Source organism: Syzygium oleosum, unplaced genomic scaffold (genome assembly GCF_021117445.2).
Source record: "Syzygium oleosum isolate NSW1041296 unplaced genomic scaffold, Sole_v2.1 Sole_v2.01, whole genome shotgun sequence".
NCBI classification, from domain to species: domain Eukaryota; kingdom Viridiplantae; phylum Streptophyta; class Magnoliopsida; order Myrtales; family Myrtaceae; genus Syzygium; species Syzygium oleosum.
The window spans coordinates 21,678,009-21,748,516 of record NW_026607485.1 but is presented as its reverse complement, the minus strand read 5'-3'; the positions used below and the strand labels follow the sequence as shown (position 1 = coordinate 21,748,516).

The window sequence follows — 70,508 nt, the reverse complement described above, 5'->3', positions numbered from 1 at the left end:
GCTGTGAACTGTATCCAGTTTTGCATGCATTACTGAGTTAGACTTAAGATAAGAAATTTTTTTGGTATTTCGAAGCCTTTTTACCCATTTGAAGAAAGATCGCTCGATTGCCATTTATTTAATGTTCTACCGAGCAAAAGATCTAAATTGGACTTCTGCAGGAAAAGGGTTGTGTGCCTGATAAGAGATTTTCATGTGTTACAATTTGTGAACTAGAGGCTAGGGGGAAGCTGACGGGTCCAGGAATTTGGTAAAACCTCCAGTTGTATTGTGGGTTATCCTGTTCTCCACACCTGGTCAGGTCAGGTCAGAAGGGTGCGACTGTGAGGACTCTGTCCCTCTATCTCTGCTCCAGTCTCCTGTGGCTGTGGGACAGAAGTACTTAACTACTCGATGTTATGTGACGGAATAGTGAATTCGAACCACTTTTCTCCCCTGAACCTCCAGATATTCTAGCAGATTGACAGTAATTTTGAGTCATGTGTTTGCATTCATTTATGTGGGGGCAGCCGCTGCGAGCATCACTGCTATTTTTGTATTTTGAAAAGTTGAGGTCTGTTCCTCTATGCTAGAAGCCTGGAATGAAGTCATTATCTGCCATCTGCATCAATTTGAGTAATGTGAATAAGTTGACTTACAAACTTTCATATCCACTTCTGGCCACATTCTTAGCATACTCATTTCGCTATCTATCTCATATGCCCTTGTTTCTACCAAGTCTTATGCATCTCTTAACGGACGAATCTTTTTTCCAGGGAAATTGGATGCCAGATCCCAGAGAACCGGGGATGCCGTGGACTTCAGAGTGTGTTCAGGGAATAGGAACAATTTTGATGCAAAGTTCTTTGCAATGGACCAGAATAGGGATTATCAGGTGAGATGTAACTGCATTTTTCAAGTATCTCGGAAATCTCGAGTTATATGGAGGTTAATGCATCAGTTCTATTTTGGAGTCTGAAATAGTAAATTAAGGATAGTGTTTTTCGGTATCCTCCTACTTCTCATAAATCCGAAGTTTCTGCTCTTAGTGTACAACTTTTAGTGTTATCTACACTGCCCTTTTTATTGTATGGTGTTAATAAAACCTTTCTTTGGGAAGTATTAATTTTTACGAACTTTTGTTAGCTTTAACTGTTTTTCTGAACTAAATTACAACCTGCATATCGTGACATATATGTTGAATTTTTGCATCTGTCATGTCTAATGCTATACCTTGGCCGAAATTCTTTTTATACGAGCCTTGGCAAGTGTCGAATTTTTACAGATAAAGACTCCATATATACTAAGTTGCCTTGGCCAATCTTGCATATCGTGACATATATGCTTCACCAATAACTAGCAAACCGATCTTTTGATTAGAGTATTACTATTCCTTTTTGTCAAAAACGGAAGTCTAACATAACTCACTTTTTCCACAGGATGCCCCCATTAGATCCGTGATGAGTACTGTGTCATTGTACGCATTTCTCAGGTTGTCCCAATTGAATTCTGCCTGCACGCTGACAAAGATTTTTCAGCAGCTCCTACCACATCTTTTTCCGAAATTTCTGGCTTCAGGTGCTCCATTCGCCTGTATATCTAACTCCTTGAATAAACCCATGCCTCTTAACTTGGATGTGTCCTTGCCTTCACTTGGAGACATCAGATGGAACTTTGCGCGAATGATATATCTGTTCAACATCCAACTTGAGCGAAACATTGCCACGTAGGTGAAGCTATTGCCTTTTTTTTGCCCTATGTACCAGTATGTCCCTTACTTATCTTCAGTGCAAATGATATATTTGTTCAACATCCAACTTGAGCTAAACATTGCCACGTAGGTGAAGTCGCTGCCTTTTTTTTGCCCTATGTGCCTCTATGTCCCTAACTCATCTTTAGTTTATGTTAGGGCCTGTTGTTCAGTTCCTCATGGTTGGTACTTGTTCGAATTGTCTTTTTCATCCCTATATACAAGTTGATTGCTTGAATCAAGATGATGATGATAATTTTTGTTTCCTGAATGGGGTGCTCTCTGAAGTTGATACGTGAAGCTGTAATTACTTCTTTCCTTCTAGTGACTTTGGCCAACTTTTGAGCTGTCGATTTTTGTTTCATTGCACTCATCTAAGAAGGCTTCAATTATTAAGACGGATAAATTCATTGACAGTAAATGAAATCAATTAGATTTCGAAAATCCTACAGCCATGTGAGGTAACATGAAAAAGAATTAGTAAAGCTACTTCGTACTAATAGCAGTTATGAGATAACCATAACACAGCAGATCAATCAACTTATCCACAGACAGAAATCTCCTGCCTTGAATAAAGCAAATTAGTGAATTTCTCCCAAGAAGTAGCTCGCGATGTTATCACCAATAAATTTGTGAATTTGCAATGTATCTTGCTATTGTTATGTGAAGTATCGCAGTGTCAACTATTTAAGGAAGATGTCCTTCACACTTCATGATTAGCATATGATCTAGTTTTAAATTGGATAATTTGGATGTTGCCGCAGTTAGCCGGGATTGAAATATCAAATGAAGGAAAGTATCTGAGCTTTAGTTGGTTGCTTCATTTTGCTTTCTGGTTTTAAAGCGTCAGTAGCTTAGAAAGTGACCAAATCAACATCTCACAAACCTTCTTTGCAATATTTAGCACACAACAGGGTTGAGACGAACACATACGTTTCTCTTTCTTTATTCCCAAATTAATATTGTCCGGGCGCTGCATGCATCCGTATAGGTATTCTGTCGTCACTTTAATAATAGGGAGGGTATTAGCATTGCTGTTTCGTCTTTGGAAATAACTTCAACAATTTATGTCTTGACATAAAAGAGCATCATTTGGCTTATAACTTTAGTTCTGGGGTAGCTTAGCTTGACATGACTTTATCATGTTCAGATAATTTATTTACTTTTCAATTACTTCAACCCTAGTTAAGATAAGTTCGCCTTCTAGAACTGGTATTATCTACAGTATGATGGCATAAATAAAAATTTAAGATCAGGCTTTTGATTGTAAAGTTCTGATACTGATGCACTTTAGCATCATCACTTGGCGGACTATCATGCATATTTATGTCGACAGTCAGATGGCATTAGCATGATGTTCTAATGTTTCACATAAAGCACTGATACATTTCTCATGAATGGCTGTAGGTTCTTTGTAGTGCTCCTGTTAGCATGCTTCTCTTTTGTTGTCATTGGTGGCTTCCTATTCTTTAAGTTCAGGTAACCCATCATCTTTACCTTTCAGGCAATTACATATATGGAGCTTACTTTTCATGCTTTATGCTTTGCAAATAGAACCGACAAAAGATTCAGATCTTGAAATAGTGGCTTAAGTTGTAAACATGAGAGAAAAGTAGCAAAAGGAATAGATGAGTACATCGATGGAATCTTTGATTTGTTGGTTGATTGGTCATTCCTTTCTATATTGAAGGGGGAGTAAAGAACCACTTGAGGATTGCTTTTGGGAGGCATGGGCATGTTTGTGCTCATCATCTACTCATTTGAGGGTGAGTTGGTGCTGTTGCATTTTCCGGTGTTTTCCATGAGTTATAGGTTACTACAACCTTCATACTGCTACGATGATCTATATTTATATCTGGTGCTAAGGATTTTATTTGAACTACAGCAAAGAACACGTTTCGAAAGGGTTATTGGCTTTGTACTTGCTATCTGGGGAATATTATTTTATTCTCGCCTACTAAGCACTATGACGGAGCAATTCAGGGTAACCTCCAGCAAAATGAAAGAGAACTATTTATTTTTTTTCAATCTAAAGGTTGATCTCTTCAATTTTTGTCATCTACAGAATAATATGCAAAAACTCAGAGAGGGAGCACAAATGCAAGTTCTAGAGAGTGATCATATTATTGTATGCGGAGTAAATAGCCATCTTGGATATATACTAAAGCAGCTTAATAAGTATCATGAGTTTGCTGTTCGCCTAGGTACTGCTACGGCTAGGTAATTTTTGTCTAAAGTTTGAATAAGTTTATGCAAGTACGGTCTGTTTTTCTGATGTCTTCTGTGGTTTTTGCTGGTCATCTGTCAATAGGAGACAGAGGATTCTTCTAATGTCTGACCTACCGAGAAAGCAGATGGACAAGATTGCTGACAGTATTGCCAAAGATCTTAGTCATATTGATGTCCTCACCAAGAGGTATACTCATCTTATAATGGAACAAAGGGGTGCCTTGCCAAGATCCAGGGAAAAGGGGTTGTATGGTTTATTGGCAGCTTAGTTGCCTATCCAATTTGGTCAGTGTTTGTCCTGAAGTTATATGATATCTGCGAAGTAGGAAACATGGTCCCGGCTTCTCCTAGTCCAATGAAAGTTTTAAACTGAATCATAGCTTCTTTAATAATTCAAGCATAAACAGGTCGCAACATTTGACTTGCATCCAATGACTGTTTAGTTTTTTTTTTTTTTTTTTTTGTAGCAATTCTGTTTGTGTTCTATCTTTTTCTTTTTTCTTTGTTGAGGCTACTGTATATCAAAGCTCTCACTCTCTTCCCTTTTCTGTTGACAGTTGCAGTCTTAGTTTAACAAAATCATTCGAAAGAGCTGCAGCAAGTAAGGCTCGTGCCATTATTATACTACCGACAAAGGGAGATCGGTGAGAACATAAATAGCAACTTTTGTACATTCTTGTTCTTTTGTGCTCTCAAATAACTGAAGCATTAATAGCAAGGAAAATGCTGTTCCTGTAGCAGTTGGCTTGTGAAAGATGCTTTTAAGTTTTGTCCTGCATTGTACCATGCAATTTTACCTCGTTATACATTTTGCAGGTGGAATTTACTTCTGTTGTAGAATAACGAAGAACTCCTCAAGCTTGCATGTAAATATCAATAGATCCTTTATCCCATGCCAATGCAAGTTTCGCAATTCCTAAAGCAGATTTTGTTCATCTTGGACAGTGCTAGCCTGCTAAGAAAAATGTGTCTTCAACTAGGGCAAACTGATCTCTACCACATTTTAACATGGTATATTGGAAAGAAAAAAGTAACACACGTGATTCTAAGGATGTTGTAGTTAAAACTGGTTGCTAGCTTTGTGCAGTGCAGTAAAGGGTTTGGAGTTTTTCTATACGCAGTTTCTTCACATCTTCTATTCATTTTAGAGAATTTGAACAAAATTTGCTCTTATATTTTAAGAATAATAACTAATGAAGAGAATTTTTTATACATTTTACGAACATGCACTGGCTGAGTGAAAGGAGCATTTTGTTTTTTTGGGGGTTGTGCTGAGGCGAAGTGCAGTGTGGGCATTTAGGTAGATGGTGGTTACCTTAATAGCAGATAAATCTATGTGTATGACTTGGAGAACTTGTGATTGCTCATTTGCAAGTCTTGGAGACAATAGCACATTTTCCTGCAGATGACAGAAAGTATATATTATTTCTTCTAAGGTCAGAAGGTTGCTGTAGCTGAAATTAATTTGAAATTCCTTTTCCTCAGGTATGAAGTTGATACTGATGCCTTTTTGTCAGTGCTGGCGCTTCAACCTATTCCAAAGATGGAATCAGTGCCTACCATTGTTGAGGTACTAGAACAAAGTTGCTTATCTTCGTTTGCTTTCCCTTATGCTGGAAGTTAATATTCTTGTGATCGCTTGTGCTTATCATCTCAACTCGCAGGTTTCAAATTCCAATACTTGTGACCTTTTAAAATCAGTCTCAGGCATAAAGGTGGCACCTGTAGAGAACGTTGCGTCAAAGTTATTTGTTCAATGCTCTCGGCAAAAAGGGCTCATAAAGATCTATAGACACTTGCTCAACTATCGAAGTACTGCACTAATATTCCTCAAACTCTTACATCCACTGAGACTACATTCCATCAATAAAAATTTTTCTTTATAAAAATCTGTGACTTGGCCAATTGGAAAAATGATACTAGAGAAAGATAGATTGGATTCTCTTTTTTCTGTTGGATTATTTTGGCCTTGTTGTAAAATGAACAAATGCTTGCAAAGTAAGGAGAAAACAACTTAGCTGTTCTCTTAATGTTGGAACCCTTGCAAGAATACTTACATAATCTGCTTGATTATATTGCAGAAAATGTGTTTAATCTTTGCAGTTTCCCTCATCTGGTTGGCATGAAATATGGGCAGTTAAGACGTGGATTTCAAGAGGTTACATGAATATGCTGAACTATATATGTCCTGTATAGTTTATTTTCCGTTTGCTCCTCGTAGTTTACTTTTGGCAGTTGATGTTGCGCAGGCAGTTGTTTGTGGCCTCTATAGGAGTGGGAAGATACGGTTCCATCCAAGTGATGATGAGATTGTGCTGCACGGTGACAAAGTAATGAGGACATTAACTTATATGAGTTGGTTCTAAGTTCCTCTTGAGACTCGCACAATCCAGCATATTTGTTGCTTGTCTTGTACTTGTAGAAGCTGTGCATGGTGAACATCAGTTGAGGCATTCTTTCATATCAGCCACACTATTATGAAAGTCACAATGTTTAGAGGAAACTTTACTTGACACCCTGGAATTTAGAGCCCTTCTTTTCACCGTTTTAGGGTGTAAATCACAACATTCCATTATGTTCACTAAATAAGGTGCCACTATTTGAAGTTTAGGATACATTGTATAACACCCTAAAAGTTCTAGGGGGTCAATTGTCACTTTTTGAATTTCAAGGTGCAATGTGTAAACCCTTGAAGTTCAAAGCCGGGTAAAATTGAATCTTCCCCAATATTGAAGAGCTATTGTGAAGAAGATAATGTAGAAAGTATACCTGAAAAGCCCAAGTTTTCTCGCCAGCACAGTTGAATTATTTATTTACATGTTTCCAAGGGAAGTTGTATATCATTTACTCCTGCTAAGTGATCTTCAAAGTTTTTAACTTGATCATGGTGTTCTCTCTCTCTCTCTCTCTCAAGGAGTAATTAGTCATTTCATGAGCCATTGCTTCCTCCAATTTTATTATTGGCCGAAGTGTTTCTAATTAGCCTTTGATCACATTATCAAAGGTTTACATCTTTGATCAAATTCATGTAGTTCTTTTACCAATCCTTGTCCAGATATTGTTTATAGGCCCTGTGCATGGAAAAAGGAAACCACAAATTGCATCTTCAATGGCCACTGAAGAAGTAGGTTCCAATAAAAATCTGGAAGTTGTTGCAGAGAATAGCGATAATTCACATGCCTTGGAATTGATAAAAATGCGGCTTGATCGTATTGTCAAACGTTCAAACAAACTGGGCTCAAAGGTATGGATTTTCTAAAACATGCAGATACGGAGAATTAGCATTCTCACATATCGTTCTCATTTACTGTTTACTTTCTCGTGGACACAGGCATCTGAGTGTAGTTGGGGACCTAAAGAATGCATACTTATGCTTGGATGGCGTTCAGATGTTGCAGAAATGATTGCTGAATATGACAATTATCTTGGACCTGGCAGTGTGGTGGTATGGTTTTATACGCCAGTGTAGCGTATCACCTTGCAATTATTTTGTTTTGGTTTTTGATTTGCGTAGTTAATATCAGCTTGTTGCGCATAATATGTGCTTCAAGCATGCACTTTTGACATGTAACTTCTCGTGGTTTTTTTATACTTAAAATTTTATGGATGAGGGAAAATGTATTAGAAGTCCACTTGTTACCCATTGGCCGAAGTAAAAAACTTGCTATTTACTCAGAGAACCAGAAAAGAGATGCCTATCATGTGCACCTTTCACTCATTGCAGAAAAGGATTAATGCATATTTTGTTTATTAAGATTTTCTTAAAGTTAATCAGCTGACGTCAAACTTGAAGACCAAACTTTTGTTTTAAGGCATTGGCATTGACTAGCTCTTTCTTAAGTGAGAATTTACCTCACAGAATATGACATTCATTATGAGTTTCTGTGCAAATAAAGGCTATAATCTGAGCATGACTTTGGTCATCAAGCATGACATGACTTGTCTTCCATCAAAAACACGGTTGCCAAAATGCATTATTAAGTGACTGACAAGTTGCTTCTCGAGTCACTTCAAAACATCGACATCTACTATTAAACTAAATTTTCTTTTGTGGTTCGTGTCAAGGATTTTTTTGTTTTTGGTCGGAAGTGTCAAGGATTAGGTGCTGTGGATCCTGATGTTTTAGGTATTGTGTGATTTTGTCCGCGAACTGCTTCTTCCAATTTGAATAGCAATAGACAACTAAAATCTTCATTTTGCAATTCGTTTTTTGACATGTACATTGATTTATTGTGAATGGATGTGTGCTTAAGTTCCTAGATGTGCAGTTTACAATCCATTCATTTCTGTACACATATTTGCAGGAAATATTGTCGGATGTGCCTATAAATGACAGGAAAAAGGCAAGCAACCTTACTGGTCAGCGCAGACTAAAAAATATCAGGGTCTCCCACAGCGTATTGTCCTGTCTCTTTACTCTGTCTTTCCAGCAAAGTCTCCTATTTCACTTTTTTCATTTTGTCTTTTCCTCATGTGCTGTAGATTGGAAACCCAATGGACTATGATACCTTAAAGGAGACTATTATCAAAACTCAAAACTCAATCAAGAAGAATGAGAATATTCCCCTTTCAATTGCTGTAATTCCTGATAGAGAATGGCTCGTTGGAGGTACTTATATTTCAATTAACTAGAGAAGTTAAACCTGATAGAGTGGATTGCTGACCTGTGTTGCGGTTCTATTCTTCTTGATTTCTCTCTTAGATCCATCCAGGGCAGACAAGCATTCTGCATACTCTCTTCTTCTTGCTGAAAATATTTGCAATCAACTCGGTGTGAAGGTATCTCTTCTCAGGCTTTAATCCAGTCTTGTGACATATTCTTTTTTATGTACTTTTTCTTCGGTATCCTAGTTTTACCACATTAACTGCCATTTGATTGGGAAAACAAAGGAACGATACGAGTTAGTTCAATGCAGGCACAAAATCTGGTTGCAGAAATTGTTGACTCGAAGTTGGGTAAACAAGTAATTTTCTTTCTGTGGGCTCATCTTATCTCCTTAAGTTAAAATTTCTGTGCTTCATAGAAATCCAAGTAAACGGTATTTGAATACCTGCAGATTACAAGAATTAAACCATCCCTAACTTATATAGCAGCTGAGGAAGTAATGAGCCTCGTAACAGCCCAGGGTCCTTTTCTTCTCGTTATTCTCTTTTATTTCTGTGCTTGGTGTTGATTGCTTATCTAAAGAAAATATAGAAATAGAGTGTAATTTCTGAGAGTGATTGAACTGTTTCTTTGTGTGACAGTGTCAGAGAACAGTGAGCTGAATGAGGTATGGAAGGACATTCTTGACGCAGAAGGTGATGAAATATATGTTAAGGTACGTGCTGCTTTGACTCTTAAGTTTATTTTGTTTATCGGTCTTCTGATTTCATATATGTTAGATACTTTCCCTGCTGCTGTCTGAGAGTCTGATCTCCGTATAACCCATTTTAGTCTTTGTTCTATTAGACTCGAGAGATGTCTACTGCCGCATTAAGTGATGATGCATCAGAGCTGCACTGTAAGCCAAATAAAAAAAGGGATAATAGAGATTTCCTTTTGTGTACTATGTTAGTTACTCAAAATGGGATAGTATTTATCCAATTAGTTCTGGAATAAGTTGTTTCTAAAATATTAAAGAGCAACTTAGATGACTTGTCAGGTCAGTTTTATCTGTGATATGAACGAAGAACTACCTCTGAATTCTCTGAATCCCATGTTACATCGAAGTATCCCTTTTGCATAATAAGGAGGAAGACCAAGGTCCAGGCATTGAATTTCTGTAGTTTTAGAAATCACTTAAAAATTATCGCATGGTATACCAATAGAATTTCATACGATGTGTCTTGTGACAGGATATCAGCCTCTATATGAAGAAGGGGGAGAACCCATCGTTCCACGAGCTCTCGGAAAGGGCACACTTGAGGTGCGAAGTTGCCATAGGCTACGTGAAAAACAACAAGAAGGTAAAAACTTAGTATTTGAAGATGAAAGCTGCTTCAGATTTTTAATTTGTACATTTCGTAATTGCAGGTCATTAACCCAATCCCAAAGTCCGAACCCCTGTCCCTTGAATTGACAGACTCTTTAATTGTAATATCGGAGCTCGAAGGAGAACAACCTATTGTTGTGTAAGTCATAAATTCACGTATCTTCTTCTTGCCCCCAAGTCCTCGCATCTCCCATTTGTTATTGAAGTTGTGGTAAGGGCATAAACTATCGTGTATTTTAGAAAAATATATATCAATTTTGCAGTCCATGGTGCGTAATTTTCTTGTGGAATTCGAAAGTTCTAGGATAGGTCTGCTTGAAGTTTTGGTTGTTTTTGGCATTGCCAAAATCGACAATTTCCCGTGCCCCACCACACCCCACCCCCCCACCCCCCCCAACAACCCAACTTTCCTACTAGGGTCCTAGTTCTATACCTCCCTCAGTTTCCAAATTTCGTAGCCGGTGTTGTACACAGATGACTCTGTTCTATGCCGAAACTTCATCGATCCTACAGTAAAATGTTTGCAACACCACAGAATGTTTGCAACACCGCAGATCAACCTTGTCTGATGTTGTATTTTAGGAACAGAAAGACATGCACATGAAGAGTTTGAGTTGGGCAGTGCAGAGATATCCCGGGAACTTTACAAGATGTTTTTTATCTGATATGTTCTTCCTTTCTAGGATAAGACATTCTCCAACAATCATCTTCCAAGTCATGGAGAACTGAATGAGTGTCTACACTTTAGGATAGGAAGATTCTCGGCCAACCTGAATCTCTCTGATGTTCTATCCCTCGATAATCAGTTGATAAGTTTTCGGCATTTGCATCTCTCTTACTTGATGAACATGCTGCTGTATGACGAACCCATTGGAAGAGTGTTTTATCCGGTCTAATCGAGTCGCGTACAGTTTGCCCTGAATATGTCCTAGAGATTGGAGGGAGATTTTGTGGTTCAACAATTCGTATTTTTGAATGTGTGGGTTGTGTCCGACAAGAACAACAGGGAGTGGTATTGGGACATAGGTTTAATTGTTGTCATGATACTTCAAGCGGGAAGCAACTAGTTCCAGAAATGAGAACCACTATATCTTGTTTTTCGACGGCTGGCTACCTCTTCCGGTAACTAGGCAACACCATCACAGGAACTCTGCACCCCGCCACAAATGTTCAACTTGCGAGACGAATCCATCGTTAGCATCGACTGCGCCTATTTACGTGAGATCCAAAGCACCCATCTACAAAGGCAACTACCCAGTACCCACCTATAAAGGCAATTATCGTTTTTCCTAATCAAAAGAATACACTATATGTAATTGACCTGTTGTGACATAAATAAAAAATAAAATTAAGATGGTCTGGAATTGGTAGAGCCAATGTTTATCTAATATATTTTCATAGTTTATTGAACTTTTAAGGGTATTTATTTTACAAAAAATGAATAATTTGAATAATATTTTTTTTAAAGTGATGGTTTATATTGCTTAAGAAAAAAAATGAACGACGAATGACATAAAATATTATCGGTAATGAAAATATTATTATCGATAAATTATTTCGGGCGATGATTTTGAAGTTAAATATCATGGATCTTATTTCCATTTCTGCAATCGACTGGAGAAGGGGGAGGAGAAAGAACAGATTATCTCCTCTCTCACCCACAAACTCACCTCGAGCACTGGCTATGGCCTCCTAGAACAACGCCGCCGCTTCTCCTCTCTCCCTTGAATTCCGATAGATCCAGGAGAGAGAGAGAGAGAGAGAGAGAGAGAGAGAGAGAGATAGCAATGAGGTCGCTGATGCATCTCTTCTCCCTCTACTTGCTGCTCTTCTCGGCGAGCTACGACTCCTTCGTGCACCGAGCCCTCGCCGACGGCGTCACTCCGGTGGAAGCTCAGCAGCTCCGCGACGAGGTAAATTTCGACCCTTGGCCCTCCCCTTTCGATCGACACTCACGCCTCAATCGAATCCCAATCGATTCGATAATCCCGCGGCCTTCAAGCATTTTCTGCTCGCGGCTCACTGAATCCGGCAGTGATCCTGAAGTATTCTGCTGATGGGTCTTGTAAATTAAAAGAAAGTTTTGAGTCTTTATCCTCGCTATCGATCGTCGGGATTGCCGCACTGTGCGTTTAAGCGACTGTTTTGCATCTGCTGAACATGACGCGCAGGTTCGGGGAATGTTCTATCACGCGTTCGATGGCTACATGGAGCACGCCTTCCCCAAAGACGAGCTTCGACCCCTTTCGTGCCAAGGAGAAGATACGATCGGAAATTATGCCTTGACTCTGGTATCGTGTGCATCGAATATTCCCTAGTGGTGCTCATGAACTCATGAGGTGTTACGGTAACAACTGTTTTGTTCATTTCAGATCGACTCCTTAGACACGTTGGCTTTACTTGGCGACCGTGAACGCTTCGCAGCTTCCGTGGAATGGATTGGTAAAAATCTGCAATTTGATATCGTGAGTCTTGTTCTTTCGGTATTTCTTTGTCTTGAAATTGGTGTTCGGAGTCGATTATGTTATGATGGGATTAGTTTTGGACGTTGGTATACCGTGACTTACTATAGTACTGTTCAGACACTAGTTGTTTCTTTCATGGAATCATATTGTGATCTTCAATATCAGTCTTGCGGGTATTAAAAGTTGAATCTCTAGAACACGGTATAGATGCCTTGTTAGCTCTGTAGGCAAGATGAGGGAGTCTAAAAAGGCGGATCGTGTCGTAGTGCAAGCACTAGCATATCCCACTAATAGGGAGAATGCAGTACCACGGAGTTACGTAGCTCCAGGATAGATGTAGCTCGAGAAATTCAGTACGGATATGTTATTTCCTGTACAAATATCTGTTTTCATTGAGGCAAACATCCTGGATATATTGACTAAAAGTGGCTTGGCATATTCGTTAATTTCATTAAGGTGAAAATTGACCCTTTCACTGGTGTCTCTCTTATCTTAATTACAGAATAAAACAGTGTCTGTGTTTGAAACGACGATCAGGATCCTCGGAGGTTTGCTTTCTGCTCATCTGATTGCAAGTGATTATGCTACGGTATTATCTACATTTGAAACTGTTTCCTTTCCTTCTCAATACTTGCTTCTCAGTAAGAGAAAAGGTTTTCTAGGCATTCAAACTGTTGAGAGAACTTTGGAGCTCTGTGTAGAATCATGAGGTTTGATTGTGATTGGTTGTGTAAAGTATTCTCTACTTTTTGATTGTGATCGACAGAACCTATTTAGTTATCCTTTTTGATCATCAAATGACTTTTCAAGATGTATAATGTAAAGCACACCCTATCTAAAAAAGTCGATGAGATTTGGGATCGAGACAACAATTATCAGTCCCCTAATACACTTCTCCACGACTTTATTTCCAATTTAATGCCCGAGGACATATCTTATCCTAATTTTAATTTGATTAATCTGTAAGCGGAAATTCTACAGTTAGGAATAATGTTGGAAAGTCCTGTCATTTAGACGAGTTGATCTGCATTATCTGTTTTTTGTCAACATCTATGTCATAATGTGTATGGTGTACATGTCAACTTGTCATAGACCTTGAGCATTTACTAATGTGTTCAATTGGAAATTCATTGAGATTTTAGTTTAGACTTTGCTTTTTGTGTCCGTTAACTGTTCCTGTAGTCTGACTTCAATTCTCCAACCAAAAATAACCACCGTGATATGCAGATGATTTGACAGATTATTATTGCTTTTATCAAGTTCAATAAGTATAAGCTAAATCTACACGTTTTATAACCATTTTCAAAGAATCCTATGAGGAGCAGAAAAGCAGTTTGCTTTTCATGTAGGTTGGATTATGGGCCAATTGGTTCCAATGGCTCAACAACAAATGGCGCTTTTCACTGAGAGTTTGCTTAAGCCATTTATGATAAAAGTAACGGTTGGTGGTTGGATATATACTTAAGCCTTGCTTTAAGATGTTGAGCTGATATGGTTTATGTTTGCAAGGTCATTGATAGTTGCTAATAGTGATGCCATGGTCTAGTTTCTTATTCACCTTAAGTTTTTTAAAGAATGGTAGTTAATCATATAATGAGGAGCATGCCAAAGCCATAAACTACAGGGAAGCTCTGAGAGTCTGCTGTGAGGATATTTTATACTTCCGATTGATGCTACATGATGGGAACTCAACTTTTTTGTGGTGGGGTCTCACATGTATGTTGATTGTAGGGAATGAGAATCCCCTCATATGAAGACCAATTGCTGCACCTAGCTGAGGATCTTGCAAGGAGACTGTTGCCTGCATTTGACACTCCAACAGGTGCTTCAGTTGGATAAACTATTTCCTCTTGCAGACTGAATTAAATACCTAATGATTGTTGCCTAATCATTGACTGAACTTTGAAGCTATTCTTTCTGATTTAGTATCTTATAGTGGTCTTATAACCTTGTTGCTGCAGGAATACCCTTTGGGTCTGTCAACCTTATGCATGGAGTTGATGAACATGAAAGCAAGGCAAGTCTCTGTGCATCTGAACTTACTTGATGACACTGGGTATTCACTTCTGAAGTCGAAAAGTTGTTTCTGTGGTGGTGAAGGGTGAAATTCATCCGGGTCTGTCAACCTTATACCTGGGTCTGTCAATCTTATACATTTGATGCGCTTGGTTTTGACATATATGATTGGTCATTTTCTGAACTCTTAAATGAGGCATGTTTTGACTGAAGTAGCTTTTGACCGATTTTTGAAAGAAAAGTGTTTTACTGATTGCTTCTTCAACTGCTTAATGTCGTCAACTATTGTGTGTGTGTGTGCGCACGCACGCCCATGCATGTGTGGGTGGTTGGGTGGGTGAATAGTCGCTTTATTTTCTGTCTTGTTATTATCCGTCGGTGAAACTTATACCTGCATAGCCTGTTGAATAGATCACTTCAACAGCTGGTGGTGGGACTTTGACCCTGGAATTTGGGGTACTAAGCCGCTTGACAAATGATCCAAGTAAGTACTATCACGGTTTTTGGCATTAAATTTTTTTTCTTGTGCTGTTTCTGCATAGAAACTATTATGTTATTGGAAAGTTTTCTTGAAAAGATAAACCCCACCAAACCATCACCACTTTACTTGCCAGATGCAATTTCACTAAGCATGCAGTTATACGCAGGATTTTGACCAGTGCCTTGGAAACCAAGTTGCATTTTAACCACAAAGATGAAAGGTATAGAATTGATGTTGCATCTTGGCATTCTGGTTGCTGGCTAAGCAAAGTCAACATAATTTGGCATCAACCATGCTGTTGAACATCAGTAGTAATCTGTCGTTAATCTTAGTAAAAGTGGAGCCCTAAGTATCTTGCAAAAAATGAAGAATCAGACAAATCCTTTGGGTATAAGGTTGATGTAAACATTGCTTAATAGTTAGGATATGGCACATTGTAAAGGCATGGTATTTGCCGAATGTTTTCTGGTTTAGTGACCTCAGGTTTTCCCAGCAACCTTAGTTTACCCATGACATTCTTTTACTGTGTTACCATAACATTGGGCCAAAGATACCACATGCTGTGCTGATGTAGCAAAGACTGAATTCTCGAATGTGCGCTAGAAATATATAAGGCTGCGCTGTAAAGAATCATTATAGTTTCAGACTGAAACACCCTAAGTTAACAGCTTTATTTACCACCTTGTTCTAGCTGTTAATCTTCTTTTGGTTTTACGCTATCCCTGTCCTTTCCTTGATCTTGGTCTTTTATTTACCACTTTCTTGCAACTCCTCACTTTCGTGTCTCATGCTTGTAATTATCTGTCTGGAAGGGCAGTTTATGAGGAAGTGACAAAGAATGCAGTCCATGGGCTGTGGGCACGCCGGTCAAAGCTCAACCTAGTTGGTGCCCATATTAATGTATTCACTGGAGAATGGACGCAGAAGGTAATACTCATATGTTAGATTATTAAGTTTCTATTGTTAAGTAGATGTGATGTTTTGCATTTAATAGCATTTCTAATTTTTCCCCCTTTTGTCAAAGGCCTAGATACTCAAATCAGAGGTTTTCAAGGGTTAAAAGCTGTCAAAATTTGACATTGCTGTGATTTCTTGAAAGCTCCTCTAATATTCTATGTGCTAACACACAGAAGAAGCAGTTCATAAACATCCTCTTTATATTTTCAATACCTACTTGTCATCCTAAGGTTTTTTGGATATCTCTCTCCGTGATGATGACGCCGGTCATTTCATCTTTTGGATTTAGTTAAGATCTGAACCTGTCATGTACCATGTGTTAATTAGTACATTAAAATTCCGTTGTTTACTTGTTTGGACAACTATTTCCAAGGTAGCCACTGAGAGTGAACACAGTTTAGTAGTATACTCTTAAATTGCAAACCTTGACTTTTCATCATATTGGAAATTTTATGGGATAAAAAGAACAATCTCTTGACTGATTTGTGCTGCTAAAGCATGTGGCCATTACATTTTATGTTTTTTCTTCCCTTTTCTGTTATCTGCCTAGTGAGGATTTCTGTTACGCAATGGATTTACAAATATAAATCAACATTATCTGTTATTTTTTTGTCTACTTCCATCTTTATTGCGGTTCATGTACTTTGAATTGGTATAAGATTATCTAAGTGAGGCATGATTGTCAATTGACCTGTAAAATGAAATGCACCTTAACCTCCCGTGCAAAAAGTTGAGATCCTGAGACACTGTTTTGCGTTCAAGTTATTCCGCGTTAATGTTTCTGTGGGTGGTATCAGTGTTTTGTCTTTTTTAATGCTTTGCAGGATGCTGGAATTGGGACAAGTATAGACTCTTTTTATGAGTATCTCCTGAAGGTTAGCATTTGGGTTTTCTTTTTCGTTTTTTCTAGTTGATATTGAGGTGTGCTATGATATAATTTGATTTTTCCTTGGCTTTTTTTATTTGTGATCTATCTCATCTCCGGCAAATCCATGAAAGTACTTTTTACATTCGGTGGCATAAGGCTCTTAAAATTAATGATCCCTTGCTTATAGCTGTTCTCTTAATGCCAATTCCTTCCCTCAAGTCCTGCAGCTGACACTCGCTTCTCTTTGAGAATGAACTCCTGGATCGATAAATCTAGAATTGCATGGCTGTTGTCTTGTTTAGACTACTGCTTGCAGTGGCTATTATAATTGCATGTTAGTTTCAGTGACTCTAATATCATCAGATCGGCACGTTTTTCGCTCTTCGAATAAATATAGACATGCATTGAAGAAATTAACTTACCTTTTTAACTTAAAGGCTTGATTTCTTTGCTTTTCTTTGGATACTCATCTGGAATACAGGCTTACTTGTTGTTTGGTGAGGAAGAGTATTTATATATATTCCAAGAAGCTTATGCGGCCGCCATGCACTATCTACACAACGATCCTTGGTAAAAGCTTGTGGCTATCATGTGCCACTATGTAAATATACGAACCTCTTACCTATTTTTACTTAAGTTGCTTGTTCTTTCCAGGAAGTATGTAGCGTGGCTAATGGTTATCCTGATTCTCTTGTAGGTATGTAGAGGTAAATATGGACTCTGCTGCAATTGTATGGCCTCTGTTCAACAGCTTGCAGGCATTCTGGCCTGGCCTTCAGGTGCTTATTTGTACCTTTATTGCTTAAAATCTAACTTTGTGATGTAGATATTCTGCCCTTAATTGCTTCTGCATGCTTTGGAAGGTTTTGGCTGGGGATATTGACCCTGCTATTCGAACTCATGCGGCCTTTTTTAGTGTCTGGAAAAGATATGGTTTCACACCAGAGGGTTTCAACCTCGCAACACTGAATGTCCAGGTATGCCATATAAAGTTGAATAGAATTACTTGATATCAAAGTCCTATGTTACCTTTAATATGAAAACTTCACCACCTTAGTTCATTGTTGAATGTCTGCCAAAAATGGTGCTTGTCCTAAGTGTCTTGTCCAACAGTGATCTACTAGTAGTAGACAGTATATGAGCCTCACTGATGTTGATCTAGCAGTATTCGAGTCTTTAGAACTGCTATTTTGGCTCCTTTATTCAGCAATCTATTCATATGTGCCACACTGCAAAAACAAGTTGGTTTAGAGTTCCTGGACGTCTCTTAATTTTCCCAGTGGCATATAACAAGACATTTAATGATATTCCCATTGGTGATTGTCCATCAGCACTTGGCTTATCTGAGTTAGATCATCTATTTGTATATTAGTTTGTTTTGTTGTATTTTGCCAGCTTATCATCTAATCTTTGTAAACGGGGGTGTGTAGCATGATACTTTTAACTTCTACATTGCCTACTATCCTGAAATTTTTCCTTCCTCCCCATTTTCAGCAAGGCCAGAAAAGTTACCCATTGCGTCCAGAGTTAATGGAAAGTACATATTTGCTCTTCAAAGCAACTAGAGATCCAAGGTTAGCTCGAATTTATTCACGATGGAGATTTTTTTCTGCTCCTTTATGTTGATGTTTCTCTAAAATGACCCGTTTGGTAAGCTTCTCCTGTGGCATATATACTTAATGAGATTATAAAAAAAATTTAGTTTGCGTCGCTTGAAGTATCTGTATTGAGTGATTTTATGTTACGAAACTCCAATTTTCAATGCTTACTTTTCTCTGGAAGTGATGCATTTAATAAGATTTGTTGTTAGAAGTGCAAGGTTTGTTCTTGTTTATGTTCATTATTCATTTCTTAATGGAGGGGCAGAGTTTCGGCTCTGCAAACTCTTGCTCAACGTATGGAACTCTATATGCTACTTTGGGGTGGTGAGGTTTTGGGTACTTGTGTTGAGGTTCTGAAGCAGCTCTTCAGCACCCATCTATAATCTACTGCCAAAAACTGGTATGTGGGGATAGGCATTTTTCATGCCTCCCACACCTTTAATGACTCCGGATTTTGAAGAGATAATACCTGGAAGGAACCTATTGATGGAGGAATAGACTTATAGTATTTTTCATGAGGTGCTAGGCTATAAAATGCTAATTCCAATTCACGAGGTGCTAGGCTATAAATTGCTAATTCCAACGTTCTTACTAGAAATAACAGCTGTTATTATTGCTCTTCCTATTTAGCTTAATTGAGGCTCTAGTACTTCCTTGTAGATATCTTGATGCTGGACGCGACATGGTTGCTAGCTTGCAGTATGGTGCCCGATGTCCTTGTGGCTATTGTCATATATCGGATGTAGAATTTCACAAGCAAGAAGACCATATGGAGAGCTTTTTCCTGGCAGAAACAGTGAGGATTTGTTATCCGTGACTTCACTTTCTATATGCTTTCCTCTTTCTCTAGAGTTTTTTATTTATTTGAAATGCACATGAAATTTAGGCGTAGATGTTTAAATCATGAGTTTTGGGAGTCTTATCCCGTAGATCTAGATTAATTCATTGCTGCAGCTTTGTTCATGCTTTTGCCATGCAGTTGCTAATTCCTGGAGGTTGAGCAAAGGATATTAAGTGGAATGATTTCATTATATAAAATTTGCTCTGTGAACTCATTCTTGTAATGGAATATGATATAGCAGTACCAATGCATGTTATATATTTTGTGTTCTATATATGAAAACATTACTTTTAGTATGTCGATGTTCGTAAGTTTTTGCCCAAAATATGTGTGTGTGTATGTATATCACTTGGTGGATTGGATGAAGGGAAGCAACATGTGTATTAGGATTTACACTTGCTAGGTAGTGATGGACATCCATGAGGTTGTGACATATATGCTCGTTTAAATGTGCATCACAACTTAAATCTGCACTTCTGAACCATGCATTTTGTTTACCTTTTAATTTCATATGAATCAGGTCAAATATTTATGGCTTCTATTTGATTTGGCTGCTGGTCCAGATAACCTTGTTGAGAATGGTCCATACAAGTAAGTCTGGCAGACAGACAGCCCATTATTTTAATTTGAAGAGCAGATTGTATGTTGGTTGCCTCATTGTTTTGACAGCTTTATGATTATTATCTCTTATTAGGTATGTTTTTAGCACTGAAGGCCACTTACTACCTGCAACCCCTCAAATATCTCTAGTGCGGGAGCACTGTTCATACTTGGGGGCTTACTGCAGGAGCGGGGATTCAAGACGGAAATCTTTTACTTCTGATACCTCATATGGTGAGCAGAAAAACTACACTAAAGAATATGGGAGTCGGATACACACATATCTCCCCTCTGAGACATCTTATGCATCTGCACCATTCTCAGGTTTCATCAAGGTTGGTGCACATCCTTATTGCTAATCCTATTGAATTTGTTGAACTTATTCTGCATTACCAGTACTGCTCTTGTCAAGGATTTTTCTGTTTGCGTTTGTATTCTTATTGACATTGGATGAATGGTTACAAATTTTGTTAATGTGGAAAGGATTGTGGTTTATTCTTGTCCTTGATATTTTTGGATATCTGTTTGACACCCTTAAAAAAATGCTTCAACAATGATTTTTTGATGAGATTGTGTGTTTGGAGCTGCTTCTTATTAAGGTTACTCATTCTATGTTAAATTGGAACAATCGAACAGGTGATTGTGGCATGAAAATTCACTTAAGCTGTAGACTTGCTAATTGAGTTAATTATGTCCTACAGGGGGTTTGTCCAGGACTGACCCACGGACAGAAGTTTGGCATTTCGTACCTGAATCCTACTTACACCCATGATAATAACAGTGACTACAAAGACCGAGACCAAGGAGAGCATAGTGTGGAAGAGAGACATTCGATAGTCATCGATGCTGCTGATCAGGATGATGGAAAAGAACAATCTGACAACAGCGAGTACAATGAAGACATACGGGAATCTGGAGACGGTGGGTCACAAAGTGTAAAAGATCCTGCGTTCCAGAGCAATTCAGCGGTCATAGTTTTTAACGATGATGATGGTAATAGATTAACTGATGACAGCAATTACAATCATGATGACCGTGAATCAGGCGATGAAACATCAGAAAATCGTTTCCCTCAAAGATGACGAAGGTGTTTGAGTTGATACAATCTTGCAGTTGCCAGAAACAAAAGTGACAATGCATAACCCCAGTTTGGATGTTAGCTGACCTCCCAATGCACACCGGCATAGGAACGTGCGCAGCTAGATGGTGCTATACTGGAGGTCTTGATGAATTTTTGGCTTGGTATGGTCCATGAATTAGAAAGAGGCTCGAACCACTCAGCTTTTATGCAATGGGATCGCCTGCTAATGGGGAATGGATCCTTGATTGTGGGTTGCGCATGGTAAATGTGGAGACATTGGATAATTCACGGTTTTCGTTGGTCAATTAGACACTTCACAGGATACAGATTTATTTGTTAGTAAATTGGATAAATCATCCATAAATTGTCGTTATTTTATCGGAAGTGTAATATGCTAGCTGAGCAGAGATGGCACTTGGTAAAATGATTTTGTACACTTCTAGAGGAACTCTTTAAAAGATTGTTTCTGGTATTTAGACTGTATAAAGCATAGCATTGGCCCTCGAACAATTGAATTCTTGTTAGGTTGAACCTTAAAATTCTTACTTTGGGAAATTTCAACAGTGTAAGTAGGTACTTTTCTGACTTAAGTCTAGTCTGAGTTCCACTAACTCGGTACACCTCTTAAACAAGAGTTTGCTCCTGTCGTTCCATAATAGGAAGAAGTTTTCAGTGTAAATCCATGTCGATTTCTGCTTTTGAACCTGTCACAATGCCACATTCCGATTGCCAAAAGCTGTGAATGCGACAATTGTGAAAAAGAGGGTGAACATTCTATAAAACAAGCAGTGGATTCAAGTTCGTGTTGTAGGCATGAAGGGCCAGTGCTGTTAGCGTTTGTTCTAGAGAATTCTCTAGCAAAGCTCTTATGGGGTCCAGATACCGACACCGGTGATATTAGATTAGCATAGCTAATCTATCTGTGTGTACTTTATCTGAAGAACAGGTAATATTGATAGCTAAAGATAGATAAGAATTCACGAAATACACTTGGAACATGACATTGTAGGAAGGCCGCAGGTTAGCCGAAGATCCAGTTTTAAGGCATTTGCTCTGCAATGTATTACGCTAACTTTGCTTTTGTACTTTGGTTATGTGTGTGTGTGTATGTATGAAGCCACCAGTCAACTGGTTGAGATTCTGAAGGGGGACTTAGTGCCAATCGCTGAACAGTGTACTCAAGTTTGTACTAGACAATGCGGATATCAAATTTCTTTTGATTTGTAGAATGTTGAATTGAAAAGACTCTGAACAATTAAAATCCAATGGAGAAAGCAAACCTTGGATGAAAATGGCCTACATATTTTCACCCATTTCCCTTCTACAGGACTTTACATGTAAAGCAGTATCTATCTGTGCGCCGTCTTTCTTTCATCCGGAAAGAAAGATCACGAAGAAAAGAAGACATCAGGCAGGTGCTCAAACCAACAAAAGAGCTGCTGCCGAATTTCCAGAAACAAAATGCAAAAAACTCATGACTTGTTTTTCGTGACTGAAAGTCCCTTCCGAAACTTCAACGAGTCTCCAAAACGGAGACCTACATCAAGACTGAAGTTTCTTCTTTGAGAACCCGAGCTGGAGAATGTTTTTTTTTTCTTTTGTCTGAGGCATATTGATCTTTACCTTTGAGGTTTCCTCATACACAATAACCCAAGCCTCTAGCTTCTGATTCTTTCATTATTCTCAACTTCTTGCAGGACAACATGAACATTCTGCAGTGGTAATTGCTTTCGACATGAGATTATGGAAAGATAAAAGAGCAATTAATCCTCAGAGAGAGAGAGAGAGAGAGAGAGAGAGAGAGAGAGAGAGAGAGAGAGAGAGAGAGAGAGACTTACTCCCATGGAACATCTCCAACCAACATCCAGTCACCATCTTTGTCTTCATAGGTAGGCGCATATTCAGATCCTTTGTAGCCTTCTCTTTCAGAATAGTCACCTGAAAAATAGCAACACCCACAAGACAAAGTCAGATCTTCAATTAGATTAACAAGCTTCTTTTAGCACTCCTTATATTATGAGACTGAATAGATCCCTCTTCTATACACACAATGGATAGGATGGACCAGCTCAATCAATACGGGCATAGGGTCTAGGATTGAATGTAAACAATTTAGTCGATGACTCGTGTTTGTAAAATGGATTTTCATTAGGTCCAGTCACAAATGCCATAAAATATCCACAAGCAGTTGATGCAATGACATAGGCAAAGGTTCTAGTCAAGTAACTACGGTTTTCAACTATTCCCTAAAATATGACAATTATAAAACCATATCTCACTGCTAGATCTTTGCCAAAAGACCGAGAAATGAAAATCATAATCACGTAAATGCAAAATAATATGAATGGTTAGGCTTACCTATGGTGAGTTTGAACATGTTCTCCAAAGCCTTTAGGAGGTCTGGATAACCACCGTAAACCTTGAGATCGATCTTTCTGAGGTAAGGGGCTCCATCAACACTTACTTTCACGTAAATACCAGGGCCCTCTGCTTCCGCTTTCTTCGGCTGGAGAGTACTCTTTCGGTAGGATCGGACAGGGGGCCATCCCACGATCTGTGCTCTGCAACACATTGTAAACCCCACAATTAAGTTCATGAACATCTAGACTCATTAAAAGCAGGGTGTGTACTGCTACATGTGACACTACAAGCAATCCTGAACACACTGACATTAAAGTTTTTTACTCCATGACCCCTATTTTTCTTACTTTTTTCTAATAGTTAGATTAGACAGAACAATAGCAAAGAATATCACCTAATCAATAGACTAACTTGGAATTTGCAATAAGCCAATGAAAATTGTTACAAAAAGAACTCAATCAAAAGCTGATCCTGGGACTATTGACAAATCAACTATACTTATGATTAAATAGGACCAATTGCACTTATCCCCAAGGGATAAATTAAACAGCTATCAGAAACCCCAACAGCGGAAAAGAATATATTGCAATTTATGAGTTATCCATATAGCTTACTTGGGGGCAGGAGCAGATTCATGGTCTTCATCATGGTGAGGAGCAACACAGCTACCCTTTGAAGATCCAGACACATCACTTGACTCAGAGAATGGCCTCTTGCCGTTCCTGGCTTTCTTCTGACCAGACTCATCCGACCCTGGCAGCCCCAACCTGAGCTCAGTCTCCTCCAGGTTGAGAAGATCCTTCTCAAACACCGCATCGCCGACCCCTCTCTCCATCTCTCGAAACTCCATCAAAAGCAAGCTCAAGAAGCTTTTCACCAACCCCTCCCGAAACTTCCCACCTTGATGAAAAAGAACCAGACTTTCCTTGATGAAACAGTCCCAGACCCAAGACCCAGATCACAGCGAACTCTCTCGAAAGTCAAGACCCAGAGAGATATGCGAGCAGAAGAGGAACTTGGGGCATTGGGGTGCTGTTCTTTATAGAGATGACAAGGGGGTAAAAACAAGGCATAAAGGCGCCTCCTTTTTCGCTAGACAAAGAAAGGTGAAGGGCTGTAAAGCTCGGTTTGGCGTTGTTTTGGTGGGCATGAATTAAGGACAAAGAAAAGGCGAGGCTGTCGGGTGGCAAAGGCAGCAGCTTTGAGGCAGGCTGCTCCCGCTTTGGGGGGACAAGGGTGGGACAGGGGGGGCGCTCGGCCGCTCGATGGGACGACCTCGAGATTCGGATGGACGGCCGAGATGGGTTCCGGTGGGGCCCCCCACCCCCCGCCGCGGGGGAGAGAGGGAGATCGCGACCGTCGATACGAGGATGGAGGATCGGACCATGCCCCCACCTTGTCCCCGACAAGATCGATTGTTTTGTCGGATGGCATTTTTTTATGGGCTATTTTCACCTTCTCTGTATTTTTAACTCACCCCCGTTTTTTATTAAAGAGGCAACACTATGATAAATTTTCCAATTGAAATTTTAAGTGGGGAAACCTCCGATTTATACACTTTCCTTCTTCTTCTTCTTCTTCTTTTTTTTTTTTTTCTAATTATTCGATTTCCACACGTGATTTAGTTGTTATGACTAAAAATATCGCCTATTTTTAAAAAAAAATTAAGTAGGCATTGAGTATAAAAAGCACGAATTTTCGTGGTTTTTTTTTTTTTGCCCTTTCGAGATCCTACCGCTACATGTATTAGCTTTCTCGAAGAAAAAACTTTTCAAGAAATTTAGTGTTTTTTTTTCACATGGAGCAAATTTATAGATTTACTGTCAAGAAAAATTCGAAAAAATTTGAACATAAACAACATTTAATACAGTAAGATATTTATGAGGATTTCGTTAACTAGTGCTTTCGAGACACTCGTAAAGCATACCTCCTAAAGGAAGATTGCTTTTGTCGACGTATCACGAGAAAGACACTTTATTGGAAATGGTAGTCATTTAGATGTTTAAAGAGTGTCCCCAAACATTTAACAAAATTCTAAGTAGCAACATCAACTTTTTTATGTCGTAGTTATTGGGGCATTGCAACCCAAAATGGTGGGACAACATTGAGAGAGCATTTAAGTGGTCACCGAACTTCGGGCTACATTGCATGTGGCATTTTGGAGGGTCATTGTATATGGTCCTCACTTATCATCTTCTCGTTAAAAACATGGTCCATAACTTTAAACAAGTGCCTTAAAGTTGCTCTTATTTTAATTCCAATTCTATATAAGAAAGCATTGATTTAATTACAAACTACAAATAAAATATGATTTTTGATTTAGCATTTCAAAGAGGGGAAATCTGGCCTCGGATTCCTCAGTTCATTGGACAGGGATAGATGTTAAATAGTTCAAAAGCATTGTTTGACCGAATCCCTAAGATGAGACCATGGGGTGTTGATTAAGTAATTAACTTTCTCAAGGCGAGCAGAACAGCATAATTACGATGAAATGACATGGTTGACCCATTAAACAGGCTAGGTTTGACTGGAGTTCATGTGGAAGATACAAAGAACCCGTTCGTACCATATTTCTTTTACAAGGTTTCGTGTGATCTCGAAAAATTAATAATTTAAAAAATATCTTCACATAAAAGATTATTTGTTTTGTTTACAAAAATTAGCCAACGAAAAAAATATCAACAAGAATCTCAATCTAATTTTTTTCATCGACGATAAAAATAATTTTCGTTCATTCTTGCAAAATTAACCCGTTCATACAGGTTCGATTCTCCTAACCCATTAATTAGCCAAGTCACACTTTAAATTTCCATGTGTCTTAACTACACTTAACCTCTCCAATTACATCGCTTTTATATAGATGTATATATATAAGTAGACGGATGGTATCCGATGATACGAGGCCCTCTTTATTGGCATCACTCGTTTTAAATTAAGCTATTTATGGACAAGACTTTAGTAGACTGGCGGTCCCTCATTATTTAAACATTGAGCAGACAGCAGGTATAATCAAACTTTTTGTGTGGACCACTTTGTTAGTTGGCGAGCCTCTTCGAAGCAGAACAATGCTGAACCACTGTCGATGCGTAATTATATGGGGAAAAGTGCCAAAAAAGTCCTAAACCTTTTGCATTAGTGCCAATTTAGTCCTAAACCTTTTTTTGGTGCCAATTCAGTCCTAAACCTTTTGCATTGGTGCCAATTTAGTCCTAAACCTTTTTTTGGTGCCAATTAAGTCCTAAACCTTTTAAATTAGTGCCAATTCAGTCCTAAACCTTTTATTTTTGTGCCAATTTAGTCCTTCCGGTCAACTTTGACCGGAATTTGCTGATGTGGACGCCTGCCGGCCGGCAGCCGGTCACCGGCGCCGACGTGGCGCTGACGTGGACAAATTAAATAATATTTTAATATTTTTTTGAATTTTTATTTTTTTCCTTTTTTTTCTTTTTTTTTCCACTTTTTTTGTTTGGTTTCTTCTTCATCTGGCCGGTCGCCGGTCCGGCGACCGGCCAGAGGCCAGTGGCCGGCGAGCTCGACCTCGCCGGCCACTGGGGAGGGCGGCCTCGCCCGGCGAGGCCGAGCCTCGCCTTGGTCGGGCGAGGCTCGAGCCCTCGCCGGAGGCCGTGGCGAAAGGTTTAGGACTGAATTGGCACCAAAAAAAGGTTTAGGACTAAATTGGCACTAATGCAAAAGGTTTAGGACTGAATTGGCACCAAAAAAAAGTTTAGGACTAAATTGGCACTAATGCAAAAGGTTTAGGACTTTTTTGGCACTTTTCCCTAATTATATGTATATGTATGCATGTGCATAAATATGTACATTTTCAAATAATTTGCCGAATTTACTGACAGAAATCATTATTGGGAATTCGCTGCATGTGTGTTTTACACGAGCATTGCTCATTGCAAGAATGACTTGGGAGAGGTAGTAAGAAACTAGATTATTCTTATCTGTTTACGGTTGTTTTAGAGAGATTTGGCTTGATAGGCTCGGGTGGGGCTCGTTAAGATAAACGGCCTAATTCCCAACCATTTCTTGCGAGCTTGGTGTCGTCCCATATCCTCCCGACATGCTGCAGCCCGTGATTAGCTTAGTTGCCCCGGACATGTGACCACCTACTTACCTTCGGTTATCTATGCCGGGATCTGTAAACCAATCTTTTCGATCTTACTCACTATGATAACCCATCAATTCATTCATTTATAGAGACTTTTGGACTTTTGAATGTCTAGATTTCAGAACCTCTATTGACCTTAGCATCTCCAGACTTTAGCCCAGTAGCGAACCACCGAGAAATTCTCCATAGTAAGTGAGTTGTCACTCCTCGCTTGCCACCTGACATCTAGGTCCACTACGATATCCCGCTTCTCCTCTCACCTCTCTACCTCATCCCGCTTATTGTGCTACTGCTGCGCGATGATGATAATCGTTTCGCATGATTTGGGAACTGCGGGAGTAAACTTTCCCAACAACTTTGAAAAAATCCTCCTTGACAATCATCAATTCTAATCCAAATAACTATGAATAAAAGATCAATGATGTTGGGTCATTATATGGTTTTGATATATGTAAAATAATGAGCCAAGTCCATAGTTAAGGAAAAGGAAAAAAAAAAAATAGTTTATGCCAGGCAGATATACAAAAAAGTTGCACATGGAAAGCTAAGCCACCTAACTAAATTTTTGGGGGGCCAAAAGCTTCTCTTGCATGAAATAACACAGAATGAAAGCTATTCATGTTCTATTCTGACCTGTGTGGATGTACTCTAACCTGGGGAAAATTATTAGGTGCACCCGGGTCATGCGGATCCAATGCATATGACCCGTCGGATCATATGGATCCCACGTATGTCTCGTAAGATCGAACGGTTCGCATGTGTCAAACTAATTGCACCGAATGCACCCAATAACTTCTTCAAAGACAAACAAACAGCGACGTATTCCGATCTAGCAAGTGCGGTCTGTCGTTGATGGTCCTATACTCCAAGGGAGGAGACCAACTTCACGAGGAAACTCCCACAAAAGGAGGAACACAACAATGCACAAAACAGTGGCGCCAGAGGTGAAGGGAAGTGTCGCCTTTTCAGCATTTTTTTTCTGAGATATTCCATATTGATTATTTTTTAATCGATCACAATATTTATAATTGGATATTTGAATCTAAACTTGTTAATAACGAGTGCGCTGGATTATATGTACTTATTAAGTGACCAATTAGGGGATTAATTATAATGAGATACTATGGTATTCGGTCAAAGAATTAGAATTAGTATCTTGACATTTATAGACTATATAAGTAATATAATGAGAATATAGTATTTTGAGTAAGAATTACGATGTTGGAAAAAGCATTCTTAATTTTGAGTGCGTGTGATGATCCCCATGCATAAGAAAATATAATTTTCCATTATTTTATTATATAAAGCTTACATTCATATATAAGTTCACATAGCATATGTCATATCATTCATCATTACATTGTAAAAGGCATATTTTTAGTTTTAGTTATTCTGTATCTATCAAAATACAACAGATATCCTAAAATAAGACGAAGCGACGTCTGGTTGGCCAACAAATAAAATACTGAATCGCTTGATTTGATAGATATGTATCGAATAGTCAATTTGTTACCGAACCAATAGATTCGTGTGCGATTTAGGTGATTAGCAATTCACTAAAGGTCTCGAATCGAACGAATTGTACCATTCTAATAGTAATAATTATGAACTTAACCTGTAGGCCAACACGCTTTCCCGACATTTCCTAATCTCTGGAATTTGGAAAAGTCCCACATTGTCTATAAAAAGCAAATATGGGCCTAACATGTGTTCTCTTTACTCAACAATTAAAGTTTTTTATTAGAATTTTTTAACATAATATTATAGTTTCCATGAAATTTCCGTACATCTCTACTTGTATTTCTCTTCAACCCTAGAGCTTAAGGTTTTTCAAGTGGAAGTTGTAATATGATATTAAAGCCCCGGCAGTAATGGTGAAATTATAAGAACTAAGTCCAATAAATGCAACAAAAACTTGATTCCACTTACTCCATTTTCCTAAGGCTATGCCGTTGGCTGGTGTGAGAGAATATTAATCTCTATTTGTTTTGCGAAAAATGAATGATCTGAAAAATATTTTCCTAAAAATGATCAATTGTCAACGAAAATGTGCGGACAGAAATTATTGACGATAATAAAAAAATATTTTTATTTGACTAATTCTTTCAAGTGATCATTTTAGGAAAATATTTTCCAAATCATTTAGTTTTTGCGAAATAAACGCGGCCTTAGAGTCTAACATTTACTTAATTTAAGTATGAGTCTAATGTACATGACGGCTCTCCCTACTAAGTCTTGGGGTTGAATTCTTATCCTTCTGCTGGAGTTCTCTAATGTGAAACTTTACTGGAGAAATCATATCTTGGACTTTAAATGTTAAGATTTGAACTGGGCGGAACATGTATGAGCGAGTAAGTAGCGTAAATGCGGAAACAAATTTCAATTTGAAGCACCCTAACATGATAATTTTCTTCAAATTAAAGCTTTCTTAGGCCTCGACATCATCGTTGACCCCAGCATGAGCCGCCACACACTTCGCTGGCCATGTCTAGCCTCGTCGCAGTCCCTCCACCTTTGTCTCATGGACTCACTACCTCTAGCAATCAGCTCGATCGAGCACGTGTTTGCTGCGCCTCAACCTCGCATCCGAGGCTCGCGACTTGAGACTTGAGGTTGCCAACCTTAAGAGACCCTAGTCGAGACCTCTACATCCCCGCGGCTCTAGGATCGCCATCGACTGACATGCGAGGTCGCGCGCCCAACCTATTTGTCTTCATGAACAAGAGGGCCACGGAAACAAAGACATCGGCCGGTGACGGCTACAGGAGATGGTCACAGGGAGGCGACAGTAGCGGGATTTGAGGGATGGCCACCGGCAATAGCGGTGGCGTTAGGGCAGGGGCTAGGCTAGCTGGTGGCTCTTCGTCGGAGGAGGAGGGGGAGACAGAGATGCCTGTCATGGTTTTTGCATGTTTGGGATGAATTTCCTCTAAGTCATTTAGTCTGGTCGGATAATTTTACCCAATAAAGTTACCTCATAACTTTAAAGGATCCCAATACCTTCGATGATCCGAGTACTCGTCTCACTTGCCATTTGAACCCACATTCAATTATTAAATCTCCATAATATGTCCTCCATATTATGATGGATCTATTTTAAGAAGAGAATTGGGTACTCTATCCATCAAAATCAATTGCCAACAAAAGAAGAACAAGAGGACTCTTCAGGAAAAAAGGAGGGCAAAGATCAAAGAGCCGGCAGTCGTTCCACTTTCGAAGAGTTGGCACGACTCTATATAGTGGTCTTTTTTCCATGACTGTCTTAGATATAGATAAAAGAATTTAGCCAATACGTTGAGAAAATATCGAGCAGTTGTCACATGTCATGTCATTAACCAAGAGTATCCAATTACCAATCCTACATCATCATATTTGAGAGAGAGAGAGAGAGAGAGAGAGAGAGAGAGAGAGAGAGTTAAAACTCTAAACAAACAAGTAAAATTACTCGCACATCAGACCAGGCTAGCTTCAAGATTAACACCTTCAAAGTGATCCCCCAAATCTTGCCTCTCCGGTTGTGTCCAACGGCCATCCTGGCCTCTCACAAGCCCTTTGTTCTCGAGTTGCATCCACTTTGGTGGGACAAGTAACTCATCTTTCAAGAAGTCAGTCGCTTTGTTCACCAACGCAATGTCTCTCTTGCTGGCGAGCTCAAACTTCTGGCCCTTCCCTTTATACCTATTTGCATTCACACAAGTGAAAATAAGTGCGAGATCTGTTAAGACAATAATGATGGACAAAATGAACTTCATAATGTGAGTTGGACAAAGTAAAGCTGCCCTTACCCATCCAGGAGATGAAGAAGAACTTCCATGTCATGATAACACAACAGATCACCTTCGTCCTTCAAGTAGGGCGAGTTTTCGTGATTCAACGCAAGCTCGATGCCAACATGCGAGTAGCAACCCCATTTTTGCAGTATGGAAGGTGCATATTCATTGAAAATCATACCGGGCACTGTCGGAACCTTGTCATGAACGTTTAACACTCTCAGGACCTTCACTCCTAGCTCCTCAATTCGCTGCTTGAATCTGGCATTGCCGACTCGTGGTCCTGCAAACGAGAACACGCACTTGGGGACTATTTTGCCGTCCTGCCTAATGTCTGTACCCGTCTCTGCTATGTCGTATGCACTTAATATCGCTAGAGCGCTTCCAAGGCTATGACCTGTGATCGTAATGCTCAAATCCTCGTCTGCGTGCTTCCGTACCAACTGCTCTATTTCTTGGAGAACATGCTCCCGCGCGGAATGCTTGCAAAACCTGGAATTTTCATCCTTCTCGGTGTAGAGATGGAGGAACCCCGACTCAACCTTGGCTTTTCGATCAGGGCAGGGGATTCCCTTTTGCCTGACGGGGCTCATGCTGTACATGGCATCCACAATCCACTCGGGCTTCCTCATCGTGCCGCGCCACACTATGGCTATGTCCCGTCGTCCTAGAGCTTTCGACATTTCATCATCTGATACAGCAACGTACCCAAACCAATTAGCTGATTCGCTCCATCTATCTCGCCACAAGGATTTCTTGAAGAAGTGGGGATGGTTATGGATATTGCACGAGGCATAGAGGTAACGGGTCACTTCATATCCAGCCCGAGGAAACTCGAGGGAACGGAAAAACTCGCTTGGCTTGTACCGACAACTGCCACAATACTTGGAGAACAGGTCGGCATCGAACGCGTCATAGGACGCTTGAGCCATTTCCCCGTACCGAATCAGCTCGGCCCACAAGAGGGGGTCGATTGGATCGAGCAAGCCTACCCAATCGCTCTTGCCGTGGATCTCTTCCCATGTGCTTGCCAAGTTGTTGCTAGGCTCTTCGATTGTGCTCCAATGACCATTTTCCTTTGTTCTCTCGCTTTGAAGACCCGGAACAATGCACAAGGACTCATTCTTGGATGATACATTTTGTATGAAAAGTCTTCCGTTCGATGGGGTCTCTCTTCTCGTTAGGCCTCCACATGAGAATCTTATAGATCTTATTGAAGGTGAAATTGGATCATTGAATGTGAAGATCTTGTTGTGGTGAGTGTGATCTCGAAAGAACAACGCACGATATGGTATGGCCATTGAGGGAGCCTATGGTATGAAGCTCTTTCCTTGGTGTTTGATGAGGAAGAGTTTGATTCATCATATGCTTGATGGTTTTGGCTATTTAAAGCAGACTTTGTTGATAAGTTAAAGCAGGTCACTCAACTTTTCTTGGTCTTCGTCTTGTTAATGTATAGATCGTTTCACGAGTTATAAAATTACTTGCAATTTGTCGTCTAACGGAAATTGGAAAATTCCGTCGTTATTAATAGGTTGTATGGAACTGGAATAGCAGGTAAGTGTGAAGTCAATTCGATTATGCATGTTCTATCGATTAAATTAAGCAAAAATCGTGCATTGACAGCTAGTGCAAGTTTCAGTTCATACTAGACCGTATGGTTTGATGTAATTTACTATTTTAAATGTTGGTGTTAATCCCCTTCTCGTGGCGAACTTATGGGGACCGACCAATTTGTGTTCTCATTCACGTAACGTATTCAACTGCATGTTGGCACATGACTAAAGTCAAGTGTCAAAGACGGATTGATTTTATTTTATTTTATTTTGCTGGATAACATATCATTAACACGCATGGACGAATATTTTTATACAAAAGTTATGATTTTTTTTTAGGGAGTTATACAATGGTTATTAATCTAATCTAATATGGGTCTTATGTTTCGTTACTCTTGACTCATGATTTTCATAATTTGCTTATGTGGTTTTACTTATCTCAAACTCATTGTGTTATTCGAGTTCTATGGCGCAAGTATATACTTGTTTTGATGATGAATCATGTATGCGCATAGAATGTGCACGAGGGTTAAATACATGCGTTGAGAAGGAAGATCCACTATTTTTCATACTCTCATTTGATGTTTCTCCCCCTTCATATTCTTTCACGGAATATGTATAAATTTTAGAAGCGCGAACATATGATGATGACACTTCAGGTCGGCTAACTGAAGGTCACAATAAATAGTAGACGTGTGCTGCAACGGCGGTGTTTTGGACTAGTGTGGTCTTTTTATACCCGTCGTATCGGTTTATAATTATCTTCACTTGCGAGTTGTGCGTGATGCCGTCTCTTATTGTTTTTAAGTTATTTTGATATACTATGCAGAAATTATTTGGATTTGTGAGTAATAAAATTAAAGCAATGCACTATAAACCTTAATAACAAAGTTCTTCATGTGACAAAAATAAAACAAATCTAATCAAATGTATAAAGTCAATCTCTGTGAAATGAAACTGAAAAGAAAAACGAATTTACTTGACGTTTCTGGTGGAGTTGCAACTTCGGTACTATCGAATGAAAGATGATGACTTAGTGGAATCCACATGTTCAAGCTGGCCCTTTTAACTTTTCATGCAAATGAAAGATTATGCCACTAACGAAGTCATTTGCTGAAATTTCACGGTTTGGTCCTTTTGGAGGATCTAATTGAATTCACCTTTTGAAATTTTGGGGGCAATGCGTACTTTTAGTAAAATATCTGAGTGATTAGCAAAACTCACAAATCAATTTAATTAGGTACTATAATGACCGAACTTAATTCGTATCTCATTCAATCATTGTATCCCGCACCTATCATTACAACCCTTTAAAATGTCGAATAAATGTCAATGTATCACTGAGCGCTAAAGTTTCAAATATTACAATTCTACCATCTTAAAGAAATTTCGTCCTTGAAATCTGAGATACTTAATTATGAAAATGACTTAAAATATTCATTCTGCAAAATTTCTTTGGTTCCATGATGTTGTCGTAGAACTTTAGTTAGAGCAATCCACTTAGTTTGCCATTGCTCCTTTCGATCTAATATCCGAAGAGGCTTTTCAACGTATGATACCCATTCCTCGATCTCAATATCCATTGCCTGATAGTCTAGAATGGGAGATGGAACGGGGTTGTACTTGCGAAGCATCGGAACATGGAATACATCATGTACACCGGCAAGCTTCGGTGGTGCTAACCGATGTGCCAAATCTCCTACTCATTCCACTATATCGAATGGGCGATAAATTTCAGGCTCAATCTCTCTTTTCGACCAAACCGAGCTACTCCTTTCATTAGTGAAACTTTCAGGAAAACATGATCTCAAACCTGAAACCCCAAAAGCTGTGGCTGTTTATCTACATAAGACTTCCATCGACTTTGCGCAATTTGAAGTCCATTTATTAAAACTGAAATGACATCAGACGAAACTCAAATCAATTTTGGCCCAGTCAATCTCCTCTCGTAACCACTGGGGGTTTACCCCAGTGGCCACCCTTCTCACTTGAGAAGGGGGAGGTGGGGAGTTCGAATCCCCTCCTTCGCAAGGGGTAGGGGTGGGCCCGCGTAGTTTAAGATGTGGGTTTCGACGCCCACGCCCTGCAAGAGGTGGGGCGCAAGTCTGAGTATATATCGTGAGTGAGAGATAGAGTATGACCGACCACAAAAAAAAAAAATCTCCTCTCGCCAACTTCCTCCCCAGCAAATGAGAGATCTACACTCGCGCCCATATAACGCTTCAAATGAAGTCATGCCAACACTTTACCAATAGCTGTTATTATAGACGAACTCAATTAGATGCGAGAGATCATCCCAACTACTCTTAAATCAACTACACGCACGGATGATGAGCGAGACGATGGAGGACTCAAATACGGCATGAGCTTGAATGAGCAAATGGCATGCATAATAATGTGGCAATTGAATATAGCATGAACAATAACAGCTAAATGGCAAATGACGCGGCAGTTGCATACACCATAAGAAACGACATGCAAAAATGACGTGGCAATTAAATACAGCTTGAGCGAGTGACATGCAAAATGACGTGGCGATCAAAGATGGCAGGAGCGAATGACATGCAAAATGACGTGACAATCAAAACCGCCATCAGAGAACCATATGCAAAACGACATGTAAAGATGCGTGGGATGTGGTTTTGAGACACGTGTCAGAGTCCCACGTTAGAAATCGAACTTTCGAACGAGATCAGTTGGCATCCGCGGGGCCGCAATTCATGAACTCGGATCGGGTGGCCACTAGTCCTCCACCTCCGGTCCCATCACCATGGCCTACCCATGCACTTCAGTTTCAATCATTTTGATATCGCTTCCTAAGGGTTGACTTGCAAAATAAGGGGTTTATTCTATCACTTCATATATCAACCACCTCATATCATAGTGAAAAATATTACTAAAAAAGTCATAAATTTATTGTAATTATATCAATGCAGTTCTAAATCTTTTTTTAGGAGCTAATTGAGTCATAAACCTTTTGTCTTTATGCCAATTCAGTCAATTCGACTAATTTTGGCCGAAAATTGCTGATATGGACGTCGCTGTCTTATATGGCACGGCCAGCGCTGAGGTAGACGATTTTTAATAATATTTTAATATTTTTTGAATTTTTATTAATGTGTATTCTTTTTTTCTCTAAACTTAGGGATGGGATGCCCTCATCGGAACTAGGCGACTGCGTGAGGGCCGCGACGCCCTCGCCCACTGCCGATGAGGGCGTCCTAACCCTAAGTACAGGGAAAAAAAAAAACTAAAGAAATGAAAAGAAAAAATTATATAAATATAAAAATATTATTTCTAAAAAGTCCACATTAGCGTCGGCCGTGCTACGTGGCATGGCCGTGCTATGTCACGCCATGCCATATGACACGGCCGGCGTCCACGTCAACAATTTTCAGCTAAAATTGACTGGATAGACTGAATTGGCACAAATGCAAAAGGTAGGATTGAGTTGACACAATCACAATAGATTTATGACTTTTTGGATAATTTTTCCTTTCATTATCCAAAACTGTTAGGGGTGTGCAAAACGGACCGCCCAAACCAAAAACCACCCGGACCGGATTGGACCAGCTAGTTTGGTCCGGTTCCAGGAGTGTCGGTCCGGTTCGCGATTCCTAAAAGTGGAACCGGTGTCCGGGCAGTCCAATTTCCGATTCCAAGGAGACTAGATCGGGTCGACTACATGTATTTTTTTATTTTTTATTTCTTCAAAAAAAAAAGTAAAATGTGAATTAAACACTACGTGAATTGCATTGATAAAAATTAGTAAAATGTGAACTAAGCCCTAAATGACCGGTTCTATTAGACCAGACTAGATCCAGATTTGAACTCGATCGATGGCTCGGTTCAATCCACAGTTCTCAATTTTGAGAAGCGGATCGAAAATCAATCTCCCCTAATTGGAACCTGAATCAAGAACCAATCTCCCCTAGTAACCGTACAGTGTATAATTAACAACAAACAGTGGCATCCGTTCCAGCAACACTCAAACAATCAAATCATAGAATTGAAACGTCCTAGTCACGAATCGATCCAAAAAAACTTCATTCCAACCGCCGGCGTAACGACCTGTAGCGTGCACAGCTACGCTGTCGCACACTTAGAATCTTACCCTAAGAAGGAAACTCCACCTAGACGTGCATTTTCTAATAAAATAAAGAGAGGGACTTTCGGCCCTACCTGGGACTTTAAGCTTTTCTGTACCCTCCCCCCTGTGGATGGAGATGGGGAGCTTTCTAGATTTGATTGGACCGCTGCGAGCCCACCGAACAAATAGACTAGAAGAGAGCTCCTTTTTGAATTGAATTCTTTTATCCTACAGTGGAAACTGATGAGAAGTCTCATCTCATTGGAGGGAGAATAGCGCTCTGGGAATGAAATCTTGGGATGAAAAACAAAGAAAGGCCTCTTTATAGGGAAGGAGGGCCTGCGTTTGTCGGGTCCTCTAACTTTGGCATATAAATGCCTGACTGGTGTGATTCTCACGCTATTGAAAAGCTTATAACGAGAGCTTCCGAACGAACCCGATATTGCTTAGGTGAATCTCAAAATCACGGACCCGAAATTTCGGCCTATATTGAGACCATATGCTCGAGTCTATGAATTGGATGTCGCCTGGGGACTTAACAATTTTAAAAACAATTATTTATCATGACTTAGAGATCTAGAAATTTCCATTCCGATCTTGAAACTTCCAAGTATGGTTTTGGGCTTTGTGACCTATTTTGGGTATTAGGAAAGTTTGATTATCTCGATCAAATTTCTCCTTCATTTGGCAACCGATTGACACTACTTTTGTTGAATAGGAACACTTGTGACCTTTAATTTCGTGACATGAGTTTGAAATCAGATAATCACAAACTTCCCAACATTGATATAAATCGATAACCTGTTTCGGAGGGTCACAAATCGATTGCCAGGTTTGGGTGGCAACAAGAGTATCAAGACTCATTTTGACCAGTAGAATATATATTTGTTTGTCAAAAATTTAATTTAGACCCGATATCTTGCTGGTCAAACATTGATAAATATTTCAAAAATTTCAAACATTTGTAATTAAATTGAGGCTTTAAACATATATCTTAAATATTTTACTTTCATTTACCAAAGATTTTAAACTTTTATTTGGTAAAAGAAAGGCTTCTCTCATTAAATTAAATGCATTAAATGTCCAAAAGTCTATCTCAGCATATTATATTAGAGTAGATTTTCAGCCTCTAAGGCTCTAACATCCATCGATAAATTTTACCAAAATTCATGTGTATAAGCGAGATGTATAATAACAATACCGTTAAGTATGCTCTAACATTGCTCCGATACGTGGTTATAATGTGCCTTGTATACAATATATTTGATAATTATATTATGAGCAAATACCACAAAAAATCCCAAACTATGCCCACTGTGATACAAATACTGCAAAATTTTTTTGTATCACCAAAAATCCTAAACTTGCTCACATGACACGAATACCCTAAACCTTTTTTTGTGTCACGAAAAAATTCAAATTTATACATGTTTGACATATAGACCCTATATTAGAGTTTCATCAAGAGTATACTTGTCACACCGATATAAGTTTAGGGTTTTTTATTATACAAAAAAAGTTCGGAGTATTTGAGTCACAGTAGATATAATTTGAGGATTTTTTTGTGGTATTAATCCTTATATTAAGCGCTGAAATTTTGATACTGTAACTAAGCACAACTTAATAATTACGTGGTAAGAAAGAGCTAACTTAATTGGTTGAGTGATGCGATATGCCATGAAATATTAAACTCCGAAAAATTGTCAAAGTCAAAAACTTCAGCAACCCATTATTAAATACTTAAATCCTCAGCACTTATCTGTCAGTTTCGTTAAGCAAAGCCCCGTGTACTGTCTGACACGGAGTGGGGATTGCCATGGATAAGGAGGTAAACCAGTTTTAAATTTGATGAAGAATGGTGGCTTAGTTGGCTGATGCCGATGCCTTGTTGCTATCTTAAAAGTTCGTGCACATTGGCTTTGGCCAGTTTGATACTCTTATCCTGCCCCAGATGATATCATTAACAACCAATTTATTTCAAGTGGGGTGGGAAGAAAAGAAACATTTGACCTGCCAACGAATCCTGTTGCGTACTACGTTTACAATAAACAACCTTTGAATTGCTGTTGTTAATGTTTTTTTTGGTAAGTGTACTTGGTCCGTGTACATGTTCTTCAAGGGGGGGAGTCCTTACCTCGTAGCCCTTTCATAAGTTGACTTGAGAGATTAAAGATAATTACTACAACATGTGCTGATTAGTTGACTTTGAGTTCAATTATTTTTGTCTGACCCCCCTTTTTTTTGTCCAGATCTTTTTACTTTAAAAGTTAAACGGATGATTTGGTTACAATATCTAAACATTAATATTAATAGTCACCTCGAATTTTTTTTTATTTATAAATTTTGCGGGTTTAAAGGATCGTTATTTGTCGAACGAGCACTAATTTCGACACTGACTCGCGTGAAAAAAAGGAAAAAAAGAGAAGACAGGGGGGGTCTATGAAAAACGAATCACCCAAGCTAAACACATGAATTTTTTGGATCAAGACTTCACATAATCTATTCTTCATCCGGTCTATAAACACTTTAGAAAGTACAAAAAAAAAATAGAAATACAAAAGTAAAATTCTGTTCCTTTTCTTTTGTATCGAGACCGAGTCGTGTTTTGTTGCACAGAATAGAGACGAAATGATCACGCTCCTCTCCGCCGTGTGATTTGAAATAAAGAAGGAGCTCGATTTGGTGGCCAAATTAATTTGCTTATATATCTATAGCAATCTAGCACCAACATAATTTGAAAACATGGATTCCGTTCTTATTTCGGAAAATCACCAAAACACGACTAATTTAAAAAAAAAAAAACAAATTGCCTACTATTTCGGATTCTTAATCTGACTTTTTTTTTGGCATTGTAGCAATAATCACTCTAATTTACCAAATGAAGAAAATAAAAATATATATAATTTAAAAAAAAAAAAACGAACCATTATAATATATATTTCCCCTTCTTCGCGGAGAGTCTACCATTTTCCGTTCACCAATGTGACTCTGTCGACGAAGCCTCCACCAAAAGCATCTTCCTCCCTCCTCCCACCTTCAATGGCCGCCTCCCCTTCCCCCGTCCGCCGTTCTTCGAGAGAGATACGATAAACCCAATTCCCGGACCGCTCGTCCGATTCGTGGGTACCTTTCCTTTTCGCCTCTCGCTTTCTCTTTTCGGTGTGGTGGTGGTGGTGGGTTGGGGGGTTGTCGGAGCCTTTTTGTTGCCTTGGGGGGGTGTGTGTGTGCTCTTCCTGGTGATGTTTAGAGATGGCCCGGGAAGGGACCGTGGTGCCGGCGGACCCGCAGCAGGCGGTGAAGAAGAAGGGCCAGTCGTCGCGGAGCTGGATCCTCCTCGACACGGCGGGGCGCGGGACGGTGCTGGACGTCGACAAGTACGCGATCATGCACCGCGTGCAGATCCACGCGCGGGACCTGCGCATCCTCGACCCGCTCTTGTCCTACCCCTCCACCATCCTTGGCCGTGAGAGGGCCATCGTTCTCAATTTGGAGGTCTGTTTTTTTTTTTTTTGTGTGGACTTTTTCGTAAATGGGTCTCTCTCTCTCTCTCTCCTCTTTCTTCTTGAAGTTCCTTGAATGGGTGCTGACTATTGTCTTTTACTGTTGTGTCTGTGGGTGTTTGAAACCTTTTTGCAGCATATCAAGGCAATTATCACTGCTGAAGAGGTTAGTGCATAGTGGCTTGTGCTTTTCTTTGTGGTTAATGTCTGCTTATTGAGCAGAGCGGTACTTGTATGATGTCTGGAAGCCCCGTGTTTTGTCACTTCTGTTTTGGAAGAACTTACTTTGGCTTAGCTTGGGATGTTTTTCATGTTTCTTTGACTAATTTAATTGAGTTTTCTCTTCTTGCATTCTGTGAAGTTTTTTATTTTTATTTTTTTTATTGCAATGAGTACTGGTACCATCAACTGGATTCTGAGGTTGCTAAATGGTTAGTGGCCGGGCCTTAATTAGCCGAGGACTGATTTTGTCCCTGGTTTAGCATAACTTGTCTTTCAGTCGCAAGCTTGAACCGCAACTGTTCAACACAGTGAATGCCTTCATTTCCGAAATTATCATATGCCTTTTCCTCTTTTTTTTTCCAGCCAATTTTGACTGAACACAGCTTTCTCGTTATTTACAAGTCTTTAGATAATTCCTTTTGGTTGTTGAGCTACGTAGACCTTTTGCATGAGCAGGTGTCTCTGTTTTTTTTTGTGAAACTACTTAACTAGCTAGGTACTTGTATTTATGCTTTGCTCAGAGATTAAAAAAAAAAAAAAAATTTCTTATGATGTACTTAAACGGTTGTGCAAGAATGGAATCTGATATCTTCTAGTGGGAAATTTCTTTCTCCCTTATGTAGAGAAATAAGTTAGTTCTGGGTCAGTTTATTCTCTTGTTTTATATGATAAGTTAGCACTTGCATTATTGGCTTGTAGGTGTTGCTTCGAGACCCATCAGATATAAATGTTATACCAGTTGTTGAGGAGCTCCAACGGCGATTAGCTGTAAATGCCATATGCCAGGGTCAAGACGATGCAAAAGAGTACTCTCATGGACATAATGATGAAGCTGGGGAAGATGATGGTATGGGGTGTGTTTGAGTTGGTTCTTTCTAATTGGATTTGTTTCAAGCTGGCCATCTTTTGATAGCTGTAATGTGATGGTGCTGCTATGCAGAGTCTCCATTTGAATTTCGTGCCTTGGAGGTAGCTTTGGAAGCAATTTGTAGCTTTCTTGCAGCACGTACTACTGAATTGGAGACTGCTGCTTATCCTGCTTTAGATGAGCTCACCTCAAAAGTAAGTAGATTCACTGTCCCATCTCACTGAAAAAATAAAATAAAATAAAAAAAGCTCTGTTGAGGTTCTTTAATTGTTTTAGGCTTCTCCTTCTAAAGGAGTGATTTGCGGCTGAACGCTGCCATTTGTGCAATTCTTAGCGTAACTAATAATATTGTTTGTGCGGAAATAGATATTGTTTTACTGATTGAAATGTGTTTCTGGTGTAGCTTTCATTTGTTGAATTCCAGGCATTTCTGCCTCCCTTTAAGGATTTTATGACTGAGTGATTGGTGAACTCTTGAAGACTGGTCCTTGGTTTTGCATGCTTGATGTGATGTTATGCATGATCAGCTGAATTTTGTTAGTTGCTATTTCTCCTAGAGATTCGTTATTGTGCTTCTGAAAGTGTTGATTGATGATGATGCTGTAATTCTTCTTATGGGGCTTTTGCCTCTTTGGCATAATCAAGCCATTATTCTTTATGTTTGGAATTTTACAGCAATGTCTTGATGCTGGCTGGTCGATCATGCTTCTTTGCTCAATCTCAGTTTGAAATGTCTATTTTAAATTTGCATGTTTGTTGTCTGTGGTCTTTGTAGATCAGCAGCCGTAACTTGGATAGGGTTCGTAAATTGAAGAGTGCGATGACAAGGCTAACAGCAAGGGTGCAAAAGGTATTGTGAGTCACTTTTTGCCCTGCAAAGTTATGTAACTTCTGGGTCATTGCTGAAATCAAAATGGTTTACCTTGCCAATATCTATCAACTTTTTCGACTGAGTATGATATCTTTGTGAGTAACATAAAATTTTAGTTTGTCCTTGTCTATCTTGATTCTATGTACTCATGCAACTTTAAGGACTTGGCCTAGACTTACTGACAATCCTATGTATGGTAAATTGTTTGTATCTTTAAATTGAGTGTTTAGATGAGCTTGTATGAAAAGTCATACTTGATTAATATGTACATAATCGAGATAGATCTAATTGTCTTCATGAAATGGTGCCCTACTGAACATGGCAATCTCTCTCTCTCTCTCTCTCTCTCTATTTAGAGGAACATCGTTGAACAGAACCTCTTTCTGATATTCTTAATCATAGACTTTTCTGTCACTATACACGGATGTCTTCTTCTCGGTACCTATGATGTGTAGGAGGGTAACATCTTGAAAGGTATTTGTGGTACATTGCAGGTAAGGGATGAGCTTGAGCAACTACTAGATGATGATGATGATATGGCTGACTTGTATTTGTCAAGAAAACAAGTTGGTGCATCTTCCCCTTTAAGTGGTTCAGGAGCCCAAAATTGGTATCCTGCTTCCCCTACCATTGGCTCGAAGATATCTCGAGCCAGTAGGGCGAGTGTGGCAACAGTTCGTGGAGACGAAGATGATGTTGAGGAGTTGGAAATGTTACTTGAGGTTTCGCGCTATTTCCTGTTGGTGTTATTGTGGATGCTGTCTTTATTTCTGTTGTTTCTTGAATGGGCATCAATTTCGTTTTTTTCAGGCTTACTTTATGCAAATTGATGGCACATTGAACAAGCTGACAACAGTAAGTACTTGTCTCAGATAGGGAATTATCTGCACGATCCTTTAGTTGCTGCACTATTCGCCTGCATTTATCTGCTGTCAAATCTTGGGTAGAGTGCTTTCATTGATGCTTTAGACAGGTAATGAATTTCAGTGATGCTTGTGCTACAATTTTTTCATTTCGTCTGCATCATTGTGATACATAATTATACTACAAATGATCATTGAGGAACATTTTTGTTAGCATTGTTTACACTCTCATTTGAGTTAGGATGGCTAAATGAAACCTGTCTAATTACTATATTTGAGCCTATTGAAATCCATTAAGAGACTTTAATTTTTATACACCAGTACAGGGTCAACAATGAACAGTTATCATGGTGTTGGGAGATTGAAATTTGTGATGTGTCGTAATTGAAGTCGAAAATGTCCTGTACTAAATAAAATCAATCTCTTAGGCTCCGTTTGTTTACTGGAAAATGAATGACTTGAAAGCATTTTCCTAAAAATGATCGATTTGTATTGCTACAAAAATGAACGAGTGAAAAATATTCTCATCGTCCACGAAAATGTTTAGACATAAATTGTTGTCAATAATGAAAACATTTTCCATTGACTAATTATATCAAGCGATACAAGCGATTATTTATAGGGAAATGTTTTCCAAACCATTCATTTTCCGCGAAAAAAACACAGCCTTAATAATGATTTGCTTTTGTTTATTTAGGGTAGCAGATAAATTATCGACATGTTGATTTTGTGCTAATTTCACGCTATTAAGGAAGTTTGGAAATCTTTTAACAGATTGATTCATTATGTGCTCTGGTCAAACAGTCACCCAAATTCTCAATTTGCTTGCTCTGGATCACTTGCGATGCATGGCTAAAATAATTGTACTTTTGAGAGTTTGATTACTGGTGCCACAATATAAGGCCCTTTGTCTACAAGTGCATGGTTCAATTTGGTAACTAAATTGGCTTATCTTTGCTGTCTAATGTCCATTTTTCAAAAAAATTGATTTGCCTAAGTTGCACATGTGCAGCTTCGGGAATATATCGATGACACAGAGGACTACATTAACATTCAGGTAATTGGATTGATTAAGTTAGTTGCAAATCATGTTTCTATAAAGAGAATTAAATAGATAAAAAGGTGAAAAACACAAGTTTTGCATAGACTTGAGTCATTGTTTTCTTTTTCCTGATATTCTAAGTACTTTCTTTTTCCTCAGCTTGATAATCACCGGAATCAGCTAATTCAGGTGCTTTTGTCTCTCTCTCTCTCTCTCTCTCTCTCATTGTCTATATTCATATTCTCAATTGATTCATTTTTATATGCGTACTCAAAGTAGTTCTCTTCTTCATTTAGTTGCTAATGTTCGGAGTCGTTGAATTGATTTACATGTTCTTTATCTCCTCTCTGTCTATGGTTGCAGCTAGAGCTCTTCCTGAGTTCAGGAACTGTTTGTTTGTCCATCTATTCTTTGGTTGCTGGCATTTTTGGTATGAACATACCTTATAATTGGAACGATAACCATGGATACATGTTCAAATGGGTAGGCCTAAACCCTTTAATCAATAACTTCATCGTCTCATCTCCTTCTTGACTTCTCTTCTCAACTTCACTTTTCCTTAAAATAAACTTTGCGCTAACGCTGGCAGGTCGTGATTGTGACTGGAACCATTTGCGCATTCTTATTCGTCATTATAATGGCATATGCTCGTCATAAGGGATTGGTCGGATCTTGACTTTGCATCTCTCGAGCTGGCCTTTGGGACAACTAAATGGCAGGGCCACGAGGATGGAGTATGTTTTGATTCAGAGAGCTGAAAATTGTTATACTCGTGTTGCTGAGATTGTTGGTACACTCTTATTTCCCATTTTAGTTGATAAACCATAGAAGGAAAAATCCCTCAGGACAGCATTCATTAGCAGCAATTGTGGATAAAGCTTATAGGGAATCATTTTTTTCCCCCTTCTTTACATAAATTTTCTTGATTTCACACAGAATGATTGGTTGTACCACAAACTTGTTACACACGATAGTTGTGACTAACCGTCGAATAATCGGTACTTACATAGTACGTAATTCTTAGTAGATTGCTAATGTTGTTCCCTTTTGGAGGTGAATTTGCGTAGTGTGTCGGACCATCTTGCTCAATCTATTCAAAGCCTTATGATACAATGCTGCATTTATTTGACAAAACTGATTATGATCGGATTCTTCTCTTGTTTATGTGGATGACATGATCATCACGGGAGATAATACAGTTGATATTACATATCTTATGAGATGTCTCCATGGACAACGAGAGGTGAAAAGATTTTGGAGGTTGAGTTACCTTTAAGATTTGGTGTTCTCTGGCGAGATGAAAGTGATTTGTATCTCGGGCCAAATATGCTGGTGATCTTTCTGGAGATGGCTGAGTTTAGAGTTGTGATAGGATCGACTTCTATTGTGGACTTCATCTGCATACAACCACTAAAAGATCCAAAGGGTTCAATTTGGTATGTTCGACAATGCACTGTCCAAAAACCTGTTAAGCTTCTAAATAAATGGGGCTTGATCCTTGTCGATTTGAAACTTATTGGAGTCTTACATAGATTAAGACTAGACTCTGCATCTTAAGTCATGCTATTACTTTCGGCGGTAAACAGAAAAAGAAGGCCTAATTCCCTAAAAGAACTCAACTTTAAGTTTAGTCCCAATTTTACTTTGAACTTGTTTTTTGTCTATCTCCGACTTTCACTTCAGTCTCAAATCTGCTACCGTTAGTCCTCTGGCAAAAATCTCCGTTAATCGTCCAACGGGGATAACGTGGCTTTTCCACGTTAGCAATAGGTTTATGTCATCTGCTTACTGTGTATTTTTCTCCACTCTTCATCACCCTTATCTGCTTTTGCTTCTTTGTTCCTTGCAACCTCCATTAACAGAGGTGCTCGAGCACAAAGCTCAAATCTGGGTCGGCGATTTTATCGGATCTTCCTTACAATCTATCACACAACTTCCTCCTTCCTAATCGGAGCTGCAACTTGTTAATTTCAACTCAACAGTATCTCGGGTCAATCATTTCCAACTTAAAAAACTTGTCAAAGCGACGAATTTCTCAATCTCAGCTTCAAGAACTTGGAACTCAGGAGACTCGAACAGCTGAGAGCATTGATAGTGACTAAAAGAGAACTCCTTGAGAAGTTAATTATCCCAGGAAGCTCAAAGAAGCTTTAATGAACTGTGGGTGTTGACATGTCCAAAGCTAGTTGAGATTAAAGCCTCGTCACTGTTCATCATCCTCTTCGCAAGGGCTCACTTGGCCACGGCTTCCCCGGTGCTGATCCACCTCTGATGCAGTGCCACGGCCTTCGACAACCCCTCCGCGACAGTTGGTAGTCGTCCGAATCATCTCTGGCCATTTCAGCCAAGGCCCTATTTTCGATTCCATTTATTCAAGCTTCAAGAAGCCATTTTTATTAGCCACCAATTTTGCTCAGCCATCCCCGAAGTTTGTTTACTATAACACAAATATCCCAAACTTTTTTATATATCATCCAAACTAATATTCAAAACTCCTAAACTTGTATCAGTATGACAAAAATACCATTCATCACAATTCATCCAAGATCACCTTAAAATCTGACATAGCAGCTTATGTGGACAATGATGGGCCAACAAAAATGATGTGGATCTAAAGTGGCTTTATGACTATTGGTGGAAAGAAAAGTTTGGGTCACTGATACAAGTTCATGAGTATTGATGACACAGAAAAAGATTTAGGGTATTGGTGTCACGGTGGACAGAATTTATAAAATTTGGTGGTAGACGGAGAGTTTTCTTGTCAATCGGTGTAAGTTTGGAGTATTGGTGACACGAGAAAAAAATTTAGGGTAGTGGTATCATCCTAGTTTTTTTTTGTGGTGGACGTAGGGTGCAAAGTTTAGGATTTTTGGTGGTGGACAAAGGGTATCTTTATCACACTATTACAATTTTAGAGTTTTGGTGGCACCAAAAAAAGTTTAGGGTACTCGAATCTATTAAGATTCGACGCACAATCACGATGAAATAGAGAGTAAAAGCGAGAAAAAGAAATCTAGACACAATATTTTTATCGTGGTTCACTTTTAAACTAGGGTTACATCCAACAGAAGATTCTACTATAATTAACACCCCGCACCTCTCTATTATAATTTTCAATTACAAGAGAATAAAAATATATATAGGCAATACAATTATTATTTATGAGCTCAAATTCAAACTATCAATAAAATATGAGTTTAAATTATAAAAGCCATAAAAAAATACTATAAAAGCCACTTGGCTTTGCGGGGTTGCTACCCCTGCCTGTTCAGCAGGAAGTAGGACCCTCATGCTTTCCTATCTCTAGCAGGAATATAAATCACATCCCAATAATATCATAGTAGCAGAGTTTATTGGCGGTGTTTTGTCCGATTTGAAATAGGTGGAAAAAGTGCAACACATCGTGCTGTGTGCCTTTATTTTTGACTGAAAAGTGCAACCTACACTGTGCAAGAGCATTTTTTATGAGATGAAGAAGGGGCAGGCACTGAATGTTCTTTCCTTAGCAAATGAAACCAAGTATCATCTTGTTCGTGCACAACATCCTCGACAATAACATCTTTACACAACAGATTTTCCGACATCAATGACCAGCATCCTCAAAGAGTTAACAACGAGCTCAATTTACTCAAATTATTCTAGAATTGAGAGGATTAAGATGATTTTGGGTTTGGGGTTAAATTTATTCACAAGTGATGTTCGTATATATGATACCGTGATTAAAGTTTTGGCTGGAGATACGTTTTGCTATCTAATCTGGAATGACAGAAAGTACAGCCCTATGCTATAAAGTGCAAGTTTAGAGAAAAGAATTGTTCGTCATATCCTGTTGAAACCAGCTATGTAGATATCAATTCTTACTGCACGTTTGGTTAGAGGATCAGTTAAAGTAGCCATGTAGGGGCTCTTGGGGTTATAATGGAATAGACCTGTTTTGGTTGAAGTATCAGTTGAAGCAGCCATGTATGAGCTCTTGGGATTATATTGGACTAGGAAGCACGGACACTCTCCGGGGGCCTCCGTGTTGATGTTGGACGCGTGTTGGACGCCGACACGCTTCGACACATGACCGACATATGGTCAACAGGTATCAGACATCCGACACTTGGTCAACGCTCCGGATATGCCAGCGATACGCGAGTCCAGCATCTCGACACACTACTTCGACATGCACGGGTCACTTTTAAAAACTTTCAATAAATTAGGGGTCAAAATATAAATCTATAAAAAATATATATACTTAAGTCATATACCCATAAGCCCCAAAGTTAATATATTCAGCTAGGCCAAAAAAACCTAACCGTAAATTAGGTGGAATGTGGATTGCTTGTTTTTTTTTCCTCCAAGTTTTATGGATATTTAGAATGGAATGTAATTGAATTTGTCAATTGGAAATAATGAATGATATTAACAAATGGTGGATTGATGTTTTCGGTGTAAATTCATTATAGAATTTTATTATTATTTATTTATTTGTGGATTTGAATCAAATTAATTTGATTGAAATAATCATTAAAATGATAATTTATCATGTATATATAAAAATATACATTTAATATATAACATGTCCCAACGCATTGAAATTCTCTATTTTTTGAGAAATGACGTGTCGGCGTTTCATATTGTGTCATGTCATGTTGCGTGTCGGGGTCGGTGTCAGTTCTACTTAAATAATGGAACAGACCTGTTAAAATAAGTCAAAGACCCACTTCTGAATCCATATAAGATGGGTTGAGTTGTTATATGTTTTAGTTATAGTCATAAATGAGTTTACAACTTTCTTGGACCCAACCCACCTTTATGACTTTTTATTCATTCTCTTTTGCCCTCATTCAATCTTGCATTCACTCACTCCGCACTCTTCGCTCAATTTGGGTATGAGTTTTTCTATATTTGGTTATTTTAGTAATATGGATCGAGTAGGATACGTGTCACTAGAATATGCATTGTATGGAAATGGTTTAAAACGGGTTAAAAGGGTCTCATTTTTACTCGAACCAAAACCGACCTGCCCGTTTGATCGGTCTTTAGTGGAACAAGCGCCGGTCGGCGGAGGCCGAGATCTTGGTGTAAGGGAGAACGGCGGCGGCCTGCTGGAGGTCGAGCATCTCGCCGCGGAGCTTGTCAGGCTTGGTGTCGATGAGGGCCAGCTCATCAGTGGGGTCCTGGGTGAGGATGGTCTGGGCGATGTCCATGCCGACATTGCCAACCCCGACGACAGCGATCTTTGTGTGGCGCTTGGAGCGCAACGGGGGCGGGGTGTTCTGGATCGGCTTGAAGAAGGCTTGGGTTAGGTCCAAGCCGCTGTGCATATATGGTTTGGGCTTGTGTTTTGTGAGTTGCGGTTGGTCAGGCATGGTTGTAACTGTTGATGTTTAGAGTCAGAGAGAAAACAACGACAAAGTGTTTATGGTGGCTCAACCCTAATTAGGGTTGTATGATATGTATTTATAGGAGTGACTAATTACAGAAAGGGTACACATATAAACATAATTACATAAATACCCCATAATACATATAATTATACATTAATACTCCCCCTCAATCCGAAGTAGGTGTAACAACTGAGAGATTGGATCTTAACAACGCGTGACGCGGACTAGGTAGTCCCTTGGTGAAGATATCTGCCAATTGATCTGTTGTAGGCACGTAGCGAACATGGAGATCTCCGGAAGCAACCCGTTCTCGAACAAAATGGTAATCCAACTCAATGTGTTTGGTGCGAGCATGAAACACAGGGTTGATAGCAAGATAGGTGGCAGAGATGTTGTCACAATAAACGGTGAGAGGATTATAAAGGGGGACCCCAAGCTCACGAAGTAAATGACGAATCCAAATAGTCTCAAGAACACGGTGAGCGACAAAGCACGATACTCAGGCCTCCTACTAGAACGGGCCACGGTGGGTTGCTTCTTGGCACTCCATGAAACAAGATTGGTGCCTAGAAAAACACAAAACCCGGAGGTGGACCGTCTAGTATCGGAGCATCCAGCCCAATCTGCATCGGCATAAGCAGTCAAGGAAGTGGGAGAACCCCGCTCAATGAGCAAGCCATGGGTGGAGGTGCCAGCTAAATATCGGTATATACGTTTGACGGCCTGGAGATGAGGTAATCGTGGTTGATGCATGAATTGACTAACCAAATTAACAGCAAAACTAATATCTGGTCTGGTCATAGATACATACTGTAGAGCACCAACCATTTGTCGATACAACGTCGGAGAAGCGAGAACCTCACCATCATTAGCAGACAATAGAGTCTTCGAGGCTAGAGGAGTAGATACAGGCTTGACCTTAACAAGGTCAAACTTGCGCAAAAGACTATCAACATACTTGGCTTGAGATAAAAGCGTACCGTCAGAGCGGTGATGAGCCTCAATGCCTAGGAAATAGTGAAGTGGTCCAAGATCCTTCATAGCAAATTCCTGTGAGAGTCGAGTAATCAAAGACCGTAATAACTTAGGAGTATCACCGGTGACAAGGATATCATCAACATACAGCAGGAGATACACACTGCCCCGAGAAGAAGCATAGACGAATAATGAAGGATCGGCCTTACTCGCCATGAAGCCCAAAGATAATAAAAAACTGCTGAAGCGATGAAACCATGCACGTGGAGCTTGTTTTAATCCGTAGATGGCTTTCTGGAGACGGCACACATGATTCGGGAATTCAGGATGAGAGAAACCGGGAGGTTGGCGCATGTAAACTTCCTCACAAAGGATGCCGTGTAAGAAGGCATTCTTGACATCAAGTTGACGTATGGCCCATCCCGAGCAAATTGCAATAGAGAGAACAACCCGAATTGTAGTGGGTTTAACGACTGGGCTAAAAGTCTCGTCATAGTCCAGTCCAGCTTGCTGCTTAAATCCCTGTGCAACGAGGCGAGCTTTGAAGCGTTCCACAGTTCCATCAGATTTTTCCTTAATCTTAAAAACCCATTTACAACCGACTAAATTCTTAGAAGGATCAGGTGGTACAAGATCCCACGTGTGATTGGTGACCAAGGCATTAAATTCATCTGCCATGGCCGCTTTCCAACGAGGGTCAAGAATAGCCTTAGAATAGCAAGTCGGTGTCTCGTCATGAAAAGAATGAGAGAGATTAAAAATTTTCCTCTGTTTAGAAATTCCAGATTTGGCACGAGTCTGCATAGGATGAGTCGGAAGAGAGGAAATGGAAGTGGTAGAGCTAGATAGAGATGTAGAGGGGATTTGTGGGTCTGTTATGGGAGGAATTTTGTCGGGAGAGGAGTGAGGTTGAGACATAGTGACTGAGTTCGGAGAGAGGGGAGGTGGAGGTGAAAAAGAATTGGAAGTAGATTCGGTAGTTCGAGAGGAGGAGAGAGGCAAATTAGGAGGTTGGGCTTGAGAAGAAAAAGGAGGCGGATGAGAAATTTGAGGGCCAAAGGAAGTAGAAGGAAGAATAGATTGATTGGAGTAAACAAAAAGTGAAGAAGGTGATGTAGAACAGTGGGGTACGGGACTATGATTTGAAGATTTTGTTGAAAAGGGAAAATTCTCCTCATCAAACCGAACATGACGACTGATAAAAACACGACCACTTGACCGATCAAGGCAACGATAGCCTTTGTGATTTGACGCGTACCCAAGAAATACACATGGCACAGAATGAGGTGCCAGCTTATGAGAGACACGAGACGGAAGAAAAGGATAACAAGCACACCCAAAAACCCGAAAGAACGAGTAATCAAACTTGAACCCAAATAAACAGTGGAAAGGAGAAATATTAGATATGACAGGAGTGGGAAGTCGATTAATGGTGTAAACAGCAGTGAGAAGAGCATCGACCCAATATGAAGAAGGCATATGAGCATGGATTAATAAGGTTCGAGACATTTCAACTAAGTGTCTGATTTTGCGTTCGGATAAACCATTTTGAGATGGGGTTTGTGGACAAGAAAAACGTTGAATAATACCATTTTCACGTAAGTATGTTTGAAACGCATTGCTGGTATATTCACCTCCCCCATCAGTTTGTAAAAATTTAATTTTGGCATTGCACAGATTTTCGATAAAACAACGAAAGCGATGAAAGTGTGTAGGCACTTCAGATTTATTTTTCATGGGAAATGCCCAAGTGAACCGAGAATAATCATCAATGAATAACACAAAATATTTGAAACCAGAATTAGAGAAAATTGGACTCGTCCATACATCAGAATGAATTACAACTAAAGGAAAAGATGCACGATGACTAACAGACTCAAAAGGCAATCGATGAGACTTGCCTACAAGACAGGACTCACATGATATCAACTTAGAACTAGAATTGCAAACACGACTCAAAACTTGTTTATTTGGATGGCCAAGACGAGCATGCCAGCGAGTGAGTGAAGCAGAGGAAGCCACGATAGGATGCGACTGAGATGACACCATTGAGTTGGAAATCGGATAAAGACCATGAGAAGAATCAGCTTGGAGGAGAACTTTCCCGGTTTGTTTGTCCTTCAAAGAAAAGGATGAACCATTAAAATCAATGGCACAAGAATTTTTATGGCAAAGTTGAGCAACGGAGAGAAGATTGCGAGCAAGATTAGGAACATGATAGACGGGAGATAATAATAAAGATCGAGAACCAGTATGTAAAAAGGCTTTACCGACTTGCTTAACAGGCAATAAACGACCATCACCAACCGAGACTTTTGTCAAATCGTAAAAAGGTCTAGGATTTAGGATGTTACCAATATCACTAGTCATGTGTGCCGACGCTCCACTGTCAAGATACCAAGATGAATCAGAGGTCTCACCAACCGAGAGAGCTGAGAACGAGTCCGACAGATCAGTAGTGGTAAAAGCATGGTTGAATCGTTGTCGACATTGTAGTGCAGTATGCCCAACTCCGTTACATATCTGACAAGTAAGATGAGGCCTAGATCCGAGAATACCTCCCGGTGTGAAAGGGGGAACATAGGGCTTCGAACCACCACGAGACCGACCAGAGGAGGTGGAGGAGGCATAGGGAGCCGATAATGATTGCGAACCAAACCGATCATAGGAAGATTGCCAATTCGATTTATCACGCGAGAATCGTCCACCTTGTCCCCGACCAGATCTACGACCTCTAGAATTACGTCCACCTCGAGATCCTCGAAACGGTGGACTGGGTGAAGTGGTGTGACCAATCAAAGCATGATGAATATCAGATGAAGATGATGCATTGGATTTTCGGAGAAATCGTTCTTCTTGGATGAGGAGACGTGACCGCAGATCACCGAAGGAGAGAATTGTAGGGCCGTTTGTGACCATAGTGACAAAAGGATCATACTCAGATGGGAGCCCATTGAGGGCTTGAATCACCAAGTCCTTGTCGAGACGGAGCAATTGATTGCGGTGAGAGAGTCCGCAATTGACTTCGAGATCTTGGAGATAATCGACATTGACCGATCGGGTTTCTTCACGATATTCGAAAATCCAATTTTAGTCCAATTTCCTTGGCCGCGCAGCGATCAGTAAAACGTTGTCCTAGAGCAAGCCAAATCTCCCGAGATGTCCGAAGGTCGTGAACTTCACGGAAAATTTCGACTGTGAGGGTCGAATTGATCAAACTACGAACGCATTGATCTGTCTTCACCCAGGTGGAATAGGAAGTATTGACCACTACAGTGCCAGTCTGATCATTGATAAGCTTCGGCGGACATGGAAAAGAACCATCCACATAGCCCAAGATCGTTCTGCATTAAAATAGATTCAAACCGAGATTTCCACGTAAGATAATTGTCCGCATCGAGTTTGATGGAGACGAGACTTGTGATGTTGGGAAGAACAAGCGACGACGAGGATGATTGCACAATGTAATTTGAGTAGCAACAGAGATCGGAGCAAAGTGAAGAGTGAAGAAGAGGGGAAAGTGGGCGCAATATTATCGGGAGGCGATGGGAAATTGGGATTAACAGAAAAAGAAGATGGTGGGTAAAGAGATGGTAGAGAAGAAGAAAAATTTAGAGATGTATTGGACATTGTTGAGATAGTAATTGGAGCAAAGGAAGTGTTGATTTGGGGTAAAGATGTTGAAGAATTCGATTTGTTTTCCTGCTCTGATACCATGTTGATGTTTAGAGTCAGAGAGAAAACAACAACAAAGTGTTTATGGTGGCTCAACCCTAATTAGGGTTTTATGATATGTATTTATAGGAGTGACTAATTACAGAAATGGTACACATATAAACATAATTACATAAATACCCCATAATACATATAATTATACATTAATAGTAACATGTTATCAAGAGGATGAAATTGAGTTCTTGGAGATATTTGTGACCCTATTGCCAATTGCTCTAAGGTTTCATACTTTATAGAAGTTTGTAAGTACTCTTAACAGTTTAAGCGTGACTGATTATTCAATTGGTTTAAGCGTGACTGATTATTCAATTGTCAAGTTGCTCATCCGTTTTCTATGTTACTTTTGGACGGTCTATTGTCATTCTATAGATAGCAAGGAGAATGAGAAAAAAGAACAAAGCATTTTCAGAACGAAACTACTTGTTCAAACAATGTACTCGGACATGCCAAGTTATGCATAGGTTGCCTTAAAGTAGGCAAAGTACACACCCTGGGACAGAGCAAACAGCCCCTTTATTCATGTCCCGGTTTACAAAGAACTCACTTAGCAACTTTATTGTGGACATGAACCAGCAGAGGGATACATAGGTTCACTGACGTTCTCCATGGCAACACTCAAAGCTGAAATTGATCTTCATCATGCTAGGACAATCCGGGCACTTCATATTCTCCGGGATGTAATCCACTATAGTGGGAATGCAGAAGTCGTTGCACCTTGAAGGGACGGGGGCCAGGAAATCCATGATGGCCTTTTCGAACGTCTTCCCGCTCTGCTTCATCTGCTCCTTCCAATCGTATTTGGAGAAAACCTCCCTGACACTGACTATCGTGTCGATGGTCAGTGTCCGTGACCCCTTTGTGAGGACCACGAACCCGCCGTGCTTGTTGAAGTAGGTGTAGAGGTTGAGGATGTCTCGCACGAGGGCATCGGGCACATTCCCGATGGTTTGCAATTTCAAGTGCATACAGCTGTCGAGGCGGCTCCAGAAGAACGGTATGTTGACATTGTGGTAGTCGATGGGGTTGCCATCGTCTTTGATCTTCTTCAGTTGCTCCTCAATGTCCTTCGTTGCCTTGGGGTCTCCAGCTCCATAAAGGAGGATGCAATTCTCAGACTTGATCTGATCAATCATATGAAGCGAATGTGCGATCAATAAAAATAAAAATTTCTTACGGTCAGTCTTCGTATCTCCACGTTATATAGCAAACTACAACTTCTTATAATTTCAAATTTATCATGAAAAGCCTACTTTAGTATAAGATGATTCGTATGTGTTATCAATAAATAGACACTATAATAATGCGAAATGTTCTTCTTAGTTTATCTTTTTATACAATAAATCTCTCGATTCTAGATTAAAATTAAGGTTTTTCTAATCCTCCATCAGATTAATTAACATCTTTTTCTGAATTAAGTCAGAGCACAGTTTTTCTTCATAAAGCAAAAGGGTAATAGAAAAGTGAAAAAGAAAAAGAAAACAAAGAAATACTTACAGCTTCATGTATCTTATGTGGTCGTGAGCTATTTTAGCCTATTTGTTAGGCATTTTTATTATATAGATTTCTTCCTAGTATAGAATCCTTCCTATTGTATATCTCTTAATTAGGGTTGTCATATGTCCTATATATATAATAGGATTGAGCATTGTAAATGTACAGAAAACATATTCATTGAATAGAAAAATGAGAGTCTTTTCGTACATGGTATCAGAGCTCTAGGGTTTGATCCTTGGGGTACTGTACGTCAATCATCGACTACGGCGGTCCCGATCTTCTTCATCGCAATTCAGTTTGTGAATCTGATCTCATGGCCGACGAACAATGAGTGTTACAACCGACTGCGATGCTAGCGCTCGCTACGCCATCCCGGCGCACCCGACCGTCGCGATGAAGCGGCTCTTGACCCAACAGCCGCGCCGCCGCGGAACCTCCCGTTGCACCGATTGCTCCCAAGCTTGATGGCAAAAATTATGGCGTATGGTCCCAGGTTGTTGAGATGTATGTCTCGGGCAAAGACAAACTGGGTTATTTGAATGGTGATTCTCCTGAGCCCCCTCCTACAGATCCATCTTTTAGACAATGGAAGACCGATGATTCTACGGTGAAAGGTTGGCTTATCAATTCTATAGACCCAGCCTTGATACCAAACTTTATTCGGTTTCCTACTTGCCAGAGCCGTATGGGATGCTGTGGCAACGACCTTTTTTGATGGATCTGACACCTCCCAAATCTATGATATTAAGAGGCAGGTTTCTCGATTGAAGCAAGGCGGTGGACCCATCGAGAAATATTACAATGATCTTCAAGGGCTCTGGCGTGAGATTGATTTCCGCCGTCCTAATCTTATGCAATGTCCGGCCGATATTCTGAGGTACAATGCCATTGTTCATGAAGATCGAGTTTATACTTTTTTGGATGGTCTCGATGACCGCCTGGATAATGTTCGTGCTGATGTTATGAAGATGGATCCGTTTCCCACTATTGAGCAAACTTATGCCCGAGTCAGGCGAGAGGATATGCGCCAATCTGTCATGCTCTCCACTCCTGTCGAGGTCACCTCTAGTTCGGCCATGGTGTCACAGCGGGGCAAGGGTGATCAGTTAGTGCTTTCTGCCCGGGGACCTCGCCCTAAACCTGGTATGCCAATTCAATCCGAGGGATGCTCTCACTGTGGGAATCCTAAACATATAGCAGCATCTTGTTTTAAACTGCATGGTTATCCGGATTGGTGGGATGATTTTCAGACCAAGAAGAAGAAACAGGGCTCCCAAAAAGGGCGGAATGGAGGGCAAGCCTCCTTAGTGACTAGCGGCTTGTCATTAATTCCCATGGAGACTGAATCTGCTAATGCCGAATCTCTTGAAGGTAATTGTGGGTTTGTCTTTGCTAATGGACATGGTGATGGTCATCATGGGTGGATAATTGATTCTGGCGCTACAGATCATATGACTCCGGAATCTGGTGATCTTCTTACATCTACTACACCACGTCGAGATCATATTTATAATGCTAATGGATATAGCTTTCCTGTGACGGCTGCTGGGCGTGTGTCTGTCACGCCTTCTCTCTCTCTCTATCTCATACCTTGCTTGTTCCTTCATTGTCTAATCGTCTGTTATCAGTTGGACAACTTACTAGTGAGTTGAACTGTGTTGTGCTTATGTACCCTGATTTTTGCCTGTTTCAGGACATTCTCACGAAGGAGATTATTGGGCGTGGTACTAAGAGGGAGGGGCTGTATTTCGTGGATGAAATTACTTCTGGACGGACCTATCATTCTCGTGGACAGTTAGCTCAAGAGAAGGAACTTTGGTTATGGCACCGTCGGTTAGGTCACCCATCTTTTGGGTATTTACGGCATTTGTTTCCCAAGTTATTTCATGGTCTATCGAACTCTAGTTTTCAGTGTGATACATGTATTTTGACAAAGAGCCATCGCACTTGTTTTCCTCCCAGTTTGAATATAAGTTCTGCTCCTTTTTCGTTAATTCATTCTGATGTATGGGGTGCGTCTCCTATTACTACTGTATCTGGGTTTAGATGGTTTATCATCTTTGTTGATGATTGCACACGTATGACTTGGCTATATTTGATGAAACATAAGAATGAGGCTGAAGCTATCTTTCGGACTTTCCACCGTATGATTCAGACTCAGTTTGGGGCCAAACTTCAGGTTCTCAGGTCTGATAATGGTGGCGAATACTTAAGTAAACCTCTTGCAGCTTATTTTCAAGAACATGGTTTGATACATGAAACTTCTTGCCCTCAGACTCCTCAGCAGAATGGTGTTGCTGGGCGCAAGAATCGCCATCTTCTTGAAACCACTCGAGCACTCTTGGAGGGTAGCCATGTTCCCCATCGTTTTTGGGATTCTGCCGTAGTCACAGCTGCTTATTTGTTGAATCGCATGCCTTCCCGCATTCTGAGCTATCGCACGCCAATGCAAGCACTTGTTGCCCATGTGTCTCTTCCTTCGGTTCTTACATTGCCTCCTAAGGTGTTTGGATGTGTCGCTTATGTCCATCTTCACAAAAATCAGCGGACCAAACTTGATCCTTGTGCAGTCAAATGTGTGTTTCTTGGTTATGGCCCTTCTCAGAAAGGGTATCTGTGTTATGATCTTGCCGAGAAGCGCATGTATGTCACCATGGATGTAACATTTATTGAGACGGAGTCCTATTTTCCTTCCCCCCAGTGTTCTGTTCAGGGGGAGACTAGTTGTAGAACCAGACATTGGTGGGAGGTAGGAATTGCAGGAGCGACGGATGGGTGCGCACGTGATTTTGAGGTTGCACGTGATTCTGAGGCTGCTGAGGCTGAAGATTTTGAGCTACTGCCGCATGATTCTGAGGATGAACGACCAGACAACACTGAATTACAGCATGGGTCCGAACAGGTGTCAACAGATGCACAGCTGCAATTGTCAACAGATGCACAGCTGCAACAGCCCTCCTTGTCTTCGCCCTCTTCGCCCTCTTTAGTACCACTCCAAGCTCCTGAGAATGTACCTGAGGTAAGTACTTCTACTGTACTTGATTCTTTTGAAGATACTGATGTGCTTACTGGTTATAAGCTACCCGATAGGCATAATAGGGGTAAACCACCGAATCGATATTCTCCAGATGTAGAGGACCGCCGGTCTCGATACCCTATTGCAGACTATGTGTCTGCCAAGAGGCTGTCCACACCACTACAAGCCTTCGTGTTTACGATTTCCTCAGTTCAAGTTCCAAACAGGGTTGAAGAAGCCATGAAGGATCCGAAATGGCTTCAAGCGATGGAGGCAGAGATGGAGGCGTTGGAGAAAAGTCGAACTTGGAAACTTGTGGAACTACCAAAGGATAAAAAGCCGGTTGGATGTAGGTGGGTGTTCACAGTCAAACATAAGGCAGACGGCACTATTGAAAGGTATAAGGCGCGACTGGTAGCTAAAGGGTATACGCAGACTTATGGGGTGGATTATCAGGAAACATTCTCTCCAGTTGCAAAGTTAGACACTATAAGAGTGTTGTTATCTTTGGCTGCAAATTTGGACTGGCCTTTGCATCAATTTGATGTGAAGAATGCATTTCTTCATGGAGATTTAGAGGAGGAGATCTATATGGAGCTTCCACCTGGATACAGATGCGCAGATAAGCCGAACATGGTCTGTAAGCTGGAAAGATCATTGTATGGGTTGAAGCAGTCCCCTCGTGCATGGTTTGGTCGCTTTAGCTCAGCTATGAAAGGGTATGGATATTCCCAAAGTAACTCAGATAATACTTTGTTCTTAAAAGGTGCTCAAGGAATGATGCAGCCTAGTGTAGGCTACTCGAACGTTAGGATCGGGAGAGTGACTTGCACACGTGGAACAGGACGAACAGTAATTACAGTCCTACGCAAGCTCGGGAAAATGGATGTAACTTCGTCGATACAGATCGGAATGACCTGATTCCAAATCCAAATGAACAAAGACTTATGGATTGACAATTTCTCTGTTTTGAGTTTTCTCAAATAAGCACTATAGGAAGGACGAAATCGGGGTGGAAGTGGACGGATGTAAATGGACAGAACAGAGGAAAAGATAGAACTTCGTTGGTTGCTCTTCCAGGCCTCCAAGGAAGTGGATAGGGCACCGATTCTTCTAGATCGATGACTGCAACTCCTCAAGGATGCAGATTTGAAAACCTCCGACTCTTCAAGGACGGAGTGAAAACTCTTCTAGGTTTTCAGGGGTGTGAACTCTTCAAGGTTCAAGATAATTGCTTGATGCAAAATTTTCATTAATCAAATTCGTCTGTCGAATACATAAAGTAGATGGTCTTTTATAGCCAAAGAAAAACAAATGAAAAGACTCAAGCAAATGAAGAGACTAAAGAGCATTAAAGACGCTAGAAGGCATAAAACATTAAAGAACTTAGAAACTAGAAACTAGATAAATGCCCAACGTCTTCTTGATCATCCCAAAGTATCTTTTAGGCTTCCAATGTATAGGGAAAGACAAGGACTTTATTGTGGCATGGACTCGCGGATGAGACTCTTGGTCTTCGGATTGCGTCCCTTCGATATCTTCAAGACTGGTCGAGCGACTTGTCGAGCTCGGATGCGGGCTGATCTCCTTGGTCGAGTGAGCTCGTCTTCGATGCCGGCGGCATTATCAATCTGGCCTGCATCAAGGAAGAATGACAGCTCTTATCATATATGTAGACGACATGATTATTACAGGCAATGATAGTGCAGAGATTATGAGATTGCAGGAATTATTATTAAGGGAGTTTGAGATGAAGAACTTGGGAGGTTTGAAATATTTCCTGGGAATCGAGGTTGCTAGGTCGAAGGAAGGGATTTACTTGTCTCAGCGGAAGTATGTTCTTGATCTTTTGACCGAAGTTGGCATGCTTGATTGCAAGCCTGCAGACACTCCTATGGTACAAAACTGTAAGCTTGGAGAGTACCCTGATCAAACGCCTACTAATAAAGAGAAATACCAAAGGTTAGTAGGTCGATTGATTTACTTATCACATACACGTCCTGATATTGCTCATGCAGTAAGTGTGGTGAGTCAGTTCATGCATGCACCTAGTGAGGATCATATGAGTGCTGTGTGGCGCATCATTCGATATTTGAAGTCAGCCCCAGGAAAGGGGTTGCTATTTGCAAAGAATGGCCACCTTGAAATAGAAGGTTACACAGATGCAGATTGGGCTGGAAGTGTGACAGACAGGAGGTCTACATCAGGGTATCTTACATTTGTGGGAGGCAACCTTGTTACATGGAGAAGTAAGAAACAAAAGGTTGTAGCTCGGTCTAGTGCAGAAGCTGAATTCAGAGGTGTAGCAAAGGGGTTATGCGAACTTCTATGGCTTCGAAAGCTGCTAACTGAGCTCGGGTATCCACAAGGTTTGGAAATCAAATTGTTTTGTGATAATAAAGCATCCATAAATATTGCTCATAATCCAGTTCAGCATGATAGAACCAAACATGTGGAGATTGACAGACATTTCATCAAAGAGAATTTGGAGGCAAAAGTGATCCAGTTACCATTTGTCAAGTCTGAAGACCAGTTAGCTGATATATTGACAAAGGCTCTGTCAAGTAGAGAATTTCATTGCTCACTTATCAAGTTGGGTATCAAAGACATCTTTGCACCTACTTGAGGGGGAGTGTGGTCGTGAACTATTTTAGCCTATTTTAGCCTATTTGTTAGGCATTTTTATTGTATAGATTTCTTCCTAGTAAAGAATCCTTCCTATTGTATATCTCCTAATTAGGGTTGTCATATGTCCTATATATATAACAGGATTGAGCATTGTAAATGTACAGAAAACATATTCATTGAATAGAAAAAGGAGAGTCTTTTCCTACATCTTAGGAAAGATCATGTCAGTCACCAAGAGCTTAAACCGGTTAATGTCACGCTTCCAAAGGTCTGCTCCTACTGAATCAGTGAAAGGGAAAGCTTGCCATCCCCAAACCCTAATTAATCAAGCTCATGGCATTTTGGTTTGAGACTCTTCCTTGTGGATCCAACACAGTCACAATTGTCTTTCGCCTAAAGTGCCACTTCTCCTTGATGATCTTGATGGCCACCTTGTTGATAAGTGTGGGGTAGTGCACCGAGTACCACGCCATTTGCGACTGTAGATTCTTGAACTGGTTGATCACGTCCTTGCCTTCTTGCTCGATGATCGGGACCCACACGATCTCATAGCCCTCCTCTTTGAACTTGGGCTTCTTGTAGATCTTTTCAAGTTTCAAGGATGGAAATGTCGTCAAGGCTCAAGTTTTGGTCGGAGATCAGCAGCATCACATTCTTCCTTCGTAGGGACTCGAGGTTATACTTTTTGCTCTGGAACGATAATCATGGATAATCAACGTCACTTCTTTGGACCCTACCACTAAAGTCAACAAGACAAATTTACGCGAGGGCCAACTCGGTAAATAAGTGCCACCTAGGTGAAAACAAATTTTGCGTTTTGATTTTGACAAACCGTTGAAATAAAATTCTTTGAAAGGACGAGTTTACGACCATAGCATCATTTTGGTATTCAACTAGAAACATAAAGTTTGGTCAAAAATAAAAAACCCAAACTGATATCGAATTAGAGAGTTAGAAGACTGAACCGGTTCTGAGCCAATGACGAGTGGCTGAGGATCGGCCTTGAAGTAAAACAAGGCCTTGATGAGCTCCACATTATCAGTACGGGCATTGAAAAGTCGCTCCAGCCTCTGATACTCTCTCTTTTCCTCTGCATTCAGATTGAAAGTGACTAGAACGGTGGTCCAAAAGTTAGAGCATAATAATCAGAAATTGGTGATATTAAGTATTACCCTTTTGGTGTTTGTAATCTTCAAAATCTGCCTTGACACTGTGGTATATCTTGTTCATTTTCCCAGCAAAGGCTTGGAGATCTTTTTCCTTGTAGCTAAAAATCACAGGAAGCCCTCTTTAAGCACAAAGGGGAAAATAACATTCTAAAAAAAATTGAGTCTGTTGAAATAATGTTATATAATTCATTACATGTTCTGATACAGAAATAAAATAAAAGCAGTAAAACACACTTTTTCCAAAAAAAGAGACAAAAGAAGAGATGATTAGTGAATCGTACTCATCGACGAGGCTGACGAGTCTGATGAACTGAATCGAGCAAGCGAGGACACAGGTGATGATCTGATAAGCGCGGCTTGCAATGTCGATTGTTGTGGACAGCTCGGGAACATCTTTACTGTCATGCTCGAACTCCACGATGCACTCGGTCATGCTCAATGTGATCTTAATGATATCATTCAGATCTCTAAACACTTGGATCTTTTGCACATCCGGGGGCTTTGTGATTGCAGGCAACCCCTTCAGTATGGCCATCGACTTCGTTAGCTTGTCTGATGGTTGAACGAGTCGCCAAAAGTCACCATAGAGTAGAGCCAGCGACGATAGGGTAATCACAGCCTTAGTGACCCACGAGTAGCTCGACAGCTCACGAAGGAGCGAGTCCATCGTATTGTGCACATTTTTGGTATCTAATGCCTTGCATGTGATCTAATGACATGATCACAATAATGTTGATACAAGGGAGTAGTTATTTCCAAGCTGTAAACAATAAAATAGCCAAACGCAAAAGCCATTCTTTACTTGAGGAAAATCAATTATTAGGAGGGATGTGATAAAATACCTGACAAGCCACTTCGTTGATTGCTGCTATGGGTGGAGTGAAGCCTTCGTTTGGTAGCTTGTATTCTGTGCCTCCAGATCCTTGAGTGCCCTACAGTGTATGCATATGTAGACCTTGTCGTTAGAAAGGGAGGGAGGTACTAATTAAACGAAATGAGGGGAAAAATTTCTTGGTTTTCAACCGCTAGACTAAGGAAATGCACAGTTATACCATGGAAATCGCATCCTCTATAAACCTATGATCATAATTTTATACTTAAAACATGATCAGTTTTTGTGGAAAAAGTTAATTAGTGGTGAAAGTAATTATTAATGGTGCAATTTTTTGGGCGAAAAATTAAAGATTTTTAAAATATTATCCAAAAAATGATTATTTGTATCGTTTAAAAAAAATTCATTAACGGTAACAATTTATGCCTAATTATTTTCAAGTAATATAATCGATCATATTTAAGAAAATACTTTCTAAATCATTGGCTATTTACGCAACATGCGCATTCTCAAAGTAAAAATAAAAGTTTGCCTGCCCAATCCTGCGGAAGAAGAGTATAAATGAAAATCCTTAACAAAATATAGGGTGTAATCAATTAAATGAGTAATAACTTATTATGAGTTCAATTTAATCCCCTAGGTTGTATCACATTTGTGTGTGGTCGATTTATGGATAAACCGATAATCTCATAATTAGATGCCCACCATAAATTGACTGCCAGTGAATTGCTTCCTGATTAGGCAGAGGAAACCTTCTGGCAAATTTTATCTAATTTTACCTGTTGAAGATTCTCTGGCAATTCGTCCTTTTCCAACATAGTAGAGGGAAATGGAAGAGCGCATGTGGAATATGAAACTTTTGGGATGATAATCGATCGAGATATTTTCTTCTCTAGCCATTCAAATAATACCGTTAATTTCTTTTGACCCTTCAACAGTTCTACTCATCGAAAAGGACTCTTCGCAGCTAGACCCCTCCCTAATTCCAGTTTGGCGAATGAAAACAGTAATTATAATATGCTGTTTGTGTAATTTTTTCACAACGACAGTGCATGTTCTAATTGAAAGGAAAAACGAAACCCAACGAATTTGCTTTATCCAAGCGCTGAATGTTGCAGTGGATGGACAACACTTTTTTCAGAATAATTGCTTTATCTTTCTCCGTTCTCCCTGGCCATGCAAAAAGAATAGCAAGTACAAAAGTAAGCGTGGTGGAGGGGAGAGAGATGTCAGCCACTTTCCGTGTTTGATTAATTGCATAGTCTCCATCACTGTATACGTGCCATTAAATGTGTTAGGGTTCACGAAATATTTGCTCCAGGTACATGCACTGTAAGGTGCAGGAAGCATAGCTGCGAAGGACGGTTCTCTGTATAACCAAGGGAAGTAGTAAAGAGAGTGAGCTAGATAGTTCTTATATGAAGTGGAAAAGTCTATAAAAGTTGCTATGCTAACGAATATAGTTGAATACTTTGGTCTCTGTCCGCTATAGTCGACGACATTTGGGGTTTATTTGAGTAAGAACTGTTGATGTTTGGAGACAGAGAGAAAAACAACGACAAAGTGTTTATGGTGGCTCAACCCTAATTAGGGTTGTATGATATGTATTTATAGGAGTGACTAATTACAGAAAGGGTACAGATAGAAGCATAATTACATAAATACCCCATAATACATATAAATTACATATTAATACTCCCCCTCAACCCGAAGTAGGTGTAACAACTGAGAGATTGGATCTCAATAACGCGTGACACGGACTAGGTAGTCCCTTGGTGAAGATATCTGCCAATTGATCTGTTGTAGGCATGTAGCGAACATGTAGATCTCCGGAAGCAACCCGTTCTCGAAAAAAGTGGTAATCCAACTCAATGTATTTGGTGCGAGCATGAAACACAGGATTGATAGCAAGATAGGTGGCAGAGATGTTTTCACAATAAGAAATTGTTATATATGGACATGTGTGTGTGAAAAGAGATAAATATTTCAAGATTTGGACTTTTTTATTTTTGTAAGATTGTATGAGACAAAAATGATTCAAATTCTAAAATTGAAAAACGCAAGAGATAAGATAAAAATACAAATTTACGCATTTATCATAGATAGCATGGTCACAAAATAATCAATTGAAAATATTTTGAGAAAGAAAAATAACGAGTATGATCCCTTAAAGGTAGGATGTTCCCATTGACTTGATACAAAAGTATAGATATAATGGCATAGATGTTATGAAAATTACCTAGGACAATGCTAAATAAGTAATAATGGAAGTTGAAGAAAGAGAGAATTTGAAAAAGAAAAGGAACAGAAAGAAATAAAGAAAATGATCCATTAAAATAGTGACATACATTCCTGGACACGACAAAGTCCTTTTCTTGTACAGATTTCAATTTGTGCTTAAACCTTTCTTTTGCGCTTTAAAACTTTGTAATTTTGAAAAATAATTCATAGGATACTTGAGATTTTCAATGACGGAAATCCCATCACTAAATATACCTTGTATAGTAAAGCATATCACTGAGCAAAGGTTGATTCCAATGAGAGCAAAAGCCTAGATATGTATAGTTGACCTGAAGATGAGATTATCTCGTTTGATGGTGGGCAGTATCAAATCTGTCATTTCCCTTACCATTCTAAATTCATTTGTGACCAATTTACTGAATATAACTAACTCAAATAATAACTATCAAAAATGAGTTAAGAAATGCGTTTATAACTCATTTTGATAGGTATAGTTGTAAGGAACCAAGAAGCAGAAGAAGAAAAATAACTATGATGACATTGACAAAAAAATCCACATAAGCAGATGTGTGAATTTACAGCTGATGTGGAAATGCCACGTTAGATAACTAACGGCAGATTTGAGACAAAAGTAAAAGTTAGAGATTTCTTTTTTTTGCAATGAAAAAAATATTCAAGGTGGAATTGGGACACTATCTAAAGTTTGGGTTTTTTAAGGAATTTGGCGCAAAAAAAAAAAATTTAGTTTCCGAGCTATAATTTGTTAATGTGTTATACATTGTGTCTTGAGGTGTAATCACAATTTCATTATGTCAAATCAACTCTTGTTGTTATGGCAATAAATGAGAAGTTCTAATTTGTACAAAAGTTACGATGAAAATTAATATCTTTCTTCCACATCTTCCTTGACCCATTTCCTAACTGTTTGAGCTTTTTGGAAAAATGGATCCGTCTAACAATTTGTTCCTTTCTACTTATTCTCCATTCAATCGTTCAGTTTTACTATTAGACTTTTTTGGCTAGAAATTCTCTTGAAACCATTACATGTTTTACAACCCTTGCGGAACAAATGGTCATGTAACTAGTCTGTGTAGAGGAAAATATACAATCATTGAATTGATCAACCGTATGAGTTTAATTGCATCAAGTATGCGAAAAATGAATGCGCAAGATATTTTTTTAAAAATATGAGAAAATTGAATCTTTGATATGACAGTAAGAAGGATTTCTGATGTGGCTCTAGGAGTATTGGTGATTAAAAAAATAAGTTTGGGTCTCCGATACAGGCTTAGGAGTATTGATGAGACTAAAAAAGAGTTTAGGGTATCGGTGTTCCAGTGGACAAGATTTATAATATTTATAATATTCTACTTATTCTCCATTCAATCGTTCAGTTTTACTATTAGACTTTTTTTGGCTAGAAATTCTCTTGAAACCATTGCATGTTTTACAACCCTTGCGGAACAAATGGTCATGTAACTAGTCTGTGTAGAGGAAAATATACAATCATTGAATTGATCAACCGTATGAGTTTAATTGCATCAAGTATGCGAAAAATGAATGCGCAAGATATTTTTTTAAAAATATGAGAAAATTGAATCTTTGATATGACAGTAAGAAGGATTTCTGATGTGGCTCTAGGAGTATTGGTGATTAAAAAAATAAGTTTGGGTCTCCGATACAGGCTTAGGAGTATTGATGAGACTAAAAAAGAGTTTAGGGTATCGGTGTTCCAGTGGACAAGATTTATAATATTTATAATATTCTACTTATTCTCCATTCAATCGTTCAGTTTTACTATTAGACTTTTTTGGCTAGAAATTCTCTTGAAACCATTGCATGTTTTACAACCCTTGCGGAACAAATGGTCATGTAACTAGTCTGTGTAGAGGAAAATATACAATCATTGAATTGATCAACCGTATGAGTTTAATTGCATCAAGTATGCGAAAAATGAATGCGCAAGATATTTTTTTAAAAATATGAGAAAATTGAATCTTTGATATGACAGTAAGAAGGATTTCTGATGTGGCTCTAGGAGTATTGGTGATTAAAAAAATAAGTTTGGGTCTCCGATACAGGCTTAGGAGTATTGATGAGACTAAAAAAGAGTTTAGGGTATCGGTGTTCCAGTGGACAAGATTTATAATATTTGGTGGTAGACGGAGAGCATTGTCATCAACTGGTACAAGTTTGGAGTATCAGTAATACGAGAAAAAATTTAGGATATTGATATCACGCTAATATTCTTTGTGGTAGACGGAGGGTGCAAAGTTTAAGGATTTTGGTGATAGATGAATGGTATTTTTGTCATACTAGTACAATTATAGGGTTTTGGCGGCACCAAAAAAAGTTTGGGGTACCGGTATCACGGTGGACATAGTTTATGATTTATTGGTGATGTTTTTTCTCCAATTTGAAATAGTTTGAAAACGAGCAACACAACAGGCTATGTGCTTTTCTTTGTGACTGAAAAGTGCAACCTATATGTGCAAAATCACTTTTGAGAAGCTATGGGCTTTCCCCACAAAACGGGGCAAACACTGAATGTTCTTTCCTTGGCAAACGAATCCAAGTATAATCTTGTTCGTGAAACACAACATCCTCAACAGTGACATCTTTACACAACAGATTTTCCGACATCATTGACCGGTATCCTCAAAGAGTTAACGACGAGCTCAATTTACTCATAAAATATTCTAGAATTGAGAGGATTAATATGATTTTGGGTTTGGGGTTAAATTTATTCATGAGTGATGTCCGCATTAAGGATTTAGCTGGAGAAACTTTCTACTGTCTAATCTGGAATGATGGTAAGTACAGCCCTAACTAGGAAATTTATCAAAAAAGTCCTAAACCTATTATAATTATGCCAATTCAATCATAAACCTTTTTTGTTGACCAAAAAAAAAAAAATCATAAACCTTTTTTTTGCCAATCGAATGCTAAACCCTAAATCAGTCCATCCAGTCAATTTTGATCGAAAATTGCTGACATGGACACCAGTTGTCCACATGTTGCGGCCAGTGCTAACATAGACATTTTTACATAATATTTAAATGATTTTTCGAATTATTTATTTGTTTCCTTGTCCTTTTTTTCTTTTCTTTCTATTTATTTTTTTTCCCTTATTTCTCTAGTCAGTCGCTGGATCTCAATGAGGGCTGGTGAGGTTCGACCTCACCCTCGCCAGTGGCCAGTGAGGTTGAGCTCGCCAACCCTCGCCTTTGTCCAGTCGCCCCTATTCTATAAAATGCAATAAGTTTAAGACTTTTTTGGTAATTCTCTCCCCTATACTATAAAGTGCAAGTTTAGAGAAAAGAATTGTTCGTTATATCCTATTAAACCAGCTATGTAAATATCAATTCATACTGCACATTTGGTTAAAGTATAAGTTAAAGTAGCCATGTAGGAGCTCTTGGGGTTACAATGGAATAGACCCGTTAAAAGGGGTTATAGACCCATTTTTTAACCCATCTATGATGGGTTGGGTTATTATACGGATTAGTTATATTCAAGTAAATTGATTATAAATGGGTTTACAACTTACTTAGATCAAACTCATCCTTATGACTTTCTCTTCGTTCTCTCTCGCACTTATTTGATCTTGCGCTCACTCACTTTTCACTCTTACCTCAATTTGGATATGAGTTTTTTAAATTGAATTAAATATGGAAGTGTTTTAGCAATATGGGTCGGGTCGGATATGGATCACTAGAATTTGCATTGCATGGAAATGGCTCAAAACGGATTAAAATGGACTATTTAGGTTGGACCATTTCCATCCTTACCCACCCGTTTGATGGGTCTATGATGGATCAGACGCCAATGAAATTGTTAGTTTGGGCTTTGGTGTGATGAAATAGCCAATGTTCTGTACGGTTTCACTTGTAACATCAAAGGAATAGAGATAAATTGTCCAGAAATCTTCTCTTTTGTATGTATTTATTCAATAGCAATGTACTCGTTCCATTATAGATGATATAATTAAGTAATCTATGACTAACTGCAATGTACTTGTTCCATCAAATAGGTAACAGTATCATTAGAGGTGGGTATATCTAGAAAGATGATACGTTCCTACAAAGTTTACTGATCCTCTAATGTTTGTTCCGCAATTATCTTGAGAGATCAATCCGCCAACGAATCAGAAGAAGCAAGTTTCGCCCGAAATGTTTCATCCATCATCTTCTTCTTCTTCATCATCCTTTTGATTAACCTTAAACGATCTTCTATTTTCTCTTCCTTTACCCGTCGAAGAGACATGGAGACATTGGTGGAGTTGTCCTACTCCTCTTGCGGCGACGGCAAAGATCATAGTATCGAAGCGCTAATCTTATCAGACTGTTTAACGGAGTTCAATATCAATTGAAAAGGGTGGGAAACGTACAACACGACGTGATATGCGCTTTTCTTTCCAATGGTAATTACTTTTTAGATGCCATGTTCTTTCCTTAGCAGGTAAAACCAAGTATCATTTTGCTCGTGGAAACAACACCCTCGACAGCAACATCTCCGCACAAAAAGATATTCCGACATTAATGACCGGCATCTCATAGAATCAAACGACAAAGCCAAATTTACTTAACATCCATTTACTTGAAGGAAAATTATTTCCGAAAAATTATTGTTTAACTTTCCGGTATTTGGATGATGGAGAACTAATCACATATGAAAAATGTTTTTCTGTGGACTGAAAATAATAAGCTTAAATCGAGGGAAAACTTCATCTTTTGTTAAGAAAGAATTCGCTTTCCTTAAACCACCAAACAAATAAAAACTAATCATTCTCAAGGAAATTTCTCGGAAAGTATTTCCTTTATCATGAAATTTTCCCTGATTTCACTATATATTTCATGATAAAGAAATTTTTTTTCTGAGAAATCATTTTCCAAGAAAATGTTTTCTTTTTTCCAGGTTTAGAAAATTCATTTTCCTAA

General features: G+C 39.4%; 5 protein-coding genes and 1 pseudogene across 9 annotated transcripts in view; 3 read left to right on the top strand and 3 right to left on the bottom strand.

The window, feature by feature from the left end:
- Nucleotides 1-10,223, top strand: part of LOC115692440 (putative ion channel POLLUX-like 2) — an 11,313-nt gene extending 1,090 nt beyond the window's left edge. The window contains exons 3-24 of one of the 4 annotated variants that reach the window (XM_030619281.2): nt 756-874; nt 1,419-1,705; nt 3,137-3,208; nt 3,420-3,495; nt 3,615-3,713; nt 3,795-3,949; nt 4,041-4,145; nt 4,516-4,602; nt 5,444-5,528; nt 5,623-5,770; nt 6,040-6,116; nt 6,208-6,288; nt 7,014-7,202; nt 7,290-7,403; nt 8,263-8,355; nt 8,441-8,567; nt 8,661-8,737; nt 8,875-8,922; nt 9,016-9,085; nt 9,206-9,279; nt 9,797-9,907; nt 9,975-10,223. In XM_030619281.2, the coding sequence (XP_030475141.1) occupies nt 756-874; nt 1,419-1,705; nt 3,137-3,208; nt 3,420-3,495; nt 3,615-3,713; nt 3,795-3,949; nt 4,041-4,145; nt 4,516-4,602; nt 5,444-5,528; nt 5,623-5,770; nt 6,040-6,116; nt 6,208-6,288; nt 7,014-7,202; nt 7,290-7,403; nt 8,263-8,355; nt 8,441-8,567; nt 8,661-8,737; nt 8,875-8,922; nt 9,016-9,085; nt 9,206-9,279; nt 9,797-9,907; nt 9,975-10,076 (2,396 nt within the window). In that variant the 3' untranslated portion in view covers nt 10,077-10,223. The other 3 variants (XM_056316095.1, XM_056316100.1, XM_056316091.1) reach the window with 3 other exon arrangements.
- A 1,410-nt stretch (nt 10,224-11,633) lies between these two features.
- LOC115692437 (alpha-mannosidase I MNS4) lies at nt 11,634-21,353 on the top strand. 2 transcript variants are annotated; one of them, XM_030619275.2, is made up of 17 exons: nt 11,634-11,846; nt 12,105-12,224; nt 12,306-12,398; nt 12,901-12,987; nt 14,130-14,220; nt 14,360-14,415; nt 14,826-14,898; nt 15,713-15,822; nt 16,677-16,727; nt 17,202-17,290; nt 17,418-17,499; nt 17,584-17,697; nt 18,215-18,294; nt 18,982-19,117; nt 19,683-19,753; nt 19,857-20,097; nt 20,464-21,353. In XM_030619275.2, the coding sequence occupies exons 1-17, from the start codon at nt 11,721-11,723 to the stop codon at nt 20,842-20,844; spliced, it is 2,001 nt and encodes a 666-aa protein (XP_030475135.1). In that variant the 5' UTR covers nt 11,634-11,720; the 3' UTR covers nt 20,845-21,353. The 2 variants fall into 2 exon arrangements, with proteins under 2 accessions (XP_030475135.1, XP_056169990.1); XM_056314015.1 differs by lacking the exon at nt 12,901-12,987.
- A 693-nt stretch (nt 21,354-22,046) lies between these two features.
- On the bottom strand, nt 22,047-24,331 carry LOC115692449 (auxin-induced protein 22B-like). The gene is made up of 4 exons (XM_030619286.2): nt 23,819-24,331; nt 23,202-23,404; nt 22,682-22,781; nt 22,047-22,555 (listed from the first exon to the last, which is right to left on the bottom strand). Exons 1-4 carry the CDS (start codon nt 24,052-24,054, stop codon nt 22,480-22,482), a joined length of 615 nt encoding a protein of 204 aa, XP_030475146.1. The 5' UTR covers nt 24,055-24,331; the 3' UTR covers nt 22,047-22,479.
- A 6,442-nt stretch (nt 24,332-30,773) lies between these two features.
- LOC115692451 (phospholipase A1-Igamma2, chloroplastic-like) lies at nt 30,774-32,392 on the bottom strand. The gene is made up of 2 exons (XM_030619289.1): nt 31,107-32,392; nt 30,774-30,999 (listed from the first exon to the last, which is right to left on the bottom strand). Exons 1-2 carry the CDS (start codon nt 32,390-32,392, stop codon nt 30,774-30,776), a joined length of 1,512 nt encoding a protein of 503 aa, XP_030475149.1.
- A 7,304-nt stretch (nt 32,393-39,696) lies between these two features.
- On the top strand, nt 39,697-45,216 carry LOC115692439 (magnesium transporter MRS2-I-like). The gene is made up of 11 exons (XM_030619276.2): nt 39,697-40,229; nt 40,374-40,403; nt 41,159-41,306; nt 41,400-41,521; nt 42,103-42,177; nt 42,693-42,920; nt 43,009-43,053; nt 44,074-44,118; nt 44,263-44,292; nt 44,467-44,586; nt 44,693-45,216. Exons 1-11 carry the CDS (start codon nt 39,987-39,989, stop codon nt 44,777-44,779), a joined length of 1,173 nt encoding a protein of 390 aa, XP_030475136.1. The 5' UTR covers nt 39,697-39,986; the 3' UTR covers nt 44,780-45,216.
- Nucleotides 45,217-61,702: 16,486 nt separating this feature from the next.
- On the bottom strand, nt 61,703-63,177 carry LOC115692447 (protein SIEVE ELEMENT OCCLUSION B-like; annotated as a pseudogene).
- Between the last annotated feature and the right edge of the window lie 7,331 nt (nt 63,178-70,508).

Bases quoted from the DNA above. Each gene is read 5' to 3' on its own strand.
- LOC115692451 (XM_030619289.1), bottom strand. From the start codon at position 32,392: ATGGCCATACCATATCGTGCGTTGTTCTTTCGAGATCACACTCACCAC. The intron at 31,000-31,106 runs GTAAGGGCAGCT...GAATGCAAATAG, and splicing joins CTTCTTCATCTCCTGGATGG to GTATAAAGGGAAGGGCCAGA.
- LOC115692449 (XM_030619286.2), bottom strand. From the start codon at position 24,054: ATGGAGTTTCGAGAGATGGAGAGAGGGGTCGGCGATGCGGTGTTTGAG. The intron at 23,405-23,818 runs GTAAGCTATATG...AATGTGTTGCAG, and splicing joins GAATCTGCTCCTGCCCCCAA to AGCACAGATCGTGGGATGGC. The intron at 22,556-22,681 runs GTAAGTCTCTCT...TTACCACTGCAG, and splicing joins GTTGGAGATGTTCCATGGGA to AATGTTCATGTTGTCCTGCA.
- LOC115692439 (XM_030619276.2), top strand. From the start codon at position 39,987: ATGGCCCGGGAAGGGACCGTGGTGCCGGCGGACCCGCAGCAGGCGGTG. The intron at 44,293-44,466 runs GTGCTTTTGTCT...CTATGGTTGCAG, and splicing joins ACCGGAATCAGCTAATTCAG to CTAGAGCTCTTCCTGAGTTC. The intron at 44,587-44,692 runs GTAGGCCTAAAC...TAACGCTGGCAG, and splicing joins ATGGATACATGTTCAAATGG to GTCGTGATTGTGACTGGAAC.
- LOC115692437 (XM_030619275.2), top strand. From the start codon at position 11,721: ATGAGGTCGCTGATGCATCTCTTCTCCCTCTACTTGCTGCTCTTCTCG. The intron at 12,225-12,305 runs GTATCGTGTGCA...TGTTCATTTCAG, and splicing joins GAAATTATGCCTTGACTCTG to ATCGACTCCTTAGACACGTT. The intron at 19,754-19,856 runs GTAAGTCTGGCA...ATCTCTTATTAG, and splicing joins GTTGAGAATGGTCCATACAA to GTATGTTTTTAGCACTGAAG.